General features: G+C 34.1%; 3 protein-coding genes across 4 annotated transcripts in view; 1 reads left to right on the top strand and 2 right to left on the bottom strand.

Annotated features, from left to right (window-relative positions):
• The window catches only part of LOC120214508 (shikimate O-hydroxycinnamoyltransferase-like), a 23,070-nt gene extending 12,294 nt beyond the window's left edge, over positions 1 to 10,776 (top strand). The window contains exon 2 of the mRNA XM_039212396.1: positions 9,805 to 10,776. Coding sequence (XP_039068327.1) covers positions 9,805 to 10,692 — 888 coding nt within the window. The 3' untranslated portion in view covers positions 10,693 to 10,776. The remainder of the gene's footprint in view (positions 1 to 9,804) is intronic.
• A 3,141-nt stretch (positions 10,777 to 13,917) lies between these two features.
• Positions 13,918 to 28,639, bottom strand: LOC120214507 (UDP-glycosyltransferase 73C6-like). Its single transcript, XM_039212395.1, has 2 exons — positions 28,629 to 28,639; positions 13,918 to 15,620 (listed from the first exon to the last, which is right to left on the bottom strand). The coding sequence occupies exon 2, from the start codon at positions 15,557 to 15,559 to the stop codon at positions 14,111 to 14,113; it is 1,449 nt and encodes a 482-aa protein (XP_039068326.1). The 5' UTR covers positions 15,560 to 15,620; positions 28,629 to 28,639; the 3' UTR covers positions 13,918 to 14,110.
• Positions 28,640 to 31,686: 3,047 nt separating this feature from the next.
• LOC120214506 (UDP-glycosyltransferase 73C6-like) lies at positions 31,687 to 60,665 on the bottom strand. Of its 2 annotated transcripts, XM_039212393.1 has the most exons (3): positions 60,653 to 60,665; positions 49,371 to 49,381; positions 31,687 to 33,285 (listed from the first exon to the last, which is right to left on the bottom strand). In XM_039212393.1, exon 3 carries the CDS (start codon positions 33,222 to 33,224, stop codon positions 31,776 to 31,778), a length of 1,449 nt encoding a protein of 482 aa, XP_039068324.1. In that variant the 5' UTR covers positions 33,225 to 33,285; positions 49,371 to 49,381; positions 60,653 to 60,665; the 3' UTR covers positions 31,687 to 31,775. The 2 variants fall into 2 exon arrangements, with proteins under 2 accessions (XP_039068324.1, XP_039068325.1); XM_039212394.1 differs by lacking the exons at positions 49,371 to 49,381; positions 60,653 to 60,665 and adding an exon at positions 46,209 to 46,219.
• Between the last annotated feature and the right edge of the window lie 11,424 nt (positions 60,666 to 72,089).

The raw sequence follows: 72,089 nt of genomic DNA, 5'->3' as shown, positions 1-72,089 counted from the left end.
ATACCATGAACAAATGCATTAGAAATGGACAATAAAATACATCCAAGAGAATTCCAAGAGGATGATCTAGTGCTGAAAAAGATTTTGCCTATACATAAAGATTTCCGGGGGAAATGGATACCTAATTGGGAAGGGTCATACGTTGTAAAGAAGGCCTTTTTCCGGAGAAACGTTGATCTTGGCAAAAATGGATGAGAAAGTTCTGAGAAACCAAATAAACTTAGATTCTGTCAAGAAATATTATACTTGAAAAAGAAAAAAGGACAAAAAGGAAAAAGAGGTATTCAAAGCAATTGAAGTCTTATACTCATCCAGCAAAGAAAGAAAAAAGAAAAATCCAGCAAAGTAAGAAAAAAAGAAAAAAAGATGAAAAAGAAAAAATGAAAAAAAAGAAAAAAAAAGGAAAAAGAAAAAGGGGAGAAATTGAATCAAGATGGGTGACTCCAGGGAGCCTCAAGTTACAAGATGGATCAAGTACAATTAATTCAGATATTCATATTCAACAAGAAGAGCAAGAAATGATGAAGATATGACAAAATGGAAATGAATCCAAAATTTGGCATTTTAGAGGGATCCAGATGATGGAAAAGTTCCCAACAAGGCAGATCCATGTCAAGCAAAGCAAGAAGGCATCTAAAGAGAATATCTTCATATTTCATTCCGCCTCTCAAGATTGATTTTTATTTGTAAAAATTGGTTTTTAAAATCTTTAATGCATGATATGAAAAATGATAAAAGGAGGGTTCAAGATATAAATTTTTAAATAACATCTTAGGACCAAAGGAGGATTCGAGTTGAAAACCTGAAAAGGCGGCTCGAATATTGAATGGTGCAACAACAACATAAGAGACGATCTTAAGCTCTTAATGAAGCACCACACATCTCAAAAAATGTTCCTGAGATTCTGGAAACGAGAAGCATCTCTACAAGATGAGCATAACAACCATTTCTTCAAGTTAGTGGAAGCCCGAAGCGACATACTGAACCAACTTAAAAGAATCTACTTTACCAGAATCCACTTACACCTTAAATCAGTCAATAGTTTTGACACTTGCCATAGGACTATGATTTTTGAATGATTTAAAAGTGTAGTTGATTTATTGGATATTCATTAAACTTATTGCTTATGATTTGATTATATTGTGAACCTGAAAGGGGTAATACTTTGCAAAATTCTTTCATTCTTCAATAAAGAAAGGAGAAAAAACATTTTCAAACAGGACAGTCTCAAATGAGGAAGGTCTTTGAAGCAATTGTTGCTTATTCTACCTATGTTGTAGAAAAAGAATGAATGAGACCAGAATAATGAAGCACTTCACATTTTTGAAGGCAAGTGGTCCAAGAAGACAGAAAGTCTGGAGAATTGAACTTATGACACTCCCCTATGACATTATTTGAGGTCATCAAGAAAGATTATCGTTTAGGGCGATAAGCATCACCAGACAGATTATTTTCCCCAACCATCAATTCATGTTCTTTAGAAGATTACATCATAGAGCCATGAACAAGTCACTACATGCACTTTGGTTATACCGTGATGCTGGCTCAAGTCTTGATACATCATTGCTACTTCTTCCATGCTGATCAATTTCCTTGATAAGATGATATCCATTATGTCCTTCAGAAGAATGTTGAATTTGAATTTGAGGACTTATGGTATAAAATAAGACATTAGAACAGAATCTACCCTTATAGGCCTTTTATATAGGGTAACATTGGTTACAGGATTCCAAAAAGTTGAAGATGACCAGTTTTACTGTCAATTAAACCTTTCCATGATTCGAAAAGAGTGGGATATATTCGAGCAGCAGAAGAGATAGTTGTCTTAGCAATCATTACAAGAAAATGCACCAACAAAAATCTTCAAGCCCATCACAATGATGTTTATTTCTTCCAGTAAGGTTGTTACACTGGATGCTATCGGTAACAAGGTCAAATTCGACAAATCTACTCATCAATTGCTCCAACCGATGATCATTCAGTTCTTGCTCATCTGTTTTCAAAAGTAAGTCAAGACAGTAGAAGGCGACCTTTGCATCACTGATCCCAGAAAAAAGACAGGACATTGATACCACCATGGAACATGTCTCTATACAGATCCTCGTGTATGGTTTTTAGGGAAACCTAGAAGCATTTCCACCTCATCAGGTTCAAGTGGAACAATTTTATTCCTTCCAACCCATACCAGATTCCATTTTCAGCACTCATCAAGAATATACTTCTGGACAATCGAAGGTGGCTCATTGTCATAAGCTTCAAGAGCCTTACAGATCCTTTCTGTCAATTTGGCACTTCCTGTACATGTTTATAAACAGTTCAACTTTGTTCCTGGATCCCAGGAAGGCCATCATTTCTTTGTTAATGGAAAAATATCATGTATAGTACATGGAGAAAACAAGATTCGAAAGATGCTCATAGTAGAAATAAGGAGACCCAATAGCATCTTCTGGAAGTGTTCTTTGAGTTATCTGATCTGGTTTGGTATGAACCCCCAAAACCAATCATTAGATTTGAAAGATGAATTTGTTCATAGTAGAAATAAGGAGCCCCAATAGCATCTTCTGGAAGTATTCTTTGAGTTATCGGATCTGGATCGGTAGGAACCCCAGAACCAATCATTGGAATTGAAAGATGAACTGCATGATCGTCTTCATTAAGAAGCTTCTTGTCAAGCTTCCTCTGCTTCTTCCTTTTCAAAAATCATAGCCCAAGTTTCGCCTTTGCTTGTAATTGGGATCATTGCATAATGACTTCCTATTTTCTACCATAAGAAGTGCGTCAGTAGCCTTAGCCATTTGATCATCACATATAAAATCTACCAATTCTGCAATTAATGAATCTGGACCACATCTCTCCATGGCTATTGAAGCCTCAGCCTCTGAGAATCTCATTTTTGTCAAGTATAATAGTTTACTCTCCTCATCAGAATCAGAATTCATGATTTCCTCGATATCAGAAGAACTATCAATATCTGTGAAATCATCATAAAAGATCGCTTCATAATCAGATGAGTTGTTATCAGAATCAACATGTTACATGGGTGCGGATTTTTGATGAGCTTGTACCATTGTATATGTAGTCTTGCCATTGCATCAGATTACTGTTCGCGTAAATTGGTTTCTCTCCCACAGAAAAGTATATTTCAGAGATGGCCTTCACTGAAAGATGATAAGCCACTGTGTCAGCCTGGAACGGATTACCAAGCTATTTTTACTACTCTGTCTGATTAAATCCCTCCATATACAGAAAATGGTCACTTCATTCAAAAGAGGCACATATCTCAGACGTTTCTATCAAAATGATTGATTGTTTCTTAAGTCTGTGACAACGTGAAGAGAATTCCTCCAGTTACTTGACAACACTGCTGTTTAGTGACACCATAATGAGAGCATTCAAGATAAACAGATTTGGGGCACGAATAAATCCACATGTACCCATAACAATGCATTGTCAAAATTGGACCTCATAGGGATCATGAGATTCAAGTCAAACAGACATTGAAAATAAACCAGAATTAGAATGTTGGGGGCATTTTGAAGGTCCAAGTCAGACAGATCCATGTGGGACATCTTGAGGGCCAATTTCAACCAATATGAATATTTGGGCATTTTTGAAGGCTCATCTCAACAAGAAGTAACGATTGAGCACACTTTTAACATATGTATCAGCAGAATATTAGGGCATCTCGAAAGCTCACTTCAGACAGATCCATGTGGGGCATTTTGAAGGCTCAGATTAACAAGAAGCAAATGTTGGGGCATGCTGAAAACCCTTTTCAATCAGAATCAGAAATGTTGAAATATTCTGAATATTTATCAGCAAAATGTTGGGGCATGCTGAAAGCCCATTTCAATCAGAATTAGGATTATTGATGCATTTTTGAATATTTGTATTAGCAAATGCTGGGCATGCTGAAGGCCCACATCATCATTTGTCAAGATCATTGACTTGAACAAATATTTCCAATGAGACAGAAATGTATGAAGAATGAAAATGGTGAAACAATGACAGTGAAGTTGACTATACATAATTGCTTCGTTCATCAGGCAGTTACATTATGATCATGCTGTTAAACAAATATCTACTCAGCAAGTATGGTTTTAAATTCTCAATCTTCTTAACCATGTGTCACATGACAACGTATTCTTTGTTAATCTACATCATGGTTGCATGAATAAAAATGATCCCCAGGAGACTACTCGATCCAGAGTTCAGTTCCTCAAGATCTCAGCTTTGAATTTTGCATTCTTTGTATCAGTGATAATTGAAAATATTTCTTTGAGGTTCTTGGCAGTTAGTTTCAACCATATTATTGGGATTATAAAGCTGTTTTTCACATCAGTTTTTGTTTACTTGATGACATTGAAAAGGGAGACTCGACTCTCACTTATATTACTGTTATTCCCGTTGTTATTGGGATCATCATTGCTAGCCAGGGTGAACTGAGTTTTCATCTATTTTGGTTTTATCATGGGTGTTTCATCCCCAGCGGCAAGAATTCCATGAACCTCTTTCTGTACATAGCCCCTATAGTTGATGTGTTTCTAATTCCTACAACGCTCATTACAGAAGAAAACGTGATCAATATCACACTTGCCCTTGCCCGAGATGATATCGAGATCAGTTGGTATCTTTTATTCAACTCGACACTAGCATATATCGTGAATTTGACCAACTTTTTGGTCATACTAACATCTCACTTGTATCCCTACGAGTGTTCTCAAGTGATCTTGTGATATCATACAAAAAACTTTGAACACTAGGCAAAGAGATTCAATAATTGAGAAATCTGAGCAGAAGCCACAGAAAAGGATGAATGTGTTGTCAAATGCTTTACGAACATTTGAGCTGAAACCACATGAGATGAAGAATGTGTTGTCAAAATGTTTTACGAACTAGTTATTCTGATGTTGAACCAATGTTGTGATCATATGGTTTCCATTTTTGATCCAAGATAAAGTTTGTCTTCTTCAACTTCAAGATTATAAGTTGAAATATGATGAAGATCTCTTTCCGCAGAAGGATAGCTGAAATTTTAACAACAAGAAACTAGTGGAGCCAACTAAGGTTGAACGACAGGTTGTTGTTAAGCATCTCAGCATGATATGATCCAAGTTGCCTTGTTCAAGAACCATTTAAATGTGGGGACATGAAAGGAATTGAGATAAATTCTCCTTATGATGTGTTTCAAGAGTCAAATCAGAACAGACTCTACTCCCCTAATTAATCCCCACTGAGTTAGACATATCTACATCTACACTCTTCAAAGATGATAGATTCTCTTTTCAAAGATGATATATTCTCTTTTTAAAGATGATAGATTCTCTTTTCAAAGATGAAAGCTTTATGGGATTTCTACACAAGTCCAAGCAAATAAAGTTGGTTTTATCCAAGACAAAATGGGGCATTAGGGTCATAATTTTGACTACGGCAAGAGTTCCATAAATGAAACATGTCCTCTGAGACTTTCATGAAGCAAAGAAGATGCAAAGATATAAGTTGATCAGATAATTCTGCAGAAATGCAAGCTTGATAGCATAAGTTGCTACACTGATATCCAGAGTTAACATTGGCAATAAATAATGAAGTGAAGGAAGACCAAGTTAACCATTTTGAAGTCAAATAAAGATTGCATCAACATTCATGCATTCATAAGAACATCGTTTACACAATAGATAATGGATTACATTAATACATCTGAGTGCATTCAAACATGAAGTTTTACAGATCTTCGGAAGAACAAGAAGATTTATTGTAAAAAATACCTTACACGAAGAAGGTATTCAAAACCACAAATACAGGAATCACGCAAACATCTGAAGAATAGATGAACGTAATCCGCAAGAGTGAGCATTATCTTGAGATTGGGGCATGTTACCCAATCAACATGTTATTTGAAAAATAATGAGAAAACGGTTTTCATAGTTTCTCATTCAATCTTTTCTAAAAATGAAATTGTTGAATAGTAAGAAGACGATTTTCATAGTTTCTTACTTAGTAAACTATTTCTCACATCTGTAAGTCCTACAGTGCATGATGTTTCCAAAAAGCCTTCGGGAGCTTTTTGATGTTTTCAAAACCTTCGGGTCAGCTGTAAGCCCTACAGTGCAGAATGTTTTTTCTTAAAACATTTCCAGGTAGAGTTCATAATGAGAAGAACTCATCTGAAGAAGGAAGAAGAAGTTCATAATGAGAAGAGCGTATTCAACCTTTTGCTCAAATCCATCACTCGATAGATTAGCTTTTCCAGAGATAGTTCATAATGAGAAGAACTCATCTGAAGAAGGAAGAAGAAGTTCATAATGAGAAGAATTTGTTCAACCTTTTGTTTGAATTCATCATTCGATGGATCATCATTACCAGGTAGAGTTCATAATGAGAAGAACTCATCTGAAGAAGGAAGAAGAAGTTCATAATGAGAAGAGCTTGTTCAACCTTTTGCTCAAATCCATCACTCGATGGATCAGCTTTTCCAGAGATAGTTCATAATGAGAAGAACTCATCTGAAGAAGGAAGAAGAAGATCATAATGAGAAGAATTTGTTCAACCTTTTGTTTGAATTCATCATTCAATGGATCATCATTACCAGGTAGAGTTCATAATGAGAAGAACTCATCTGAAGAAGGAAGAAGAAGTTCATATTGAGAAGAACTTGTTCAACTTTTCACTTGAATTCATCATTCGATGGATCAACATTTCTGAAAGAGTTCATAATGAGAAGAACTCATCTGAAGAAGGAAGAAGAAGTTTATAATGAGAAGAGCTTGTTCAACTTTTCGCTTGAATTCATCATTCAATGGATCAGCATTACCAGGCCGAGTTCATAATGAGAAGAACTCATCTGAAGAAGGAAGAAGAAGTTCATAATGAGAAGAACTTGTTCAACTTTTCGCTTGAATTTATCATTCGATGGACCAGCATTGCCAGGGCGAGTTCATAATAAGAAGAACTCATCTGAAGAAAGAAGAAGAAATTCATAATGAGAAGAACTTGTTGCTCAAATTCATCACTCGATGGATCAACTTTTCCAGAGAGAGTTCATAATGAGAAGAATTCATCTGAGGAAGGAAGAAGAAGTTCATAATGAGAAGAACTTGTTCAATCTTTTGCATGATTCTATCATAGAAGGAGATAGATCAGCATCAACATTTCCAGATTACATCACAGAAGGAGATGAATTGTCATCCCCAGCGAAAGAGTTCATAATGAGAAGAACTTGTTAACTTTTTGCTAAATTACATTACAAAAGGAGACAAATTATCATCCCCAGTGGAAAAGTTCATAATGAGAAGAACTAATCCCAAAGAAGATTTTGTTCAACATTACCATCTTAATCAAGTGAAGTCAAATGAAAAAAAAACACTTATTGTCCTTTAGTCTTTGTCTTATTCTTGTTAACACAAGAATGAACAAAGAGGGGCAGCTGAAGACACTAGTTTTTTATTTCATTTTTTTTAATATTATTATTATTATATTATATTATTATTATTAAAATAATAATTATTATTATTACAAACAAGCCAAGTCCGGCCCAACCCAGACGAGCCCAGTTACAAGAGACCAAACCTAAACCCAGATGGCCCAACAGTAACCCTAAACCCATCTAGGGTTTGTATCATCACCAGCAGTCGCCTCCACCTCAACCGTTGGATCTGGTAAGATCCAACGGTTCAGAAGCTTCCAGAGGAAACCCTAGGGTATCACAACCCTAGGGCCACGTCCCAGCCGCCGCTGCTTCCAGAAGACCCCAGCTGTCGCCTCCAGATGTTTTCAGCCGCCCCACGTCGATGTTCCAGCTGCTGCCGCCCTCAAAGAAGCCTCCAGAAGTTCCACTGAGCCATCCACGTTGCTACCCTATGGTGAGTCACCACCATAGTTCGGTTACTCACTGAGGGTCATTCCATTACTCGGTCCGATGAACGTCTCGACAAGGCTATAAAGCCTCGGTTCGCCTGAAAACAGAGGAGGAGAGCAAGAACAGAGAAAAAAAAGGGGGGAAAAAAAACAAAAAGCAAACCATAAAACAAAAAGAGAAGAGCGAGAGAAACTTACCGGGGAGGACAACACCTCGATCGGAGTCACCGCCGGCCTCCAAGCGTCACCAAAAACCTTCGAAAACTGAAGGTATTTTCCTAGATTTGCTCCGATCAGGAGCTATTTAAGAGAAAGGAACACCGGAACCGTCATTAGGAAGGTCCGATCTACGTTTTGGTATAAAAATAAAATTTTCCGGCCACCGGATGCGGTGGCCGGCGGTGGGGATTACGGCGGTAGATGGCTGCCGGCCGATGACCGGCTTCCCTCTGGTGAGGGAAGCTAGAGAGAAGCGAGACTCAGTTAGAGAGAAGAGAAAGAAGAGAAATGGAAACGCTGGCCCTTTGGGCCAGCTGGAAGGGGAGTATATGCCCCTTCCCAAACGATGTCGTTTTGGAAAGGGGTATATCCATAATTTCACTTTTAGCCAAACCCTTTCCGCAACCATTTTAGTTTTGTAACATTCCATTTTAGTCACTGAAATCAAATTCTAAATATTTTAATTTGGTCTTCTAATTTTGTTTACTTTATAATTTAATCACTAATATGTTTATATAAATATTTTAGATAAAATACAGATTTAGTCCTTTAATTTTAATAATTAATATTTTAATCCCGAGTACATATTTTTAATTTATTTTAATCTGATATTCGAATTTAATATAATTTTATTTTAGTCACCAAATTAATAAATGGATAAAATAACATGTTTAATCCATGTAATTTTAAATAATTAATTACGAATTAGGTATTTAATTCTATTAAGTTATAATTTAGTCACTAATTTCAATTTTTATAAGTTTTATTTATTTTAAATATATAGTTTTAATTTTGTTCATTATATGTTAATTTTATATGTTTACTTTTAATTATTATTACTATTATTATTATTATTATTTAGCCATAAATATATATATTTATAATATTTATTTTATTTATTAAAATCTTATTTAATTACTTTTAACTTATTTTAATCTTGTTTAAATATTTATTTATTTTTCAATATTAAGAAAGGCAGTCTTAAAACAACTGGATGTCCATTTTATAATATTTTTAAATAAATAAATATCCTATTTTATAAATTATATATTAATTGTTTTAATTAATTATTTATTTTTTAATATCGAGGAAAAAAGCTGTCTTAAGGCACCTAGAAGTCCTTTTCTGATATTTCTAAATAAATAAATATTTTATTTATAAATATATAAATTAATATATATTTTTCATAATTATAATTTTAAAATAATAGGATTATAAATTAAATATATTTTGAATTTTTAATTTCTAATAATAAGAGACAATTTATAATTAAAAGTACCAATTTTGGGCGTTATAGGGGTGCTAATCCTTCCCTAAATGTAACCGACCACGAACCCCTTTTTATTATTAAAAAGAATGAATTTTTGGTTAAAACACATATCAGTTTATCTTTTAATCGATGTTTTCTTAAAAACTCTTTTAAAAGATGATTTTTTAGGTATTCGACCTACGTAACCCAAAAGGCCGATGGCGACTCCCAAAATATTTTTTTAAAAAAAAAATCAAAATCTTTAATTTATTCACATCACTTTTTCCGCCAAGTAAAAATTCGTGCGCAGACGAAAACCGGTTACGACAGTGATGTGTAAAATAATGTCGTTTTTAGCATCAATAATTACACTAAAATGATGTTGTTCTGTCCATGTTATCACACTGTTTGAATTTTAACGGTTCAATAATATAATTGAAGTAATTTTTCATTATTGATTTATGGTCGGTATATTTTACTAGGTAACCAAGTTCAAATGCGGTGGAGTTTGCCTTGGAGTTGCTTTGCAACATACCTTAGGAGACGGCACATCGGATCTTCATTTCATCAATAGTTGGGCTGACACTGCAAGGGGATTATCACCTGCAATCTCCCCCTTCATCGATCGGACTCTTCTTCGTGCTCGAGATCCACCAATGCCTAAATTCCACCATGTCGAATATGATCCATCTCCATCAATGAACTCTCCATCAGATGATCTCAAGGCCTCCATTGTCTCAACCTTTAAGCTCACAGCTGATCAATTGAATACCCTGAAAGCCAAAGCAAATTCAACAGATGCAAACGGTGGTGTAAAACATAGTAATTTCAACATCTTGGCTGCACATATATGGCGTTGTGTAAGTAAAGCAAGGGGTCTCTCAGATGATCAACCCACCAAGCTGCACATTCCTGTTGATGGTCGATCTAGAATAAATCCTCCTCTCCCACAAGGCTACTTTGGCCATGTGATCTTTCTAGCTGCACTGATTGCCGAAGCCGGTGATCTCAGAACCGAATCATTCGCCGATACCATGAAAAGGATCCATGGACGATTAAAAGAGATCAATGATGAGTATCTGAGATCAGCCATTGATTACATTGAAGAAGTTTCTGACTTAAACACTTTGGTTAGAGGACCCCATACATTCCGATGCCCAAACCTTGCTGTTAATCCATGGATATGGTTGCCTATATATGATGCGAATTTTGGATGGGGTCGCCCCATTTATATGGGACCGGCAAATGTCGTACAGGAAGGCAAAATATTCATAATACCAAGTCCAAGTAATGACGGGACCTTATCACTGGTAACTCGCCTAGAAACTTCTCACATGAAACTCTTTGGGAAACTTCTTTATGAATTTTAGTAGCTAATAGCTATGCTATTTTTCGCATTTGGGGATTGTTATGATTGTTATGGTATGCACAATATATTGGTTGCTTTAGTAAGTTTGGTGATTTCATTTGGTAGAGGGCTAATTTTATTCAACTTCAAGAGCTATATTAGAGTCCTTATCTAGGACTCGTATCAATATCATTAAAAGATGTATCGATATTTATATGAGAATATCAATATTAGGGATAATTTATCAAACTTCGATCTTATTTTTAATAGAATGAGTATCGCTATCTTAAGACCAGTACATTGGGAAAATGCTGTTATAAATACCAAAATAAGTCCTGATGTTTAGAAAATAAGTCTGGTATCGATATCACTATCCCGGTATCGATATCACTATCCCGGTATCAATACCAGAGGAATAACATTGATACCCTATGAACATTATATCGATACTTCATCATCAAAAACTAGACTTTTGCTTTCAAATGAATAATATCGATATCAATTCATCTGGTATCGATACCCAAACCTAAAACGACCTATTTCATACGAGAAATTCACATAAACTCGCCTCAAACAATTAATTAAGGTCCTATGATGATATTTACTATGAAAATCAGGTGAGGTCATAATACATCATTTTTATGCATTTATAATGTTTAATCCATTCCAAGCCAACCACAAGCAAAATACACCAAACATCCTTCAGCAGTCTTAATGCAAGTAAATTAACATACAATGAGTTATCTGTGTTATAGAGGAATTAGAAGTGTGTTATCTCACTCCAAGACTAATAGAAATTCTTTCAAGCTCACTCAAAAAACAAACTTCTCATTATTCTTGCTTTTGAAGGTCTTTAGTAGTTTTTTCACTAACCAAACAAATAAAAAATGAATTATTAACCCATCTATGGACTTAGGAGGAGTAAGAGAATAAATTCTAATCATTAAAAATATATTATAAGTACATTTGAGCTCAAGAGATCAAAACCCCTCTAAAATTTATACCATGGCCACCATAATCAACCACGGATAAAGAGAGCTTGAATTGATGCTCTATGAGTGGAGATTACGGCCTTTACCTTCACAAATTTTGGCCAAGTATGTTGCGTAATAAAGTTCTCACCTTTTGATGCACAGATAAGAAGAAAAATAAATAGAAAAACAATATGAAAAAGTAGGACGGAGCAACAAAATCGAGAAAATAAAAAATTTATTCTAATTAGAATATGCGGTTTGGTTTTGTTTGAGTTTTTTTAATTTTCGGTTTAGTTTTTTAAAAAAAAAAACATAAATATACAATTCGGTTTGGTTTTAGTTTTTCCATATGGAAATCTTTTGAACTGAATCAAATCGAATAAAAAAAAAAGAAAATAAGTTATATATTTGGATTTATTATAAGACAAATTTAAATAAATAAAATCTTAAAACTAATAATATTTTTTATACATTTAAATTTATATATTTGTACTGCTTTAGATTTGCTATTTTTGAAGGTAGACAATCAAAAATCACAAAATCGAAATATATTATAAAATTTTAGATAAACTATATAAATGATCATGTAACTATGGGACAAGTCACGAAATGAACATCATTTTCAAATTTGTGACAATAATACCACTGAACATTAGGCTCAGGGGTACCAATGAGCTTAGAGAACTCAACAACCACAGAGGACATTCTGTCAAAGGACTCATGGCTATAACTTGTAAATTATCACTGTAATTTCGATTTTTTTAAATAAAATTAGCAGCTTCTTGCATAAAAAAAATCTTGAAAAATTAAAATATATCATCAGTAAATATGATGTTATTCGTTGGACAAACACAAACTATGATAATACTAGTAGATGAGCATCACTTGTTAACAACGACGTATCTGAAGCAAATATCGTCAGATAATGTTAATGTATAGAAATCTTATATTATGTTCAAAAGAGAAAAAATCATGTATGGTGAATACTGCATCTGAAGTGATTGGCTAAATGCTAGTGCCGTTGACAATATCTGTATTAAACTATATTAAAATAATTATTTGATCATTAAAATTTTAAGACTACCAAGTCCTGGAAGAATCAAATAGAGTACCTCAATAATTAATACTACTTGGGGTCCAAGTGAACCGCATATGATGCATCACATGGCAATGGCCTACTAAAGTAAGAAACAAACAAAGAGTGAAATAGATATTCTGCACGGAAGTTATTGCAAATATCTACTTGAATGAATGATGATCTCGGATTATGGCGATAATAAAATAAAGAGAGAATTCTTTCAAATATTACTATTTTGTTCGTTGATTCGTCTATAAAATTAGACTTTTAGTTTGGTCAACTATAACATTATATTTTAATTTTAGATTTAATTATGTTATTCACTATTAAGCCTCCAATAAATCGATAACATAATTAGTTGTTATTGACGTGACATTTCACACCAAAACAACATTATTTTAGTGCGATCATTTTGATGCTTATTTCACACCAAAACAACATTATTTTAGTGCGATCATTTTGATGCTTAAAACGGCATCATTGTATACATTAAACTTTAGGGATTTGTATATTATGTCACTTAACATTTAAAAAGTTTACTTTTTCGGCACAATATTTTCCCCCCTTCATCGACAATTGATCATCACTTGTGATTAATAATCTTTTGTGACAAAATCGATATCGAAATATTTACACGTGAAATTTCACATGTTATTAAAAGAATAAATTGATAAAGTCCAACATGGATGTAAGCTCTTTAAGTTTTTTCATTTATAAATTTATCCGCACGAACCAAATTATCTCCATGATTAAAGAGATGATTGTTACTTCTATGGGTCCAAAGTTTGAGCACTAGCAATTGCAGCTGGATGATTGAACGTTTATTGTCAAATAATTGAAAATATTTAAAGCAAGTACTACTTTGTAAATCACCTTAATAAAATTTAAAAAAGAAACTTACAGATTGCATTCCAAGTTGGACAAATCGACTATGTCACCTTCAACTTTAGGAATTTAGAAAGCACGAGCCTTGGAGCTTAATAGAGCAATCGATTATGCCACCTTCAATTATGTCACAAAGATATTGATCTATTCATATAGAGATAAATACAAAATTTTATATCGAGAGATGAATTTATAAAATTTAAAGATAGATAAATTTATAAAATTTTAAGAGAATAAATACATATTATCAATAAAAATGCAAAGAAAAAACATAATGATAAAAGCATGTTTTCAAAGCACAAGTGGGAAGTGGGGGGCAAGCAAGCCATATCCATGTAACAATTGGTTTACATTGTCAAATACATATTGATAGAACCACCTCCAATTCTTACCTCAAATCATGAGATTGTTGGATTCACTCAGAAAATTTGCATAGCTTAAACGACATCAGATTCACTCAAAATTTCCAAACATCAAAAGAAAAAGGAAAAATAAAACCCAAGTCAACACATTTTCTGAGATTGTTGCATGACATCATGGATTAATGATGTAATATTACGGTAGGAAGAACCACCCACTTCAACTGCTTTCTTTGCCTTTTCTCCAAACTCTCTAGCTCTCTGTCTTCTTTCCATTCCTTCATCTCCTTCGTCCATCAATTTCTCTATTGCAGCTTTAACATGTTCCTTCTTCAGCAAAAACCCAGATTTTTCATCCCCCAGCTTCGTAGGTTCGTTAGCCCCAAGGTTGACTCCAATTCTCAGTATTTGCACCACAAGTTTCTCGTTGCAGAATTGGTCTCCGAAAAACGGCAATGTTATCAACGGGACACCGACAGAAATGCCCTCGATCGTCGAGTTCCATCCACAATGAGTTAGGAACGCTCCGGTTGCAGGGTGTGACAAAATGAGCACTTGGGGTGCCCATCCCTTAACTACAAGGCCTCTTCCTTTCGTTCTTTCCTCGAATCCATCGTCCTCCATCCACTTCTCGACTTGGTTCGGTGTCATGTTGTTTCCTCTAAGCACCCAAATGAAAGGCTTTTTCGATGCCTCTAAGCCTAAACCCAACTCTATCAGCTCTGGACTCTTTAGAGTGCCTGTGCTTCCAAGGCACGCATAGATAACAGAGTTGGTTTCTTGAGAGTCAAGCCACTTCAAACACTGCTGCTCGTTGATCGACGCCTTGTTACCTCTCTCAGCCTTGTCCAACTCGTTCCTGTTGCTGAGTGAAACCGGACCGATACACCAAACTTTCTTCACCTGCTTGTACTCTTCAACGTAACCCGATTCGAGCTCTTCGAAAGTGTTTATGATGACCCCGTAGGATGCTCGATCAGCTTCCCACATCGGTTCGAAAATTCCCTTCCATGATCCGTCATGGTCGAGCGGTAACTGAACTCTCGTAAATTCGACCTTGTTGGTCAAGCCGGGCACCACGAAGTACTCATGATTAGAGGTCAGGGTGTCACATATCTTGGAGGACTGTATATTGTGCAAACAAAGAAGACAGAAGCAACAAAATCCATGGAACGACAACCTCGGAACTCGAAACTTGGTAGCAATTTTGCGGGTGTAATACAGGTTTATGTCCGAAACGATACAAGCGGGACGGGGTGTAATATTCTCAAACAATTTCTGCCCTGCATCTTCCATCAGGTTGGCGGCGGATACGAATTTGATCAAGTCCTCCATCGAATGCAGCATATCAATGTTCTCGACCCCATCCGGCAATCCAACTTCTTTTCCGGGAAACTGGAGTTGCAGTAAACGGATAGGAAGCCCCGATTCGATGGCTCGACCGATCGATTTCTGGATTCTGCCTGCATTATGGGGTGTTGTTACCATAGTGACAATCACTCCTCGTTGTGCTAATAGACGACCGATATCTAGCATGGGGAGCAAGTGGCCTTGAGCCATGAAAGGGAACAACACAAAGTGGGCTTGAGCCATTACAGGAACTGGATAAGAGAGTGAATTGTAAGCACAAGAATGCAAAACGTGCTATATATAGCTAAGCTTCGAGATGAATTTTACACTTATGAATGCTGATGCAACAGCTTATTGGTATATCATGAGGACCTGAATTTTTATAATGTTAGATGGATGAATAAATTCAATGTAGAATTCTTTAATAATTAGTAGAACTTGGGGCCCAAGTATTGGATATTTGAACCACATATAAATCACGTGGCGATGGCCTACTAAAGTTAAAAAAAAAAACCTGAGAAAAGAAGTCTGACACGGAAGTTGTTGCAAAAGATAAATAAATTTGTTTATGAGATTGCAACTTGTAGATCAAGAAGGTGGCAAAGAAGACCAACTGAGAGGGTTGACTGCTGTGAGGATGATGAGTAGGGGGTTTAAATTCGGGTATTCAAAGTTTTCGATTTTCGGTATTTGTTTGGTCGGTTCGTGTCCCAACCCGAATATTACGTGTACTCGGTAATTAGGTACTCGAATTTTACAAGTACTCGTAATTCGAGTATTTGGATATACGATTTTTTTATCGTTTTTAAATTATTAATTAAAAAATAATTTATATTATTAAACAAAATATTATATTAAATATTAAACATATAGCTGTTGGTGGTGGGTCTTTTTCTTTTATTTTATTAGTTTACCTTAATATATAAAATTATTAATAATTAAATATGTAATATTATTATATATATAAAGTAAATGTAATCAAATATTTGGGTAATTAGGTACCGGGAAAAATGCAATTTTATCATCCGAGTTAAATAATTACTCAAAGTTTTTAGTTAGAATCGATAGATCAACAAATTGGATATTTTTCAATACGCTATAATTGGCGAGTGTTGTAAATGGTCTGTAACACTCGATTCATGTGAGTACATCGTTGGACGGTCTTAAAAGACTCGTCCTCTGCTTGGTGGGAAATTCTGTGTTGTGAGGCGGTTAAAAAATGGCTAAAAAATGATCTGACTAGTTAAATAAATGACCGGTTAAAATCTATACCGTAAATGTTATATGATTTAACCGGAAATATTATTTGAGTTGGTAATGAAAACAATATTAACCGGCTATGTTATCATCCAATGTAAAATGCACCAAAAATATATAGACGATAACATAACCGATTAATTTTTGGAAACATTATCAAGCACAATAATATATTAGGTAGTGCTTATATAACGTAATAGGTAGCGCCTTGTTAAAGCTGATGGAGCTTTGAAAATCCGACGATAACATACCAGTTAATTACTGGAAACATTATCAAGCATAATAACATATTAGGTAGCGTTTATATAACGTAATAGGTAGCGCCTTTTTAAGCAACGGGGTTTTGGAAATCCGACGATAACAAAATAGGTTAATTACTGGATTTGTTATTAGTATTATCAACGTATTAGGTAACGCCTCAAATGTTAGCAAAGTCTAAGTTGATTGAGCCTGTTTTGAGAAGCATATTGGACAAAAAGTATCGATATATATACAAAAAGTATTGATACTTTATGTAAATGTATTTTACCATTAAATCAATATATTTTTACAGCTTACATTGTATATTTACCTATTACTTTAAAGTAATCGGTTCGAAGTTTTAAGAATCGATACTTCTCATACGTGTATCGATACTTTAATCCATACCATTACCCTTACATAAGTATCGATACTTTTATGTTTGGTATCGATACTTGTGAGACGCTTGGTTATTTTCAAAACTGGTAGCTATTTACCGGTTTTGTCATATTAAAATCGGTTTTATCAATTTTAACTTGTTATATTGTCTTGTATCGGTACATGTTTCATAGGAATCGATACTTCCTAGGTTCATCCAGTTTGGGAAGCATACTGGACAAAAAGTATCGATACATATACAAAAAGTATCGATACTTTATGTAAACGTATTTTACCATTAAACGGTATATTTTTACAACTTACATTGTATATCTACCTATTGCTTTAAAGTAATCAGTTTTGAAGTTTTAAGAATCGATACTTCTCATACGTGTATCGATACTTTAATCCATACCATTACCCTTACATAAGTATCGATACTTGCGAGACGCTTGGTTATTTTCAAAACTGGTAGCTATTTGTTTACCTGTTTTTTACCTGTTAAGTTATTTATTTTGAAACCGGTTTTGTCAATATTTTACTTGTTAAGTTATTTATTTTGAAATCGGTTTTGTCAATTTCAACATGTTATATTGTCATGTATCGATACATGTTTCTTAGGTACCGATACTTTATAGGCGCAGTTATAGAAACCAGTTGTGTCCATTTTCAATCTGTTATATTTAATCGATTGTTTAAAATTTTTACCGTTTTCTCAAATTTTAACCGGTTTCGGAAACTTTGTTGTCGAGATTATAGAAATGATACTTTAATAGTGTGTATCGATACATTTGCACGCATATATAAAATACATTAATAACTAGTATTGATATTTCAACACTTCTCAAATATCAAATATAGATAGTGTAGTATGTGTTTCGATACAGAGACGTAAATATGGATATAAAATCCCGACCAATCAACCAACAACGTTGATATATTTGGATATGTGAAGAATGCCTTCTGGATAGTATCCATTTCATGCAGCTCATGAAGATAGGAGAACCGTAAACCGAAACCGTCTAAGAGAAACATAGCTGATGTAGACCAAGCTGCATATTTAAAATCTCGAAGGCGATCCATTTGGTTCTCAAACATTTAAAGAATCAGAAGTATATCGGACTTATGATTTGGGTGCTACAGGGGAAATGCAACAAAATGCAACAAAAAATTCTCGAGAATTAAACGCTAGATCTTTTAAAAATAATGTTAAATAATGGAAGATACACACATAAATCATAAGTACTGGTACTTAATTTGTTATTTGTACTATCAACATATTAGGTGGAATTAAAGTATATATATATATATATATATATATATATATATATATATATATATATATATATATATATATATATATATATATATATATATATATATATTGATACATGATAAGTGCTTAATTTAGTTAATATTTTACTTTTAAATTACTCCTTAATCATTGGTTTTTGTGGCTTAATTGTTCGTTTTGATTCATTTTCTGTGCAGGACATCAGATTCTGGAAATTGCACAAAAAAGACAGAATTCTGTAATTTTTTTATTTTTGGAATCAAAGCTGGCTGGAATTTGGATTTGAATTAAACTCAAGTTTAGGATAATATTTTAAACATTATATTTTATCTTTGTATTTTATTTTAAATAGATTTTAGTATTTTAATTAAGTTTTAGGATATTATTTTTATATTTTATCATTGTTTTAGGTATTTTAGTTTAAATAGGTTTTAGTATTTTAATTAGGATTTAGAATATTATTTTAAATATTATTTTTTAGTTATTTTAGTTTAAATAGTTTTAAGTGTTTTAATTAGGATTTAAGATGTTTTAGCTTGTTTTTAGGAATTTGAAGGCTATAAATACCCTCTCAGGGTAAGCTTAGAAACATATATCTCTCATCTGAGAATAAAATATTCTTTTTCTCTCTAGCTTTCTCTCTATTTTTTGCATGCTTTTCAATTATGCTAAGTATGACTTTGGCCATGCTTAGCTAATTTTCTTTCAAGCCAAAGACTAAAGCGAAGGCTCAATTCCAAACGTGAGAATTGTAAGGTACTTAAATCGCTTCTGATTTTCTCTCTATTTTCTTAGCTTACTTTTCAAATCAAAACGATTTCGACATTGGTTCGGATATTGTTATGGTAAACGTTTGAAGAATGATTTGCTTATTGAAGCATATTCAACTTCCCGAGAACACACTTAGCAAAATTGTTTGCTAAGAGGAAACTGAGATCAAAATCAGTTATTGTTGAAACGACACAATCAGAGTTGACAGCGAAGAATTGTCCTTGTAAGCCGACGAGAATCTTGAAGTAAAAATATGTTTCAATGATCCGAGGAATTTGAGGCAAAGTTGAAGTCTGAGGTTGCTTTCACTATAAGTTTTTTTTATCTCAATCTCTTAGATTATTTATTTCATTATTTTCTTTTATTTAATTTTTATCTTTTATTTTAAAAGCAACTTTTAAAAATCCTTTTTTATCTTTACTACTATTATTCATTATTTTATTATTTTCTCTTTCTCTTTTTATTTATTATTATTTATTTTATTATTTTTTCTTTTTAAATTATAATTATTTATTTTATTTTATTATATGTTTTCAACTTCATATGGAATTCTATCCTCCTCTAAATCAAAGAGTTTTACTAAATCACAAAAAAACCATAGTCTTTCTGGATCGACCCTGCTTCTATATACTATATTTTCTTTTCTATTTAAGAAGCCATAATTATTGTTATAGCAAAACGACGGTTATCAATACATTTTGCGTGCAGATTGTTTGAGCCTTCACGTGGAATTAGAGTATCGAGACCGATATAACAAAGTATGAGTATTGATATATATATAAAAGTTTATGATATTACAGAAGCGATACTTTAACAGTTTTATCAATTTACACATAAAGCACTTGAAAGATTGTAAAGCAAAGGAAATCGTCAATGGGTTGTTAATGCACTAATTGCTTACTTTTAACCGGTGCTTGGAGTATCGATACTTGGACCTTTCCATATGCTCCCTTGTATGGTGTACTTGAACCTTGCCAAACATTCTGTAGAATAGAGTCTCCTGCAAATCGTGGCCGAAATCAGTTCCTGATATTTTTGTAGTTGGAATTATCCAGGTTAATCATGTTGACTGCATAACCAATAAAACCCAAAGGGTCCAAATGGTAAGCTAGGAATTGGTAAGACAAACTTTCTTTGAGAGTTTAGGGACTGAACCCTTCCCACGTAAGGAGTGCATGATTCAACATTACATATAATAGTTGTATTCAGTTCTTGAAGAATTGTTCTTCACTGTATATAAGGATAATTATAACGATATCCGTTCACATTTCGAAACCAATTAGTTAGATGCATGCAATACCCTATATCCTCGAGGCAGAGGACAAGAAATCTGGCATTTAAAGATTTACCAATAGCGGTAGCTTCTGCTCTACATGAAGACCGAACCTAGAATCAACTTTGCCATTATCCATTATGCCTATTATCATTGCACCAGTAGAATTTTACCGTTTACATTGTTAATTTAGCTAAGTATTGATACTTTATACACGTGTACCCTTTAATTATTTTTATTATTATTATTATTATAAGTTATAGCCCTCAATTATCGGGATTTTTAGTTGCCCTTTGTTGCATTTCCCGTATACCACTCAGATCATACGTCCGAACCGTTTCTGATGCTTTAACTGTTTGAGAACCAAATGCATCACCGTTGAGATTTTAAATCTGCAGCTGCTTCTACATCAAGTATATTTTGCTTTGACGGTTTTAATTTAGGGTTAACCTATCTCAATGAGCTGGCTGAAATGGATAATATCTAAATGAAATTCTTCGAATATCCAATCTTCCTACTTGTTACTCAAAATTATGATGGTCGGGATTTCAATCGCGTTTCAAGTTGGGGAAAAAACAATGGAAATTAGGAATAATCAATGATAACATGCAAATTGTCTATGTTAATAAGTATTGAAAAAGGTTGTTATTACCTTAGAAATGGAATTTGATGTTGCTTCCCGATACATCCATTGAGTAAGTTGTTCTTCAGATGGAACAAAGGCTTCGACTCATATTTATAGTGGAGCCGAAATTTTTATTGAAATTCAAACTCATATTGAAATTTAAATTCAAACTCAAATTGAAATTTAAATTCAAACTTCAATTAAAAATGAAATGAACATGAAATGCAGTGTTAAATTGAACATGAAAATTGCATAATTGATTCATACTGTTCAAGTAACATGCGTTATGAACCATCAATCCTCTAGAGATGAAAATAGACTATCATATACCGTTGCAACACAAGAAACCATATCCAACACCAACAGATACCAATAGATACCATCATCGTTTATTATGACCAGAATCTGCAACAAAATTCACACATAATTTGACAAAATTCAACATTATATATCCCAAAACATCATTTGCAATTCGTATGGTGTCTTACCTTGTCACAGTCGGTGAATTTTGAATAGTCATTCAATATCATCTGCAAAAATCTCGCAACACCATCAAGAGTTGCTTTGCCCTCCAATGCATGTTTTTGCATTTACGCGACAATCATTATTAATTGACCATCTATAACACTACTTTTCAACATTTATTAATTTAACTCACCGCTAAGTTGTATGGAAGGTAGCCAATCTTCCCATGCTGCGCTAACTTATTTGATTCATAACATAAAATCCAGCCGACCAAATCAATAACCTAACAAAATTAATTACACAATCAGAACATATTGACTAGGTTTTAACATTTTTTTTCTTTCTACTTACCGCACTGCCATCCCATTCCATAGGCTTCAACGTCGGATACTGAAGCGAATTGATTTCCCATTTCGATTACAACATATTTGTATGAAGCATTAGGATTAATATTTTGTCATGAAATATTTAAATATCACTCACAAAGCAATATATTTCACTTACGTTGATTATAACCCACTATTCTATAAATAATCACACATTACAGCTTCACAATCACTAATTCCGCTTGGAATTTTCGCTTTTTCAACCTACAATTTTGCATACAAATTTTTGTCACAACAAAATAATAAAAATCAAATTAAGTTTTCTTTTATTCAGCTTACCTTCTACTTCTTTTTGGGTGAATGACATTAGGAATCCAAATCTCCATCTATAACACTCTCTGGTGTATAAATCACATCCACATCCTTCCTCATCACTTCCTCCATCTTTTTTTTCTTCATAATTTTTCAATTCATCGTATTTTTCCTCCACATAACTCTTCATCTCTTTTATTTCACTCTTTATTTTTCCCCCTTCATCCAACGTTTTCTCAACCACTCCCTTCACCCCCGTAAGTTCACCCCTCAATTCCACAACTTCCTTCACCACTCCATCAATTTTTCCACCCATCACCATCTTAAGTTCACCCCCCAACATAACTTCTTTCACCACTCCATCTATTTTTCCATCCACTTCCCCCTTAAGCCTCTCAATTGCCTCTTCGACTCTTGATTGTCTTTGCAAAATATCAAAAAGGAATTTTTTTACATCTACCAATTCAGACATCAAAATGTCGAATTTGCTCTCTTTTCCCTCACCGTCATCCCCCTACTACCATATCTTATTCATTATCCTCTTCCTCCACTGCTTCCTCTATGTCCTTGCCAATAACCTTCAAAATTAAAATACAATATTAATAAATTGATTATATTTTTAATATTATTTAATTACATTTATTACCCTTTCTTGCTTCTTCGGTCTTTCCAACTTCAACTTCGCCATTACTCTAACTACCTCTTTCTTCCCCCATGCACAGATGTGTGCCACTCCAATTCTTTCATAAGCCGGTACGCTATTACAGTCCAACCAAAAATCGAATAGTACAACCTGCATTTATAATGAAATTTATCATTTTATATAATACCTATACTATCATTTTATATAAGAAACAAAAACATCCTTCAACTCATTTACCTCTAAGATTGCTATGCACTCTTTAAGGTATCTCCGGTGGCCATTTTGAAAGCTAATTATTGATTCAATCAATCTTGAATGGACATATTCAGCCCAATTGAATTCACCTTTCAAGCCTTCATCGCAAATCAGCTTCATATTGTCCTTGCTCGGGGATGTATCACTCGTTGGACAAAGAAAGATCCCGACAAGGTACAATAGAACTTGGACCTTCAGGTCATCCCCCTCGTAAGATCCACTTTTGATTTCCTCTTCAAGTTCAGCACATGTCACCTTGTGCTTCAAATCATATTTGGAGGCAATTGTTTTCCAGTTCTTAGTCTTACTACTTTTACAACACTTTTGCCTTTTTTCTTCCCCCAAGATGGCTACAGCACATGAGACCCTAGAGGAAAAAATAATCACCATATTTAACCATACACCGTTGGACTTCGAATTGCTCCACCAAGGATCGATACAATTCCCTTCGAATTGGTAGATCCCTTGCTCCGATCAAAGATCCAAACCCCATTTCTTCCAGCACATTCAATTGATCATTCTCCTTAAGGTGTTCAATTAATGAGTTCACTCTTTTTATGCTGCACCTTGTCGACACTTCCTACATTTAAAAAAAAATATATAATGTTATTGTTCTTATATATCTTTATCAAATTATTTACAAGTTTAATGAATACATTCTTTTCATGTGCTTTCCTCCAAGCTTTGTATTCTTGTCTATCCATCTTTGATTGTGTCAAGTAAGGTTCTTTCTCAGTATCAGTTATCGACTTCCATTTCTCCAACACATCATTTTTCACCTAAAATTAAGCATAAAAGTTTCTTAATCAATACATTAACGCTAAATAATACTCAATGTCAATTTCATTTTACATACCGAACCGATGTGATTGCCAGTTTCCTTCATCCTTTGGCATTCGGTCATATTGTCAACATTTAAAATTTGTAATCAATTTAAAGTTCTTAAATGCTTTAATCCAATTACCATTTCAACAATAATAACAAAAATAAACTGATACTTACTAGAAGTACATATATCCACCCTTTGGTTGCTTTCGACTCTCGGACTCAATTTCAAAGTCATCTTCGCCAACAATAATTGCAAGATCCGTTGACTTCATTTTTCCTTCATATATCAGTTTACGCAAATCAAAATCAAATACTGGCTACATATATTTTATTCAATATACAAATATCGATAACTACTCTTGTAGTAAAACAATTTCTTTCAAAAGAATTTGAATGACCACTACTACAAGTATCAGTACATTTATACAACTTACAATATCATTTTCTACCTATAATATTATATACAGGTATCAATATTTATTTTCTACCTATAATATTATATAATCGGTCCCAAATCCTTATTGGCTTCGAAATCCCCAAACTAAAACCAAAAACCCTAATCCATATTTCCTTCAAACGAATGGGAATACTCAATACTACAAGTATCGATACATTTATACAACCTACAATATCATTTTCTACCTATAATATTATATAAAAGTATCAATATTTATCATCTACCTAGAATATCACTTTATACCAGTAATCGATCTCAAATGCTTCTTTACTTTGAAAACCCTAAACACATAAAACCCCTATTTTCAATTAATGTAATAATAAAAAACTAGGGTTTTGACAACGTACTTTTCGATTCGACTGCAACAACAAACAAACAAACTTCGCTTTAAAAAGCCTTATGAAATGCAGCAACAATTACGCTTCGATTTCGAAAACTACGGCTGTGTTCTATCTATTTTCAGAGGAAATTTAGCTATGCCTTTGATATTTTAACCGGATATGTTATTTATATTTAATCGATACAATTACCAAGTCTTGATACTTTTATGTCAAGTGTCGATACTTTCGATAGGTTTTCATTTTTTTCTTTTAAAAGAATCGATAATTTTTTACTTATACTTATTAAAGTATCAATACCTTTAATATATCCGGTAGTGCTTTACCGATTTTGTCATAATGAAACCGGTTTTGTCATATTTTTACCTGTTATATTGTTACGTATCGATACATGTTTATAAAGTATCGATACTTTATACGCTTTATTATTACTTTTCTTTTAAATTCCAAAAGTATTGATACTTATTTGAATGGAATCGATACCTTCAACATATCCGATAGCGATTTGTCATAATGAAATCGGTTTTGTCATAATGAAATCGGTTTTGTCATATTTTTATCTGTTATATTGTTACGTATCGATACACGTTTATAAAGTATCGATACTTTATAGGCACTGATATGATCACATATATATGTTTCGAGTCATATGTATTATTGTCCGATCGTGATTCTAGTAAGAACTTCACAGTGCTTTGATTGAAACTGAAAATGTACAAACAATGTTATAAGAAGGGAAATATGTATATATAAATATGTGTATGAAAATAATGGAAATGATAGAATGAAGTTGAAGTGGATTGTAAATGAAAGAAGTGTGGTGGTGATAGTGTTTGAATGGATGTAATGAAAATGGTGAAGGATGTTTATGGTTGGAGTGGAGAATGATAGTAATTCAAAGGATGGATTGTGACCCTCTAACTATATATGAGTTAGGAACCAACAATATAATAAAGATGGAATCGAAGTGATAGAGGGTGGAACATGTCCCTAGGAACCAACGCTATAACAAGATGAAATGGATGAAGGCTTCAAGACCGACAAGAAACCGATAGAGTTCTAATCCAAGAACTAAAATGAAAGCAATCTTTCAAAGTATTTTCATAAATCAAATTGTGTGTCTACAGATGATCCCAAAGGTGCCTATTTATAGTATTTCTAAGAAGCATATGAAAAGACTCAAAAGATGATAACATTCTCATCAATTTAGCAATAAAATGCACTTGAATGCTTTTTCTTCTTATGTTCAAAGTTGGATGAATATTCTAGATCATTTTGGGGATGAATCTAGACAATTTGAAGCTGAATTTGGTCTTACTTTCGTCCAAGGGGTGGAAGACTCTTGGGCTGCCTTGGTTTGCTTGCAAATGGAAGAAAAGAGGTTAAATGAAGTCATAGGATGAATGTGGACATCCTACATGTCCAAATCAGCTTGTCTCTTCAAATTCCTGGCTTGTTTTATCACTTAATTTGGTGGTTAAATGAAATAATATCATCCTTCATTGCCTTTTCCCTTGAAGAATATGATCAGCCTTCAAAAGATGATAAAGGCCTTGAATACTAAATTTTGAATGATGATTATTTGAATGTCCCCTTGCTTGAACATAAATGGCCTTCAATGGGTGATAATATCAACCTTGAATGCCTTGAATTAGTGAATTAAGATGACCTTAAATGGCTTGCCTCTTGGTAGAATATGAAAGGACTCTTCCTTGGCTCAAACTCATCCAAATCATCCTTGTATAAAATTCCTGTAATGAAAATTCTAGCCTACACTGTCTTCAGTAAATCGATCATATCTCAAGCTCCCGATATTGGATTGAGATGATTCAAAAGGCGTTGGAAAGCTAAAAGATAGATGAATAATTTCCAATTGATTTATGGACCCAAAAACACCTGTATCACATCCAGAATTAGAATACATTCTGACTGATATTCTGGCATCTATTGAAACCGTTCAACTTCTCTCATGCACCTAGACACAAAGGTGAACTTTATTGAATATTTAATTGAAAACATGCATGAAACAATTAAGAGTTAGTTTAATAAATGAACTAGTTTGATGAATGAACTATTTAATTAATGAACTAACTTCATTAAATGAAATAGATGCTTTAAATGCAATGCATTCTTAAATGAACTCATGCTTAAATGAAGTAGCATGATTATTTATTTATTCAACTTAATGTCATGCAAATTTATTAACACTCATGAAAATTCATGCAAGTAAAAGATAAAATCTTCTCTTAAACTTGGTTGTTCCTTCTTCACGTCCCAACCTTGAATATGATGGTGGAGGTTCTTCTTTTGGATTGAAAAAGGCTTTCAAAAATCTAAACTTGGCTTGAAATTCCCATATTAAGCTCAAATAATATTCTTGAAGCTTCTCGAATGTAAACAACTTGCCTCGATCAAACGGTCTCTGGGAGATTGCAGAAAATGATGTAAGGCGCATAGCCTGGATCACATCAGACACTATTATTGCTTTTCTTTAAAATTCCATAAGTATGGATACTTATTTGAATGGAATCGATACCTTCAACATATCCATTAGCGCTTTACCGGTTTTGTCATAATGAAACCGGTTTTGTCATATTTTTACCTGTTATATTGTTACGTATCGATACATGTTTATAAAGTATCGATACTTTATACGCGCTATTATTGCTTTTCTTTTAAATTCCAAAAGTATCGATACTTATTTGAATGGAATCGATACCTTCAACATATCCGATAGTCATTTACCGGTTTTGTCATAATGAAACCGTTTTTGTCATATTTTTATTCGTTATATTGTTAAGTATCGATACATGTTTATAAAGTATCGAAACTTTATAGGCGCTATTATTGCTTTTCTTTAAAATTCCATAAGTATCGATACTTATTTGAATAGAATCCACACCTTCAACATATCCGGTAGCGCTTTACCGGTTTTGTCATATTTTTACCGGTCATTAAACTCAAAAAGAATAAATTCAGAAAATTGAGAATGTTACAGTCTACTTGATTAAAGTTTCCACCTTGCAACTGAATTGATGCGTTTATAAATGCCTCGAGTCCAACAAGATAATGCAAAACTTGCAAGAAACACACCACATGCAACAAGAAAGTTCAATTAAAAGAAAAACCTACTCAAACTTGTACCAAAATTTACCTAATTGACTAGTTGGCATAAAAAATGAAATCTGGATTGATTACAATGACATCATTCCATAAAAAAAAAAGAGAGGAGAAGGTGAAGAAACACATGAAACGAAGAAAGAAAATTGAGTTATAGTTTAATAAGAGGCACTCCACTGCCTCATACCCTCAAGCATTCCTTGCAAACAATAGCACTCCAACATCATTGACGGAGTCACCAATGCACAGCAAACCCACACTCCCAAAGAGAACCCAGTGGCTCCTAACCCGCATCCACATTCAGTTGTTGAAGTAGCAAGGTCAAGTTGAAACTAAAGTCATTGAGAAAACCAAGGCCTAAGTGACAATCAGCAGCAATGCAATACTTGGGTTTTCGGTACACAAATACTGGGGCTGATTAGAAAAACGCATTGGACTGAATAAAAGATATCAAAACTCAGATCCCATCACATTCAAAAGATATAAAATGAGTACAGCAATGTCAAAATGATGAGTATCTGAGATCAGCCATTGATTACATTGAAGAAGTGTCTGATTTAAACACTTTGGTTATACTTTCCGATGCCCAAACCTTGCTGTTAATCCATGGATATGGTTGCCTATATATGATGCGAATTTCGGATGGGGTCGCCCCATTTATATGGGACCAGCAAATGTCGTGCAGTAAGGCAACATTTTCATAATACCAAGTCCAAGTAATGACGGGAACTTATCACTGGTAACTCGCCTAGAAACTTCTCACATGAAATTCTTTGGGAAACTTCTTTATGAATTTTAGTAGCTAATAGCTAATAGCTATACCAGGTCCTATGATGATATTTACTATGAAAATCAGGTGAGGTCATAATACATCATTTTTATGCATTTATAATGTTTAATCCATTCCAAGCCAACCACAAGCAAAATACACCAAACATCCTTCAACAGTCTTAATGCAAGTAACTTAACATACAATGAGTTATCTGTGTTATAGAGGAATTAGAAGTGTGTTATCTCACTCCAAGACTAATAGAAATTCTTTCAAGCTCACTCAAAAAACAAACTTCTCATTATTCTTGCTTTTGAAGGTCTTTAGTTCTTTTTTCACTAACCAAACAAATAAAAAATGAATTATTAACCCATCTATGGACTTAGGAGGAGTAAGAGAATAAATTCTAATCATTAAAAATATATTATAAGTACATTTGAGCTCAAGAGATCAAAACCCCTCTAAAATTTATACCATGGCCACCATAATCAACCACGGATAAAGAGAGCTTGAATTGATGCTCTATGAGTGGAGATTACGGCCTTTACCTTCACAAATTTTGGCCAAGTATGTTGCGTAATAAAGTTCTCACCTTTTGATGCACAAATAAGAAGAAAAATAAATAGAAAAAGAATATGAAGAAGTAGGGCGGAGCAACAAAATCGAGAAAATAAAAAATTTATTCTAATCAGAATATGCGGTTCGGTTTCGTTTTAGTTTTTTTAATTTTTGGTTTAGTTTAAAAAAAACATAAATATACAATTCGATTTGGTTTTAGTTTTTCCATATGGAAATCTTTTGAACTGAATCAAATCGAATAAAAAAAAAGAAAATAAGTTATATATTTGGATTTATTATAAGACAAATTTAAATAAATAAAATCTTAAAACTAATAATATTTTTTATACATTTAAATTTATATATTTGTACTGCTTTAGATTTGCTATTTTTGAAGGTAGACAATCAAAAATCACAAAATCGAAATATATTATAAAATTTTAGATAAACTATATAAATGATCATGTAACTATGGGACAAGTCACGAAATGAACATCATTTTCAAATTTGTGACAATAATACCACTGAACATTAGGCTCAGGGGTACCAATGAGCTTAGAGAACTCAACAACCACAGAGGACATTCTGTCAAAGGACTCATGGCTATAACTTGTAAATTATCACTGTAATTTCGATTTTTTTAAATAAAATTAGCAGCTTCTTGCATAAAAAAAATCTTGAAAAGTTAAAATATATCATCAGTAAATATGATGTTATTCGTTGGACAAACACAAACTATGATAATACTAGTAGATGAGCATCACTTGTTAACAACGACGTATCTGAAGCAAATATCGTCAGATAATGTTAATGTATAGAAATCTTATATTATGTTCAAAAGAGAAAAAATCATGTATGGTGAATACTGCATCTGAAGTGATTGGCTAAATGCTAGTGCCGTTGACAATATCTGTATTAAACTATATTAAAATAATTATTTGATCATTAAAACTTTAAGACTACAAAGTAAATATTAAACTTTATAAATGATTATAAAAATGATCATTTAATTTATAAATATGTATGAAATAATCTTTAACACAAAAATTATGTAAACTATATTAAAATAATTATGTGAACTGTTGGGGTGTAAAAGTAAATTCCATTTCAGGATGGCCCCAAGTATTTTTGATTTTATATGTGAAATAGATTCGACGGAGCTCTTCTTAGGGACCAAAACAAATGATCCCATTAGATAACATTACTTGGAGACCAAGTCCTGGAAGAATCAAATAGAGTACCTCAATAATTAATACTACTTGGGGTCCAAGTGAACCGCATATGATGCATCACATGGCAATGGCCTACTAAAGTAAGAAACAAACAAAGAGTGAAATAGATGTTCGGCACGGAAGTTATTGCAAATATCTACTTGAATGAATGATGATCTCGGATTATGGCGATAATAAAATAAAGAGAGAATTCTTTCAAATATCACTATTTTGTTCGTTGATTCGTCTATAAAATTAGACTTTTAGTTTGGTCAACTATAACATTATATTTTAATTTTACATTTAATTATGTTATTCGCTATTACGCCTCCAATAAATCGAAAACAGAATTAGTTGTTATTGACGTGACATTTCACACCAAAACAACATTGTTTTAGTGCGATCATTTTGATGCTTAAAACGACATCATTTTATACATTAAACTTTAGGGATGTTTATATTTTGTCACTTAACATTTAAAAAGTTTACTTTTTTGGCACGATATTTTCCCCCTTCATCGACAATTAATCATCACTTGTGATTAATAATCTTTTGTGACAAAATCGATATCGAAATATTTACACGTGAAATTTCACATGTTATTTAAAAGAATAAATTGATAAAGTCCAACATGGATGTAAGCTCTTTAAGTTTTTTTCATTTATAAATTTATCCGCACGAACCAAATTATGTCCATGATTAAAGAGATGATTGTTACTTCTAAGGGTCCAGAGTTTGAGCACTAGCAATTGCAGCCGGATGATTGAACGTTTATTGTCAAATTATTGAGAATATTTAAAGCAAGTACTACTTTGTAAATCACCTTAGTAAAATTTTAAAAAGAAACTTACAGATTGCATTCCAAGTTGGACAAATCGACTATGTCACCTTCAACTTTAGGAATTTAGAAAGCACGAACCTTGGAGCTTAATAGAGCAATCGATTATGTCACCTTCAATTATGTCACAAAGATATTGATCTATTCATATAGAGATAAATACAAAATTTTATATCGAGAGACGAATTTATAAAATTTAAAGATAGATAAATTTATAAAATTTTAAGAGAATAAATACATATTATCAATAAAAATGCAAAGAAAAAACATAATGATAAAAGCATGTTTTCAAAGCACAAGTGGGAAGTGGGGGGGCAAGCAAGCCATATCCATGTAACAATTGGTTTACATTGTCAAATACATATTGATAGAACCACCTCCAATTCTTACCTCAAATCATGAGATTGTTGGATTCACTCAGAAAATTTGCATAGCTTAAACGACATCAGATTCACTCAAAATTTCCAAACATCAAAAGAAAAAGGAAAAACAAAACCCAATTCAACACATTTTCTGAGATTGTTGCATGACATCATGGATTAATGATGTAATATTACGGTAGGAAGAACCACCCACTTCAACTGCTTTCTTTGCCTTTTCTCCAAACTCTCTAGCTCTCTGTCTTCTTTCCATTCCTTCATCTCCTTCGTCCATCAATTTCTCTATTGCAGCTTTAACATGTTCCTTCTTCAGCAAAAACCCAGATTTTTCATCCCCCAGCTTCGTAGGTTCGTTAGCCCCAAGGTTGACTCCAATTCTCAGTATTTGCACCACAAGTTTCTCGTTGCAGAATTGGTCTCCGAAAAACGGCAATGTTATCAACGGGACACCGACAGAAATGCCCTCGATCGTCGAGTTCCATCCACAATGAGTTAGGAACGCTCCGGTTGCAGGGTGTGACAAAATGAGCACTTGGGGTGCCCATCCCTTAACTACAAGGCCTCTTCCTTTCGTTCTTTCCTCGAATCCATCGTCCTCCATCCACTTCTCGACTTGGTTCGGTGTCATGTTGTTTCCTCTAAGCACCCAAATGAAAGGCTTTTTCGATGCCTCTAAGCCTAAACCCAACTCTATCAGCTCTGGACTCTTTAGAGTGCCTGTGCTTCCAAGGCACGCATAGATAACAGAGTTGGTTTCTTGAGAGTCAAGCCACTTCAAACACTGCTGCTCGTTGATCGACGCCTTGTTACCTCTCTCAGCCTTGTCCAACTCGTTCCTGTTGCTGAGTGAAACCGGACCGATACACCAAGCTTTCTTCACCTGCTTGTACTCTTCAACGTAACCCGATTCGAGCTCTTCGAAAGTGTTTATGATGACCCCGTAGGATGCTCGATCAGCTTCCCACATCGGTTCGAAAATTCCCTTCCCTGATCCGTCATGGTCGAGCGGTAACTGAACTCTCGTAAATTCGACCTTGTTGGTCAAGCCGGGCACCACGAAGTACTCATGATTAGAGGTCAGGGTGTCACATATCTTGGAGGACTGTATATTGTGCAAACAAAGAAGACAGAAGCAACAAAATCCATGGAACGACAACCTCGGAACTCGAAACTTGGTAGCAATTTTGCGGGTGTAATACAGGTTTATGTCCGAAACGATACAAGCGGGACGGGGTGTAATATTCTCAAACAATTTCTGCCCTGCATCTTCCATCAGGTTGGCGGCGGATACGAATTTGATCAAGTCCTCCATCGAATGCAGCATATCAATGTTCTCGACCCCATCCGGCAATCCAACTTCTTTTCCGGGAAACTGGAGTTGCAGTAAACGGATAGGAAGCCCCGATTCGATGGCTCGACCGATCGATTTCTGGATTCTGCCTGCATTATGGGGTGTTGTTACCATAGTGACAATCACTCCTCGTTGTGCTAATAGACGACCGATATCTAGCATGGGGAGCAAGTGGCCTTGAGCCATGAAAGGGAACAACACAAAGTGGGCTTGAGCCATTACAGGAACTGGATAAGAGAGTGAATTGTAAGCACAAGAATGCAAAACGTGCTATATATAGCTAAGCTTCGAGATGAATTTTACACTTATGAATGCTGATGCAACAGCTTATTGGTATATCATGAGGACCTGAATTTTTATAATGTTAGATGGATGAATAAATTCAATGTAGAATTCTTTAATAATTAGTAGAACTTGGGGCCCAAGTATTGGATATTTGAACCACATATAAATCACGTGGCGATGGCCTACTAAAGTTAAAAAAAAAACCTGAGAAAAGAAGTCTGACACGGAAGTTGTTGCAAAAGATAAATAAATTTTTTTATGAGATTGCAACTTGTAGATCAAGAAGGTGGCAAAGAAGACCAACTGAGAGGGTTGACTGCTGTGAGGATGATGAGTAGGGGGTTTAAATTCGGGTATTCAAAGTTTTCGGTTTTCGGTATTTGTTTGGTCGGTTCGTGTCCCAACCCGAATATTATGTGTACTCGGTAATTAGGTACTCGAATTTTACAAGTACTCGTAATTCGAGTATTTGGATATATGATTTTTTTATCGTTTTTAAATTATTAATTAAAAAATAATTTATATTATTAAACAAAATATTATATTAAATATTAAACATATAGCTGTTGGTGGTGGGTCTTTTTCTTTTATTTTATTAGTTTAACTTAATATATAAAATTATTAATAATTAAATATGTAATATTATTATATATATAAAGTAAATGTAATCAAATATTTGGGTAATTAGGTACCGGGAAAAATGCAATTTTATCATCCGAGTTAAATAATTACTCAAAGTTTTTAGTTAGAATCGATAGATCAACAAATTGGATATTTTTCAATACGCTATAATTGGCGAGTGTTGTAAATGGTCTGTAACACTCGATTCATGTGAGTACATCGTTGGACGGTCTTAAAAGACTCGTCCTCTGCTTGGTGGGAAATTCTGTTGTGAGGCGGTTAAAAAATGGCTAAAAAATGACCTGACTAGTTAAATAAATGACCGGTTAAAATCTATACCGTAAATGTTATATGATTTAACCGGAAATATTATTTGAGTTGGTAATGAAAACAATATTAACCGGCTATGTTATCATCCAATGTAAAATGCACCAAAAATATATAGACGATAACATAACCGATTAATTTTTGGAAACATTATCAAGCACAATAATATATTAGGTAGTGCTTATATAACGTAATAGGTAGCGTTGTTAAAGCTGATGGAGCTTTGAAAATCCGACGATAACATACCAGTTAATTACTGGAAACATTATCAAGCATAATAACATATTAGGTAGCGTTTATATAACGTAATAGGTAGCGCCTTTTTAAGCAACGGGGTTTTGGAAATCCGACGATAACAAAATAGGTTAATTACTGGATTTGTTATTAGTATTATCAACGTATTAGGTAACGCCTCAAATGTTAGCAAAGTCTAAGTTGATTGAGCCTGTTTTGAGAAGCATATTGGACAAAAAGTATCGATATATATACAAAAAGTATTGATACTTTATGTAAATGTATTTTACCATTAAATCAATATATTTTTACAGCTTACATTGTATATTTACCTATTACTTTAAAGTAATCGGTTCGAAGTTTTAAGAATCGATACTTCTCATACGTGTATCGATACTTTAATCCATACCATTACCCTTACATAAGTATCGATACTTTTATGTTTGGTATCGATACTTGTGAGACGCTTGGTTATTTTCAAAACTGGTAGCTATTTACCGGTTTTGTCATATTAAAATCGGTTTTATCAATTTTAACTTGTTATATTGTCTTGTATCGGTACATGTTTCATAGGAATCGATACTTCCTAGGTTCATCCAGTTTGGGAAGCATACTGGAAAAAAAGTATCGATACATATACAAAAAGTATCGATACTTTATGTAAACGTATTTTACCATTAAACGGTATATTTTTACAGCTTACATTGTATATCTACCTATTGCTTTAAAGTAATCGGTTTTGAAGTTTTAAGAATCGATACTTCTCATACGTGTATCGATACTTTAATCCATACCATTACCCTTACATAAGTATCGATACTTGCGAGACGCTTGGTTATTTTCAAAACTGGTAGCTATTTGTTTACCTGTTTTTTACCTGTTAAGTTATTTATTTTGAAACCGGTTTTGTCAATATTTTACTTGTTAAGTTATTTATTTTGAAATCGGTTTTGTCAATTTCAACATGTTATATTGTCATGTATCGATACATGTTTCTTAGGTACCGATACTTTATAGGCGCAGTTATAGAAACCAGTTGTGTCCATTTTCAATCTGTTATATTTAATCGATTGTTTAAAATTTTTACCGTTTTCTCAAATTTTAACCGGTTTCGGAAACTTTGTTGTCGAGATTATAGAAATGATACTTTAATAGTCTGTATCGATACATTTGCACGTATATATAAAATATATTAATAACTAGTATTGATATTTCAACACTTGTCAAATATCAAATATAGATAGTGTAGTATGTGTTTCGATACAGAGACGTAAATATGGATATAAAATCCCGACCAATCAACCAACAACGTTGATATATTTGGATATGTGAAGAATGCCTTCTGGATAGTATCCATTTCATGCAGCTCATGAAGATAGGAGAACCGTAAACCGAAACCGTCTAAGAGAAACATAGCTGATGTAGACCAAGCTGCATATTTAAAATCTCGAAGGCGATCCATTTGGTTCTCAAACATTTAAAGAATCAGAAGTATATCGGACTTATGATTTGGGTGCTACAGGGGAAATGCAACAAAATGCAACAAAAAATTCTCGAGAATTAAACGCTAGATCTTTTAAAAATAATGTTAAATAATGGAAGATACACACATAAATCATAAGTACTGGTACTTAATTTGTTATTTGTACTATCAACATATTAGGTGGAATTAAAGTATATATATATATATATTGATACATGATAAGTGCTTAATTTAGTTAATATTTTACTTTTAAATTACTCCTTAATCATTGGTTTTTGTGGCTTAATTGTTCGTTTTGATTCATTTTCTGTGCAGGACACCAGATTCTGGAAATTGCACAAAAAAGACAGAATTCTGTAATTTTTTTATTTTCGGAATCAAAGCTGGCTAGAATTTGGATTTGAATTAAACTCAAGTTTAGGATAATATTTTAAACATTATATTTTATCTTTGTATTTTATTTTAAATAGATTTTAGTATTTTAATTAAGTTTTAGGATATTATTTTTATATTTTATCTTTGTTTTAGGTATTTTAGTTTAAATAGGTTTTAGTATTTTAATTAGGATTTAGAATATTATTTTAAATATTATTTTTTAGTTATTTTAGTTTAAATAGTTTTAAGTGTTTTAATTAGGATTTAAGATGTTTTAGCTTGTTTTTAGGAATTTGAAGGCTATAAATACCCTCTCAAGGTAAGCCTAGAAACATATATCTCTCATCTGAGAATAAAATATTCTTTTTCTCTCTAGCTTTCTCTCTATTTTTTGCATGCTTTTCAATTATGCTAAGTATGACTTTGACCATGCTTAGCTAATTTTCTTTCAAGCCAAAGACTAAAGCGAAGGCTCAATTCCAAACGTGAGAATTGTAAGGTACTTAAATCGCTTCTGATTTTCTCTCTATTTTCTTAGCTTACTTTTCAAATCAAAACGATTTCGACATTGGTTCGGATATTGTTATGGTAAACGTTTGAAGAATGATTTGCTTATTGAAGCATATTCAACTTCCCGAGAACACACTTAGCAAAATTGTTTGCTAAGAGGAAACTGAGATCAAAATCAGTTATTGTTGAAACGACAAATCAGAGTTGGCAGTGAAGAATTGTCCTTGTAAGCCGACGTGAATCTTGAAGTAAAAATATGTTTCAAAGATCCGAGGAATTTGAGGCAAAGTTGAAGTCTGAGGTTGCTTTCACTATAAGTTTTTTTTTTATCTCAATCTCTTAGATTATTTATTTCATTATTTTTTTTATTTAATTTTTATCTTTTATTTTAAAAGCAACTTTTAAAAATCCTTTTTTATCTTTACTACTATTATTCATTATTTTATTATTTTCTCTTTCTCTTTTTATTTATTATTATTTATTTTATTATTTTTTCTTTTTAAATTATAATTATTTATTTTATTTTATTATATCTTTTCAACTTCATATGGAATTCTATCCTCCTCTAAATCAAAGAGTTTTACTAAATCACAAAAAAACCATAGTCTTTCTGGATCGACCCTGCTTCTCTATACTATATTTTCTTTTCTATTTAAGAAGCCATAATTATTGTTATAGCAAAACGACGGTTATCAATACATTTTGCGTGCAGATTGTTTGAGCCTTCACGTGGAATTAGAGTATCGAGACCGATATAACAAAGTATGAGTATTGATATATATATAAAAGTTTATGATATTACAGAAACGATACTTTAACAGTTTTATCAATTTACACATAAAGCACTTGAAAGATTGTAAAGCAAAGGAAATCGTCAATGGGTTGTTAATGCACTAATTGCTTACTTTTAACCGGTGCTTGGAGTATCGATACTTGGACCTTTCCATATGCTCCCTTGTATGGTGTACTTGAACCTTGCCAAACATTCTGTAGAATAGAGTCTCCTGCAAATCGTGGCCGAAATCAGTTCCTGATATTTTGTAGTTGGAATTATCCAGGTTAATCATGTTGACTGCATAACCAATAAAACCCAAAGGGTCAAATGGTAAGCTAGGAATTGGTAAGACAAACTTTCTTTGAGAGTTTAGGGACTGAACCCTTCCCACGTAAGGAGTGCATGATTCAACATTACATATAATAGTTGTATTCAGTTCTTGAAGAATTGTTCTTCACTGTATATAAGGATAATTATAACGATATCCGTTCACATTTCGAAACCAATTAGTTAGATGCATGCAATACCCTATATCCTCGAGGCAGAGGACAAGAAATCTGGCATTTAAAGATTTACCAACAGTGGTAGCTTCTGCTCTACATGAAGACCGAACCTAGAATCAACTTTGCCATTATCCATTATGCCTATTATCATTGCACCGGTAGAATTTTACCGTTTACATTGTTAATTTAGCTAAGTATTGATACTTTATACACGTGTACCCTTTAATTATTTTTATTATTATTATTATTATTATTATAAGTTATAGCCCTCAATTATCGGGATTTTTAGTTGCCCTTTGTTACATTTCCCGTATACCACTCAGATCATACGTCCGAACCGTTTCTGATGCTTTAACTGTTTGAGAACCAAATGCATCACCGTTGAGATTTTAAATCTGCAGCTGCTTCTACATCAAGTATATTTTGCTTTGACGGTTTTAATTTAGGGTTAACCTATCTCAATGAGCTGGCTGAAATGGATAATATCTAAATGACATTCTTCGAATATCCAATCTTCCTACTTGTTACTCAAAATTATGATGGTCGGGATTTCAATCGCGTTTCAAGTTGGGGAAAAAACAATGGAAATTAGGAATAATCAATGATAACATGCAAATTGTCTATGTTAATAAGTATTGAAAAAGGTTGTTATTACCTTAGAAATGGAATTTGATGTTGCTTCCCGATACATCCATTGAGTAAGTTGTTCTTCAGATGGAACAAAGGCTTCGACTTATATTTATAGTGGAGCCGAAATTTTTATTGAAATTCAAACTCATATTGAAATTTAAATTCAAACTCAAATTGAAATTTAAATTCAAACTTCAATTAAAAATGAAATGAACATGAAATGCAGTGTTAAATTGAACATGGAAATTGCATAATTGATTCATACTGTTCAAGTAACATGCGTTATGAACCATCAATCCTCTAGAGATGAAAATAGACTATCATATACCGTTGCAACACAAGAAACCATATCCAACACCAACAGATACCAATAGATACCATCGTCGTTTATTGTGACCAGAATCTGCAACAAAATTCACACATAATTTGACAAAATTCAACATTATATATCCCAAAACATCATTTGCAATTCGTATGGTGTCTTACCTTGTCACAGTCGGTGAATTTTGAATAGTCATTCAATATCATCTGCAAAAATCTCGCAACACCATCAAGAGTTTCTTTGCCCTCCAATGCATGTTTTTGCATTTACGCGACAATCATTATTAATTGACCATCTATAACACTACTTTTCAACATTTATTAATTTAACTCACCGCTAAGTTGTATGGAAGGTAGCCAATCTTTCCATGCTGCGCTAACTTATTTGATTCATAACATAAAGTCCAGCCGACCAAATCAATAACCTAACAAAATTAATTACACAATCAGAACATATTGACTAGGTTTTAACATTTTTTTTCTTTCTACTTACCGCACTGCCATCCCATTCCATAGGCTTCAACGTCGGATACTGAAGCGAATTGATTTCCCATTTCGATTACAACATATTTGTATGAAGCATTAGGATTAATATTTTGTCATGAAATATTTAAATATCACTCACAAAGCAATATATTTCACTTACGTTGATTATAACCCACTATTCTATAAATAATCACACATTACAGCTTCACAATCACTAATTCCGCTTGGAATTTTCGCTTTTTCAACCTACAATTTTGCATACAAATTTTTGTCACAACAAAATAATAAAAATCAAATTAAGTTTTCTTTTATTCAGCTTACCTTCTACTTCTTTTTGGGTGAATGACATTAGGAATCCAAATCTCCATCTATAACACTCTCTGGTGTATAAATCACATCCACATCCTTCCTCATCACTTCCTCCATCTTTTTTTTCTTCATAATTTTTCAATTCATCGTATTTTTCCTCCACATAACTCTTCATCTCTTTTATTTCACTCTTTATTTTTTCCCCTTCATCCAACGTTTTCTCAACCACTCCCTTCACCCCCGTAAGTTCACCCCTCAATTCCACAACTTCCTTCACCACTCCATCAATTTTTCCACCCATCACCATCTTAAGTTCACCCCCCAACATAACTTCTTTCACCACTCCATCTATTTTTCCATCCACTTCCCCCTTAAGCCTCTCAATTGCCTCTTCGACTCTTGATTGTCTTTGCAAAATATCAAAAAGGAATTTTTTTTACATCTACCAATTCAGACATCAAAATGTCGAATTTGCTCTGTTTTCCCTCACCGTCATCCCCTACTACCATATCTTATTCATTATCCTCTTCCTCCACTGCTTCCTCTACGTCCTTGCCAATAACCTTCAAAATTTAAATACAATATTAATAAATTGATTATATTTTTAATATTATTTAATTACATTTATTACCCTTTCTTGCTTCGTCGGTCTTTCCAACTTCAACTTCGCCATTACTCTAACTACCTCTTTCTTCCCCCATGCACAGATGTGTGCCACTCCAATTCTTTCATAAGCCGGTACGCTATTACAGTCCAACCAAAAATCGAATAGTACAACCTGCATTTATAATGAAATTTATCATTTTATATAATACCTATACTATCATTTTATATAAGAAACAAAAACATCCTTCAACTCATTTACCTCTAAGATTGCTATGCACTCTTTAAGGTATCTCCGGTGGCCATTTTGAAAGCTAATTATTGATTCAATCAATCTTGAATGGACATATTCAGCCCAATTGAATTCACCTTTCAAGCCTTCATCGCAAATCAGCTTCATATTGTCCTTGCTCGGGGATGTATCACTCGTTGGACAAAGAAAGATCCCGACAAGGTACAATAGAACTCGGACCTTCAGGTCATCCCCCTCGTAAGATCCACTTTTGATTTCCTCTTCAAGTTCAGCACATGTCACCTTGTGCTTCAAATCATATTTGGAGGCAATTGTTTTCCAGTTCTTAGTCTTACTACTTTTACAACACTTTTGCCTTTATTTTCTTCCCCCAAGATGGCTACAGCACATGAGACCCTAGAGGAAAAAATAATCACCATATTTAACCATACACCGTTGGACTTCGAATTGCTCCACCAAGGATCGATACAATTCCCTCCGAATTGGTAGATCCCTTGCTCCGATCAAAGATCCAAACCCCATTTCTTCCAGCACATTCAATTGATCATTCTCCTTAAGGTGTTCAATTAATGAGTTCACTCTTTTTATGCTGCACATTGTCGACACTTCCTACATTTTAAAAAAAATATATAATGTTATTGTTCTTATATATCTTTATCAAATTATTTACAAGTTTAATGAATACATTCTTTTCATGTGCTTTCCTCCAAGCTTTGTATTCTTGTCTATCCATCTTTGATTGTGTCAAGTAAGGTTCTTTCTCAGTATCAGTTATCGACTTCCATTTCTCCAACACATCATTTTTCACCTAAAATTAAGCATAAAAGTTTCTTAATCAATACATTAACGCTAAATAATACTCAATGTCAATTTCATTTTACATACCGAACCGATGTGATTGCCAGTTTCCTTCATCCTTTGGCATTCGGTCATATTGTCAACATTTAAAATTTGTAATCAATTTAAAGTTCTTAAATGCTTTAATCCAATTACCATTTCAACAATAATAACAAAAATAAACTGATACTTACTAGAAGTACATATATCCACCCTTTGGTTGCTTTCGAATCTCGGACTCAATTTCAAAGTCATCTTCGCCAACAATAATTGCAAGATCCGTTGACTTCTTTTTTCCTTCATATATCAGTTTACGCAAATCAAAATCAAATACTGGCTACATATATTTTATTCAATATACAAATATCGATAACTACTCTTGTAGTAAAACAATTTCTTTCAAAAGAATTTGAATGACCACTACTACAAGTATCAATACATTTATACAACTTACAATATCATTTTCTACCTATAATATTATATACAGGTATCAATATTTATTTTCTACCTATAATATTATATAATCGGTCCCAAATCCTTATTGGCTTCGAAATCCCCAAACTAAAACCAAAAACCCTAATCCATATTTCCTTCAAACGAATGGGAATACTCAATACTACAAGTATCGATACATTTATACAACCTACAATATCATTTTCTACCTAATATATATAAAAGTATCAATATTTATCATCTACCTAGAATATCACTTTATACCAGTAATCGATCTCAAATGCTTCTTTACTTTGAAAACCCTAAACACATAAAACCCCTATTTTCGATTAATGTAATAATAAAAAAACTAGGGTTTTGACAACGTACTTTTCGATTCGACTGCAACAACAAACAAACAAACTTCGCTTTAAAAAGCCTTATGAAATGCAGCAACAATTACGCTTCGATTTCAAAAACTACGGCTGTGTTCTATCTATTTTCAGAGGAAATTTAGCTATGCCTTTGATATTTTAACCGGATATGTTATTTATATTTAATCGATACAATTACCAAGTCTTGATACTTTTATGTCAAGTGTCGATACTTTCGATAGGTTTTCATTTTTTTCTTTTAAAAGAATCGATAATTTTTTACTTATACTTATTAAAGTATCGATACCTTTAATATATCCGGTAGTGCTTTACCGATTTTGTCATAATGAAACCGGTTTTGTCATATTTTTACCTGTTATATTGTTACGTATCGATACATGTTTATAAAGTATCGATACTTTATACGCTTTATTATTACTTTTCTTTTAAATTCCAAAAGTATTGATACTTATTTGAATGGAATCAATACCTTCAACATATCCGATAGCGATTTGTCATAATGAAATCAGTTTTGTCATAATGAAATCGGTTTTGTCATATTTTTATCTATTATATTGTTATGTATCGATACACGTTTATAAAGTATCGATACTTTATAGGCACTGATATGATCACAGATATATGTTTCGAGTCATATGTATTATTGCCCGATCGTGATTCTAGTAAGAACTTCACAGTGCTTTGATTGAAACTGAAAATGTACAAACAATGTTATAAGAAGGGAAATATGTATATATAAATATGTGTATGAAAATAATGGAAATGATAGAATGAAGTTGAAGTGGATTGTAAATGAAAGAAGTGTGGTGGTGATAGTGTTTGAATGGATGTAATGAAAATGGTGAATGATGTTTGTGGTTGGAGTGGAGAATGATAGTAATTCAAAGGATGGATTGTGACCCTCTAACTATATATGAGTTAGGAACCAACAATATAATAAAGATGGAATCTAAGTGATAGAGGGTGGAACATGACCCTAGGAGCCAACGCTATAACAAGATGAAATGGATGAAGGCTTCAAGACCGACAAGAAACCGATAGAGTTCTAATCCAAGAACTAAAATGAAAGCAGTCTTTCAAAGTATTTTCATAAATCAAATTGTGTGTCTACAGATGATCCCAAAGGTGCCTATTTATAGTATTTCTAAGAAGCATATGAAAAGACTCAAAAGATGATAACATTCTCATCAATTTAGCAATAAAATGCACTTGAATGCTTTGTCTTCTTATGTTCAAAGTTGGATGAATATTCTAGATCATTTTGGGGATGAATCTAGACAATTTGAAGCTGAATTTGGTCTTACTTTCGTCCAAGGGGTGGAAGACTCTTGGGCTGCCTTGGTTTGCTTGCAAATGGAAGAAAAGAGGTTAAATGAAGTCATAGGATGAATGTGGACATCCTACATGTCCAAATCAGCTTGTCTCTTCAAATTCTTGGCTTGTTTTATCACTTAATTTGGTGGTTAAATGAAATAATATCATCCTTCATTGCTTGTTCCCTTGAAGAATATGATCAGCCTTCAAAAGATGATAAAGGCCTTGAATACTAAATTTTGAATGATGATTATTTGAATGTCCCCTTGCTTGAACATAAATGGCCTTCAATGGGTGATAATATCAACCTTGAATGCCTTGAATTAGTGAATTAAGATGACCTTAAATGGCTTGCCTCTTGGTAGAATATGAAAGGACTCTTCCTTGGCTCAAACTCATCCAAATCATCCTTGTATAAAATTCCTGTAATGAAAATTCTAGCCTACACTGTCTTCAGTAAATCGATCATATCTCAAGCTCCCGATATTGGATTGAGATGATTCAAAAGGCGTTGGAAAGCTAAAAGATAGATGAATAATTTCCAATTGATTTATGGACCCAAAAACACCTGTTTCGCATCCAGAATTAGAATACATTCTGACTGATATTCTTGCATCTATTGAAACCGTTCAACTTCTCTCATGCACCTAGACACAAAGGTGAACTTTATTGAATATTTAATTGAAAACATGCATGAAACAATTAAGAGTTAGTTTAATAAATGAACTAGTTTGATGAATGAACTATTTAATTAATGAACTAACTTCATTAAATGAAATAGATGCTTTAAATGCAATGCATTCTTAAATGAACTCATGCTTAAATGAAGTAGCATGATTATTTATTTATGCAACTTAATGTCATGCAAATTTATTAACACTCATGAAAATTCATGCAAGTAAAAGATAAAATCTTCTCTTAAACTTGGTTGTTCCTTCTTCACGTCCCAACCTTGAATATGATGGTGGAGGTTCTTCTTTTGGATTGAAAAAGGCTTTCAAAAATCTAAACTTGGCTTGAAATTCCCATATTAAGCTCAAATAATATTCTTGAAGCTTCTCGAATGTAAACAACTTGCCTCGATCAAACGGTCTCTGGGAGATTGCAGAAAATGATGTAAGGCGCATAGCCTGGATCACATCAGACACTATTATTGCTTTTCTTTAAAATTCCATAAGTATGGATACTTATTTGAATGGAATCGATACCTTCAACATATCCATTAGCGCTTTACCAGTTTTGTCATATTTTTACCTGTTATATTGTTACGTATCGATATATGTTTATAAAGTATCGATACTTTATACGCGCTATTATTGCTTTTCTTTTAAATTCCAAAAGTATCGATACTTATTTGAATGGAATCGATACCTTCAACATATCTGATAGTCATTTACCGGTTTTGTCATAATGAAACCGTTTTTGTCATATTTTTATTCGTTATATTGTTAAGTATCGATACATGTTTATAAAGTATCGATACTTTATAGGCGCTATTATTGCTTTTCTTTAAAATTCCATAAGTATCGATACTTATTTGAATAGAATCCACACCTTCAACATATCCGGTAGCGCTTTATCGGTTTTGTCATATTTTTACCGCTCATTAAACTCAAAAAGAATAAATTCAGAAAATTGAGAATGTTACAGTCTACTTGATTAAAGTTTCCACCTTGCAACTGAATTGATGCGTTTATAAATGCCTCGAGTCCAACAAGATAATGCAAAACTTGCAAGAAACACACCACATGCAACAAGAAAGTTCAATTAAAAGAAAAACCTACTCAAACTTGTACCAAAATTTACCTAATTGACTAGTTGGCATAAAAAATGAAATCTGGATTGATTACAATGACATCATTCCATAAAAAAAAAAGAGGAGAAGGTGAAGAAACACATGAAACGAAGAAAGAAAATTGAGTTATAGTTTAATAAGAGGCACTCCACTGCCTCATACCCTCAAGCATTCCTTGCAAACAATAGCACTCCAACATCATTGACGGAGTCACCAATGCACAGCAAACCCACACTCCCAAAGAGAACCCAGTGGCTCCTAACCCGCATCCACATTCAGTTGTTGAAGTAGCAAGGTCAAGTTGAAACTAAAGTCATTGAGAAAACCAAGGCCTAAGTGACAATCAGCAGCAATGCTATACTTGGGTTTTCGGTACACAAATACTGGGGCTGATTAGAAAAACCCATTGGACTGAATAAAAGATATCAAAACTCAGATCCCATCACATTCAAAAGATATAAAATGAGTACAGCAATGTCAAAATGATGAGTATCTGAGATCAGCCATTGATTACATTGAAGAAGTGTCTGATTTAAACACTTTGGTTAGAGGACCCCATACTTTCCGATGCCCAAACCTTGCTGTTAATCCATGGATATGGTTGCCTATATATGATGCGAATTTCGGATGGGGTCGCCCCATTTATATGGGACCAGCAAATGTCGTGCAGTAAGGCAACATTTTCATAATACCAAGTCCAAGTAATGACGGGAACTTATCACTGGTAACTCGCCTAGAAACTTCTCACATGAAATTCTTTGGGAAACTTCTTTATGAATTTTAGTAGCTAATAGCTAATAGCTATACCAGGTCCTATGATGATATTTACTATGAAAATCAGGTGAGGTCATAATACATCATTTTTATGCATTTATAATGTTTAATCCATTCCAAGCCAACCACAAGCAAAATACACCAAACATCCTTCAACAGTCTTAATGCAAGTAACTTAACATACAATGAGTTATCTGTGTTATAGAGGAATTAGAAGTGTGTTATCTCACTCCAAGACTAATAGAAATTCTTTCAAGCTCACTCAAAAAACAAACTTCTCATTATTCTTGCTTTTGAAGGTCTTTAGTACTTTTTTCACTAACCAAACAAATAAAAAATGAATTATTAACCCATCTATGGACTTAGGAGGAGTAAGAGAATAAATTCTAATCATTAAAAATATATTATAAGTACATTTGAGCTCAAGAGATCTGTCGAAACGATTTTTAAACCGGGGAGCGGGGGCGATTTTGAAAACCGCATCATCTTTAGTTATTATCTTTTCAATTGAATTTTTAATTAAAAACGATGCAATTTTAGAAAACCTCTCGTTTCGAAAAATTGGAAATTCCGTTATGGCAAAAATATAAGGTTCGAGGAGTCGCCACCAATCTTTGATTAGGGTGTGATTGGGCACCCAAAAACATTTTGTCATTTTAAATAAAAATTAATTTTAATTAAAACGACAAGTAGAGGTTTGCGTTATCAAAATCTGAGTTCGGGAGTCGATTACGTGTGGGGAAGGATTAGCACCCCCACAACGCCCTAAATCGGTACCTAGTCGATTAATTATTGTCTTTGCAACGAATTTCACAAGTCCGAGTTTAATTTGATTAATGATCCCTTAAAACCATAATACATGCAAATTTTATAACATTCAAAAAGCAACAAAATAGGTTAAATTAAAATTACCAAACCATTAGAAAGATAAAGAATATTCGATTATTTATAAATATTGAGACCAGATCTTTAGGTGAGTTCTAACGATCTTTTCTTAATGAATTTAAATAATTGAATATTTCTTTTTCTTTCATTCACAAATTTTAAGGTGATAATTCAATTCTTTTGGCGACATTGATGGGATACACTCGTAATTTAAAATCATCGAAACGACCCTCCAGTAAGTTAAGAGAAGCCATTCCAACAGTTTTAAATTAAAAAGGTATTACCCTTAATCCGATTATGTAACGGCGTCGGGTCATGCACATGAGATTAACGTACAACATTAAAAATTATCCAATTAATAAATAATGTATGAAAAATTAACATGCAATAACATTACTTAATTTATTAATACGTAACATACTAATGAGAACTAAATAAAAAACATAACTTACCAATCTATGAGAAAAACTATACATGTTAAACTAATGACCAAATAACATTAAACTGAATTTTAATATCTAAAACATAAACAAAATAATACTTGAAATGAATATATGAGTAAACAATGAAACTGAAATAAAGCAACACCAACATGCAAGACTAAAATTAGAATAAACCCTAGACATATATAGGACCAAAAAGAAACATACAAAAGATGTAAAGGTCAATTGTCTAAAACATCAAGACTTAAATACACTAACTGGGGACCAAAATAAAATACGTATAACTAAAGTGACAAAATTAGAACCAAAAATAACGATTTAAAGATCAAAATGAATAAATCTGGAAAATGGAATGGCTAAAATGACGAATAACCCAAGCGCAAAACAGGAAATCCTAAACTTCTAATACGACGTCGTATTTATAATCTAATATATATAACATTTAGGGTAAAAACTAAACCCTAACATCATTTGTTCTTCTTCCAGCCGCAATACCATCTCTCTACCTTCTTTCTTCAACTCTCCCTGCCACCGTGAAAAAACAAGAGAACCCCTCCCATGGCCTTCACCGGCCACCAGCAGTGGTGGCCAGACGACATCAAACCGGCCCCCTAAAGTCCTAAACTCGCCGATCTACCCGCTTAGACCTGGAACAAGAATCAAATCTCCCTAATAAACGCCCCTAAAGGCTCCGATCTGAAACCCGACCACCAAAAGCGCCTTAGACTCTAAATCTTCCAACAATGGCCGACTAGGAGAATGGACTATTAAGGTAAATGACTTCCTCTCGTCCTATTCTGCTCCTTATATTATTTTTTTTTAAAAACAAACGATCTGAAGAGATAATCCTCATAACCCACGCAGAGTCTCCCGAACGACTCTCAACACCCGAACCCCGACACCGGTGATGCATGGCTTAGGTAACAGCCCCTCTTTATCTTCTGCTTTTATATCTTAGGTGCATTTAGTTTAGAAATTATTGAAACAAATGAAGACAAATAGTAATGTAAATAACAGTAAAAAATAACCTCGTATAGACTGAATTTCTGCTTTGATTCGCTAAAATGAGAAAACTTCTCTGCTTTGTTCTTCGAATAAAAGGAAAATACAGTACAATCTTTTTTGGTTGCGTTTTTTGTAAAAAAAGGAAAACAACGGGAGAGAGACTTTTCTGGCTTCTGTTTTCTGTTATCCTTCTAATGGTTGATACCTCTGATGTTTTAATGGTTGCTCTCCGGTCGTTTCTGTTGACCCCCTGTTTTGTATCTTTTATGACTGATAACTTTATTGATTCCTCCCACTGCCCCAAACCTTGGAAAATGTTTGTTTGCAGGGCCGGTGACTGTAATGGAGTTTCACGTTAAGCGCTTGGTTGTGGGTGACAGGCAGTATGGGCACGGGTTGCTCGACTATGGTGCTAGTGGCATTGGGGAACCAAGCTGCTCAGTTCTGGTCAATGGAGTAAGGCGTGGTGTTCCATATCGAGGTTGGATGATGCCGTAGCGGAGCATGGGCAGCAGTTCGGGAGTCGAACCTTGTCTCCACGCGTGAGCAGCATGGGCTTCTGGGGGTTGTTGTTGGAATGATCCACGTGGGAGTCATGGATGCTGATCAATTGCGGTGCATCACGTGGGAGAGATTTGCACAGCTAGTGACCGGGTGTTATGGAGCAGAACAAGGCCTTCACGTGGGGTGCTCGGGTCTTGGGTTTGTCTTGAGCTTGTCATTAATTTGGGTTGTAATTGGTCCATAAATATTTGTAATCTATTTTGGACTTATAAGTGGACTTTAAACACTTAATTTGGGGTTGAATTTCAATTTGTATCTCGATCTCCAAAATGAAACATATACGATATCAATCCAATTAAGCACAAAAGTTTCTTGATTTTCATGTTGTCCCCAAAATGCAAGCTTCCATTCATCATTTGAATTAAATTCTCATTTGAGCACGATTACCTCCAAATTAATTCTCAAGCATCTTTAAATGAATTAAATTGCCCGGGCAAAATTAGGGTATTACAGCTGCCCCTCTTTGCTCGTTGTTATGACCAGAAGAACGTAGCAAAGACAAATAATGACCCAATTTTGTCCAATTGCAACATCATTTTTCCTTTCTTCAGTCTTCTTTTTTACCTTTGCTTCCATCTCACTTGCACAAACCCGAGAATATTCGACTTTTTTTTTTTTTTTATCTCTTTTTTTTTATCTAATGGTTTGCTCCAACACTCTTCTGAGAAAGCTTAAAATGGCTCAGACGACTCATATTGTACTTGGGTGTTTTTGTCCAATTTCCTCTTCTTGCTTCAAAATTTGATGAGGGATATGCTCCACTCCTCCCCCGGGGTGAGACTTGAAAAATCCTTGGAAAACATGTTCACTCCCTATTCCTTCAGGGAGTAGAAACTCGTACAATCTTTTGTCTACGGGTTCGCTCCCTCTTTCTTCAGGGAGTATAGAACTTGAAAATCTTCTGCAAACGGGTTCGCTCCCACTTTCTTCAGGGAGCATAGAACTCGAAAATCTTTTGGAAACGTGTATGCTCCCTATTCCTTCAGAGAGTATGAGACTCGACCAATCTTCAACAATCGTGTCTACTCCCTATTCTTTCAGAGAGTATGAGACTCGAATAATCTTCAACAATCGTGTCTGCTCCCTATTCTTTCAGAGAGTATAAGACTCGAACAAACTTCAACAATCGGGTTCGTTCCCTCTTTCTCTAGGGATTATGGAACTCGAATATCTTCTGCAAACGAGTTCGCTCTCTCTTTCTCTAGGGAGTATAGAACTCGAACAATTTTCAAACGGGTTCGCTCCCTCTTTCTCTAGGGAGTATGGAACTCAGACATCTCTTCAAACGGGTTCGCTCCTTCTTTCTTTAAGGAGTATGGAACTCGAACAATCTTCAACAATCGTGTCTACTCCCTATTCTTTCAGAGAGTATGAGACTCGAATAATCTTCAACAATCGTGTCTGCTCCCTATTCTTTCAGAGAGTATAAGACTCGAACAAACTTCAACAATCGGGTTCGTTCCCTCTTTCTCTAGGGATTATGGAACTCGAATATCTTCTGCAAACGAGTTCGCTCTCTCTTTCTCTAGGGAGTATAGAACTCGGACATATTCTTCAAACGTGTTCTCTCCCCCTTTCTCTAGGGAGTATAGGACTCGAACATCTCTTCAAACGGGTTCGCTCCTTCTTTCTTTAAGGAGTATGGAACTCGAACATCTTCAACTGGGTTCGCTCCCTCTTTCTTCAGGGAGTATAGAACTCAAAAATCTTCTTCTTACGGGTTCGCCCCTTCTCTCTTTAAAGAGTATAGAACTCGAACATCTTCAAACGGGTTCGCTCCTTCTTTCATTAAGGAGTATGGAACTCGGATATCTTCACACGGGTTCGCTCCCTCTTTCTCTAGGGAGTATGGAACTCAGACATCTCTTCAAATGGGTTCGCTCCTTCTTTCTTTAAGGAGTATGGAACTCGAACATCTTCAAACGGGTTCGCTCCTTCTTTCTTTAGGGAGTATGGAACTCAGACATCTCTTCAAACGGGTTCGCTCCTTCTTTCTTTAAGGAGTATGGAACTCGAACATATTCAAACGGGTTCGCTCCTTCTTTCTTTAAGGAGTATAGAACTCGCATATCTTCACACGGGTTCGCTCCTTCTTTCTCTAGGGAGTATGGAACTCGGACATCTTCAAACGGGTTCGCTCCCTCTTTCTCTAGGGAGTATGGAACTCAAATAATCTTCATTTGCTTCACCACTTTATTGTGAAGGCTTGAGTTTGATTTGCTTCAAAGGTCAAACCTGAAAATCAAACATTATCAATCATTAATGTAGGCTTGAAGATTCGAAAAACATTATACTCAAAAATTTAGAATTTAAGAGAATCTTTTCGAAATCATTTCTCTTGTGAGAGCTTGTCTCGCCGCAATTGAATACGAGAGTCTTCCTTGACTTGACTGCCATTTGAACCTCTCCCTTTCTGAGACCTTGAATCGGTTAATGACTCCTCGCGCGCATTTCTTTTTAATCACTTGATCAGCTTCTTTGTACTTGAAAACTTTTTCTTTTTCTCCTACATCTGATGGTCGGATGGTTTGTTCCAACACTCTTCTGAGAAGGCTTAAAATGGATCTGCTTCACTACTTTTGGTGAAGACTTAAGATGCTTTGCTTCACTACTCTCTGGTGAAGACTTATGATGGTTTGCTTCACTATTCTCCGGTGAAGGCTTCAGATTGATTGCTTCACTATTCTCCGGTGAAGGCTTCAGATGGTTTGCTTCACTATTCTCCAGTGAAGGCTTAGGATTGACTTTTCTCCAATCTCCTGTGTGCAAGTCTTTCTTCACACACGAAAATCTTCGTTTTTCTTCTACATCTGATGGTCTTCACTTCAAAGCAATGATTCTTCTGTGGATTAGACCTCTCTATTTTTCAGGGTATGCCTCTTTAAACACTTTTCATTTGAGGTTTAAAATCTTCCTTTCGATCATTGGGATTTTAACATTATGCATCTTCTCTTTGCGCCGGAAGATCTATCAAAATCATGTATTTATGCAAGAAACACGAATGCAATTCAATGTATCAGTGTAATGCATTTTCTTTTATGCAAATGATGCTTTCATGAAGGCATAAATGTCGATTTAATGTTCATTTGCCTTCAAAATGGCGAACCCAGTCTTCTTTTTCTGGATCATTCTTTCTATGGTCTGCTTTATATACTCGTGGAGCAACTCATAGTTTTCAACTTGCATCTTTGAAGAGCCATCTGATCTTCTTTTATCTTCTTGTCTTCTTTGTTTTCTGTATACATTTTGGAGAAAGTGTTTTCTCTCTCGACTTCTTGCTATGGTCAGAAGCATGATTGTGTTGCCCCATTTCTGCCATTGGCTCAATTATACTTTCAGAGTTGTTCTTCCAGGACTCTGACATTGATCAATACTCAGTTGATTTGCTTCACAAAGTAAGCTCTGCTAAAATTCACAGTCTCCCCCTGACACTTCAAGTTGCGAGACTCATTCTCAATAATTTCTTGGTCTGAATCTTTTCATCTCAACATGACGTGGGTTTGGTCTCGCCCCAACATTATCTTACACTGGTAAGGGCCTTCAAAATGCCCCATCACCTCAAATTGTGAGGCTCATTCTTTATGCCTCCTTGGTCTGAATATTTTCATCTCAACATGATGTGGGTTCAGTCATGCCCCAACATTATCTTATACTGGTACGGGCATCAAAATGCCCCAACACCTCAAATTGTAAGGCTCATTCTTAATACCTCCTTGGTCTGAATCTTGTCTTCTCAACATGATGTGGGTTCAGTCGTGCCCCAACATATCACAACTTGAATGTTCTCATTCTGGTGTCACTACACAGTAGTGTTGTCAAATAGTTTGAGGGCATTTCTTCGTGCTACTTAAGAAGTGATCAACCCTTCTAACAACTGTCTTGCATTTTCATTCGGACTGAGATATGTGCCCCTTTCAAATGTGGCGAGCATCTACTCCTTGATGGGTTATTGACCACGTCATCTGGAAATGCTAAAAGCTCTTATTCTTCATCCATTCTGATCTCTTGGACCTTCTGCTTCAAGGTCGCGGAATGCTTCATATTATGGCGCCGCTTATTCTTTTTCTCCAATAGAGGCACAATGAGCCTCACCCGCTTCAAGGACCTTTTACATTTGAATTGTCCTGTTTGAAAATGCTTTTCTCTTTCCCTTATTTTAGGGAGTAAAGAATGAAAGAATATTATAAAACATTGTCCCTTAATTCAGACTCACAATCAAATCAAATCATAAACATGAATTCACAGAATATCAAAAGAATCAATAGCTCTTTAATGTTTTCAGGGTTATAAATCTTTGACAAGTGTCAAAATTGAGGGGTTGGTTTTAGGTTGGCTTCCTATTTTCTAAGGCTTCGACCACCAAAATACCATCTCTTTCTTGATCGTTGTGACCATCACAACATGCCCTTCTTTCTTGGCTTGGTATTTTAATCGGATGCGGACAAAATGACGCAAATAGTATACTCCATTACTAGACTTTCCAGGACACTTCCATTTCAGTTCTCTGAAATCTTCCATTTGTTCAAGCTTCGTAGACTCCTCTAACCAAGGTAGTGCAGAAATATCGATCTAAAAATGAAATTTCTGAGTGCTCGTGTGAAATTGACTATGACAGGTGTTCCTTAACTCCCTTAGTCCATTTTTATCGCAACTCCTTATTTAGATAAACTTGATTTAATTTGCCATTATCGGGCTAGCTGAAATCAGCTTTATTGTAATTTGCCTTTATCAGGCTAGCTGAAGGGTTCATCTCATCACAAAGTCTTTGACTTGACAATCACAGTGGAGCATACACCGAATTGCCAGGTACCCGATCAAGGTCATGGTTTGAGTATAATCTATTCATAAAGCCAGGGTTTTCGAGTTTCCTCTATAACCAATTGCCTTAGTGGAATAGCTCAGCTTTATTGTATACATGTATATTATATATTTGATGAGTATGTGGATTCAATTTCTTAAGCTTGTCAAGAAGAACCTGTCATAGTCTAGGTGTTGTTGAATGTCAGAAAATCTCATTGTTAGAGTTCAATTTCCAAGCAACTGACCTAAACTAGATTCACCTACTCGACTATTTCATCCGTAAAGATCATAATCATCATCGAACGTCGTCAACAAAAATGGTCTAGTCAATTTTGTAATGTCATACGCAAAAGATGCCCCATGTTGCCCGCTCCTATGCATACCTGAATACCAAGCCTATGGTTCATTCCCTTATGATAGGAGAAGGCTATATCGGTTCCTGCAAGAAAAGGGTATGGTGTTCGATTGTATCTTCTGGGGGTAAGGTCAAGGTCCTTGTTTTATCGGGTTTCAATCTTGTCATTTTGTCAAAGATTTATAACTCTAATCATTAAAGAGCTTTTAATTCAATTGATATTCAAAGAATTTCAAGTTGAAAATTCGATTCAATGCTCACCATCCTTAAAGTAACATGAATTCATTTAAAATATCCTTACAAACAGAAAGATGAGAAAGTACAAAAAAAACATGTTCAAACAAGATGCCGCAAATGAAAAATGCGATTGTGGTGGAGCACAACCTTCACTTGTTCAACCAAAAGACCCTACTTTCCCTAGAATAGCGGTGCCCCGTTGGATTAGGGTTTTTACCCTCACTTACTCCCCATTTCTCGATCACTTCTCTTGTCAGGACTCCTTTTTCAACGAGCCTTTCTATCTCTTCCATCAATGGTATACACTTATCAGTGTGATGGCCCAATGCCCCTAGATGAAAATCGCAAGCACTATTCGGGTCATAGCCATAAGCGGATGGGCTAGTCTTCATTCTTAATGGCCTTGGAGTGAGGTATTGATTCTTGATTAAAGGGGATAGCAAGTCAGAAATGGGCACTTGAAAAACCTTGAGGGTCGTATTTTCCCAAGACATCTTCTGCGGCCAGTCTCGGACTACCTCTCCTTTGACTTTTATCTTGTCACTTCCCACTTCTATCTTCTTTTTTAGTGTCAGAGAGGTCTCAAGAGTTGGGTAATTTATCTCTGCTTCACATACCTCGATTTCCTTGACTTCGCTCTTCTCTTTTTCAACACTCTCTTCCGTGTGTACTTCACTTGTTTTGACCCCGTCAACTCTATTCTGGGGATTGACTTTCAGCTGTTTAGCATCCACCTCTATAACTCCTTGAGCCAAAAGATCTCGGACTTGTCGTTTGAAGTTGCTACAATTATCGATGGAGTGTCCTCGGGCTCCCGCATGATATTCACAGGAAACTTTCTCATTATACCAACTCGGATAAGGGGGCAACAAAGGCTTGGCCAGACGTGGAGCAATCAGCTGGGCTTGGAGCAACTTGGGATATATCTGGCTATATGAAAGCTCTTTTGACCCTACTTTCTCCTTGCCGTTATTATGCTCATATTGAAGACCCTGTGACTGACCACTGGAACGTTCACTTTGAAGGTTTAACGTTTGACCAACATCTTGGGAGAGACATTGATTTTCATATCTCCCTTCATCGACAAGTTTTGAGCTTCCGGGGAGCTTAGGTTTTCCATTTTCAAAGCATAACAACCCTTCCGTGATGAAGTTTTGAACTTTATATCTCAGGATCGTACAATCTTCTGTAGAGTGACTAAACTCTTGAGAATGATAACCGCATGATCTTTTGACACCTTGCCAGTCTGGACGCAAATAAGTATCATACCTCGGAGGAAAAGGCTTTAGGAGCCCACTTTCAAAAAGAAAGGGTAACAAGTCTGAATATGAGATCGGAATCGAAATCAGAGACATCCCCTTCTTCTTCTTTCTATTCTTTTTGGCCTTCTTCACTGGCATTTGAACATCCTCTATGCCTCTCTTCTTTGAGTCCGGCTCCACTTTCGTATTAGAAGTTTCACCCTTAACTTCTGCTTTTCCCAGTATGATCTCCGTAGCATCTTCTGGAATCTTACTTGATTTTTGGAGTTGACTTGAATCACCACATCCCCTAACAGGTTCTTGATCATTTGCTATCATCGCATTGGCTGCAGCGCTAACCTTCAGATTCTCACCCGAAGTATTCATCTTTTCTTGTGTAACAGGGTCATCTGATGATTTCTCCCCATATATCACTGTAATCATCATGCTCATCAACTTGGACATTTGTTCCCTAGATTCAACTTGGAACTTCTTTACTTCATCAATCATTTCTTGTTGGGTCTTTACGAGCCGTTCTTGAATTCTTTCGATCCTACTAACTCGTGCTAATATCTCATTCATTGCTCTCTAGCTTTCCAGAAACACGTCTCGGGGTAACTTCAATTTGCTTTCAGAGCTTCTTCTACATCATCATTCACGAGTTACTCTCATATTTTCATGATTGATGCATGTAAAAATGCTTAAATTAATACATGCAATGCGAAAATGCAAAATGCAAATGCACGAGGTGTTAATCCCAAAAGTGACCACTTAAGAACAACCGTTCACTTAGACAACAAGAATTTCGTAAGTACACCATGTAGTCAAAATACAACTGCGATTTTTCATCTCTTCATTTCCTTGAGTCGTACTCTTCATGGGATCTGGTATCGCACCTCCAAAGTTGTTGGCGTATTTCATCACCTTTGATGACGTCGAATGTCTTTAAATTGAATCTTGAAATCTCCATTCTCACCTCCAATGTGAAGTGGTCTTCATGTCGTTATGAAGGGTCTTCTCGTCCTTGGTATGACTGTATCTATCCCTTGAGTCAACATCTTCGCCTTTGCAGCTTTAAAGGAATTCTTCAATCAGCTTCAGATCTCTTCGTTCATCGGGTGTCCTTCATGGATCGTTTGAACATCTCTGGATCTCCTGGTTTTGACTACATAGTGGAGAATTTCTTGCCTCAATATGGTCAGCCTTCTTGTTAGTCAATCACTTGTGAATTAACACCCTCGATGACATGAGGATGCAAATGCAATAAAATCACAATAAAATAGACATAGAACAAAAACGGGTTAGTACACATAAGATAAACAACAAGATAGTGGATACCGTAAACATCACATAAAACCTACCCTCACATGCTGGCTACCCAATCATGCTTTAGTAGATCCTACCCGACATGATATCTACCCAAATGTTTTGTCATTCATAAAAGATCCTAACCGCATGGTATCTAATTCACATGTTTTGTGCGAAAATAAAAAACCTAACCGCATGCTTTTCTAGTTCTCATACTTATGGCAAAAATAAATTCGAGGAAAAGGTTAGAATGAGTTTCCCCTTCGTATCTGCAGACAGAGATTCAACATAAGATGGGCAGAGTTTCAGTATTTCTAAAAGGGTCCTCGAATTATCCTTTGCTGGTGCCCCCTTGGGCTTGCCAGACCCTCGATCCTCGCCTATTATAGGCTTAAAACGGATCAAGTTCAATTTCGAGAGGATACATTTCCCTATGTCCATGCGAGGAAACTCAATGTTTCACTCGTAAACATAAGGCATGTATCCCAGAGGTTACTAGCTAAAGCCCATGCGGAGAAAAGTAATTTTTCTCACGTAAGCGTAGCTTTCACCCCTACCTAACGGGACAGAGCACAGTAAGCAGGCTCTTAATATCGAAATGGTTGTAACGACAGTGAGGGGAAACCCATAGTCCTTTGCCTCGATCCAAGAAAAACAATAGACTAAAACGAAGGTCAGAAAACTGAAACATGTAGATCACACGTTAGTACAACTATTTATTTGTTAATCAAAACGCAAATTAAAATGCAAACAACAATTTAAAACAAACCAGGGATCAAAAATAAAATTAAAGTGAACTTACAACTTTCGTTTGCAAAGACAATTAATTAATCGACTATAGGCCTGACTCTCTAAAAAGGTCCCCAGCGGAGTCGCCAAGCTGTCGAAACGATTTTTAAACCGGGGAGCGGGGGCGATTTTGAAAACCGCATCATCTTTAGTTATTATCTTTTCAATTGAATTTTTAATTAAAAACGATGCAATTTTAGAAAACCTCTCGTTTCGAAAAATTGGAAATTCCGTTATGGCAAAAATATAAGGTTCGAGGAGTCGCCACCAATCTTTGATTAGGGTGTGATTGGGCACCCAAAAACATTTTGTCATTTTAAATAAAAATTAATTTTAATTAAAACGACAAGTAGAGGTTTGCGTTATCAAAATCTGAGTTCGGGAGTCGATTACGTGTGGGGAAGGATTAGCACCCCCACAACGCCCTAAATCGGTACCTAGTCGATTAATTATTGTCTTTGCAACGAATTTCACAAGTCCGAGTTTAATTTGATTAATGATCCCTTAAAACCATAATACATGCAAATTTTATAACATTCAAAAAGCAACAAAATAGGTTAAATTAAAATTACCAAACCATTAGAAAGATAAAGAATATTCGATTATTTATAAATATTGAGACCAGATCTTTAGGTGAGTTCTAACGATCTTTTCTTAATGAATTTAAATAATTGAATATTTCTTTTTCTTTCATTCACAAATTTTAAGGTGATAATTCAATTCTTTTGGCGACATTGATGGGATACACTCGTAATTTAAAATCATCGAAACGACCCTCCAGTAAGTTAAGAGAAGCCATTCCAACAGTTTTAAATTAAAAAGGTATTACCCTTAATCCGATTATGTAACGGCGTCGGGTCATGCACATGAGATTAACGTACAACATTAAAAATTATCCAATTAATAAATAATGTATGAAAAATTAACATGCAATAACATTACTTAATTTATTAATACGTAACATACTAATGAGAACTAAATAAAAAACATAACTTACCAATCTATGAGAAAAACTATACATGTTAAACTAATGACCAAATAACATTAAACTGAATTTTAATATCTAAAACATAAACAAAATAATACTTGAAATGAATATGAGTAAACAATGAAACTGAAATAAAGCAACACCAACATGCAAGACTAAAATTAGAATAAACCCTAGACATATATAGGACCAAAAAGAAACATACAAAAGATGTAAAGGTCAATTGTCTAAAACATCAAGACTTAAATACACTAACTGGGGACCAAAATAAAATACGTATAACTAAAGTGACAAAATTAGAACCAAAAATAACGATTTAAAGATCAAAATGAATAAATCTGGAAAATGGAATGGCTAAAATGACGAATAACCCAAGCGCAAAACAGGAAATCCTAAACTTCTAATACGACGTCGTATTTATAATCTAATATATATAACATTTAGGGTAAAAACTAAACCCTAACATCATTTGTTCTTCTTCCAGCCGCAATACCATCTCTCTACCTTCTTTCTTCAACTCTCCCTGCCACCGTGAAAAAACAAGAGAACCCCTCCCATGGCCTTCACCGGCCACCAGCAGTGGTGGCCAGACGACATCAAACCGGCCCCCTAAAGTCCTAAACTCGCCGATCTACCCGCTTAGACCTGGAACAAGAATCAAATCTCCCTAATAAACGCCCCTAAAGGCTCCGATCTGAAACCCGACCACCAAAAGCGCCTTAGACTCTAAATCTTCCAACAATGGCCGACTAGGAGAATGGACTATTAAGGTAAATGACTTCCTCTCGTCCTATTCTGCTCCTTATATTATTTTTTTTAAAAACAAACGATCTGAAGAGATAATCCTCATAACCCACGCAGAGTCTCCCGAACGACTCTCAACACCCGAACCCCGACACCGGTGATGCATGGCTTAGGTAACAGCCCCTCTTTATCTTCTGCTTTTATATCTTAGGTGCATTTAGTTTAGAAATTATTGAAACAAATGAAGACAAATAGTAATGTAAATAACAGTAAAAAATAACCTCGTATAGACTGAATTTCTGCTTTGATTCGCTAAAATGAGAAAACTTCTCTGCTTTGTTCTTCGAATAAAAGGAAAATACAGTACAATCTTTTTGGTTGCGTTTTTTGTAAAAAAGGAAAACAACGGGAGAGAGACTTTTCTGGCTTCTGTTTTCTGTTATCCTTCTAATGGTTGATACCTCTGATGTTTTAATGGTTGCTCTCCGGTCGTTTCTGTTGACCCCCTGTTTTGTATCTTTTATGACTGATAACTTTATTGATTCCTCCCACTGCCCCAAACCTTGGAAAATGTTTGTTTGCAGGGCCGGTGACTGTAATGGAGTTTCACGTTAAGCGCTTGGTTGTGGGTGACAGGCAGTATGGGCACGGGTTGCTCGACTATGGTGCTAGTGGCATTGGGGAACCAAGCTGCTCAGTTCTGGTCAATGGAGTAAGGCGTGGTGTTCCATATCGAGGTTGGATGATGCCGTAGCGGAGCATGGGCAGCAGTTCGGGAGTCGAACCTTGTCTCCACGCGTGAGCAGCATGGGCTTCTGGGGGTTGTTGTTGGAATGATCCACGTGGGAGTCATGGATGCTGATCAATTGCGGTGCATCACGTGGGAGAGATTTGCACAGCTAGTGACCGGGTGTTATGGAGCAGAACAAGGCCTTCACGTGGGGTGCTCGGGTCTTGGGTTTGTCTTGAGCTTGTCATTAATTTGGGTTGTAATTGGTCCATAAATATTTGTAATCTATTTTGGACTTATAAGTGGACTTTAAACACTTAATTTGGGGTTGAATTTCAATTTGTATCTCGATCTCCAAAATGAAACATATACGATATCAATCCAATTAAGCACAAAAGTTTCTTGATTTTCATGTTGTCCCCAAAATGCAAGCTTCCATTCATCATTTGAATTAAATTCTCATTTGAGCACGATTACCTCCAAATTAATTCTCAAGCATCTTTAAATGAATTAAATTGCCCGGGCAAAATTAGGGTATTACAAGATCAAAACCCCTCTAAAATTTATACCATGGCCACCATAATCAACCACGGATAAAGAGAGCTTGAATTGATGCTCTATGAGTGGAGATTACGGCCTTTACCTTCACAAATTTTGGCCAAGTATGTTGCGTAATAAAGTTCTCACCTTTTGATGCACAGATAAGAAGAAAAATAAATAGAAAAACAATATGAAGAAGTAGGGCGGAGCAACAAAATCGTGAAAATAAAAAATTTATTCTAATCAGAATATGCGGTTCGGTTTCGTTTGAGTTTTTTTAATTTTTGGTTTAGTTTTTAAAAAAAAAACATAAATATACAATTCGATTTGGTTTTAGTTTTTCCATATGGAAATCTTTTGAACTGAATCAAATCGAATAAAAAAAAAGAAAATAAGTTATATATTTGAATTTATTATAAGACAAATTTAAATAAATAAAATCTTAAAACTAATAATATTTTTTATACATTTAAATTTATATGTTTGTACTCAATTGAAGCTTTAGATTTGCTATTTTTGGATGCAGAGGTCGAAAATAATAAACAATCAAAAACCACAAAATCGAACCAAACCTAACTGAAAATCGTAGTTTTGACGCCATTCGGTTTCGATTTCATATTTAATTTTAAAAAAACCCCAAAGTGCGGTTCAATTCATATTTTAATGAAAATCGAACTGAACTGAACCAAATAGACTCCTTATGAAGAAGAAGACAAGAGAAAATGGCATGAACTATTGTTATTCCATGGGATTCTGGGTTTGAGTACTAGGAATGCCAGGGTGTAAGCGTTTATTGTCAAATGCTTGAGAGTTACATTCAAATATATATTACTTTATACTTACTCCATATTAATTTAAAAAAACAAAAACCTTTGAAAATAAAGAGGGGAACTTGTCACTTTGTTCTTTCCCTATTGCACTCAATGCAAAAACCTGTTTTTATAATTATTTGGGCTCAATTCTCAACTAATCAAGCCCAAATTTATCCCAACTACTCTAATCCACCCAATTATGCTAGTTCATAAATATTTTTTAGTTAACACAAACCTTTTGAGCTTTATCTCTCTTATTTTACATAAAGCAAAACAATTAAAATCTCTCTCTCACCGAGTGATTTGAGCTTTATCTCCAATATATTTTATTTTTTAATAAATTAAAGAAAAAAATCTTTTCTTTATTTTGAGAATAACAATATCATTGATTTTCACTTCAAATTTTAGGTATACGATATTTAAAAGACGATTTTTACAATTGCTATTAAGCCTAAATTTATCTTCGATTGCTTTAAATTTAAATTATCGGATAAAAATTAAATGTTTACAACTGTCCTTCTTTATTCATTATTATGAAAAGAAAATAGAAAAAAAGACCCAAAAGCAACCAATTTTAGATGATATTTAAATTATTAAGTAATATTATAAATATTATTTATTTATAAAATAGAATATGAAATATACATATAATGTATAATTAGATAGAGTTGTTTAAATTAGAATCAATTAATATTATAATATTATAAATAATTATAATGAAATTTAAACTAAAACTCAAACAAATATATATGTTTATGCTTTACTAGAAAAATTAAACAAAGGGTATGTTTGATAAGCTGTAATTGATTTTCTAAAAAGTAATTTGCATAAAATAAATTACTTGAAAACTGTTCTACGTAAAATATATTACATGAAAACTATTTTGCATAAGATGAATTACCTAAAATTGTTTTACATTAAGAAACAATTAAGTAAATTACATTTTCTGGAAAAGAGTTTTGAAAACTATTTTATGGTGTTATGATGATATTGTGTAAACCATTTTTACTAATTGTTTGATACACTATAATTAATTTTATAGAAAATAATTTATATAAATTGAATAAAGTTTGGTTCAGTTAAAATTTTAAAATAATCGGTTTGATTAACAATTAAAGAAAAAAGTTTAACTAATTTGATTAATGATAATTCGTTCGATCGGTGATCTAATCAATAGTTTGAACACCCCTAATTTTAATTATTAGTATTTTATTAGCATAATACTAAATCATTATATTAATATTAAATGTATAACATAATATTATTAATTATTAATAATTTAATAATATTATATTTATAAAAATAATAGATACTATTAACTATATAAATAATTTATTATATGTTATTAAATTAAAAATATAATTTAATATAATATATTATTATAATATAACTGAATATATATTAATATAATATCATTAAAATTATAATATATATATATTATATATTTTAATAATTAATATTTTTATTAAAATGATATTAAAATATTATATTAATATTAAATAAATAAAATAATATTTTTTGAGTGATTTGGTTCTCTTTCAATTCATTACTACGTTTAAATCGTACGGTGATGAATAGTATATAAAGAATAATAATTATAATGGTGTATATCCACAATTTTACCATTAAAAGATAAACTGTGAAAATATTTTAAAAAGGAACCCTAGGTTTCACTTTTTCTCTGTTCCGATTGGTTCTTATTTATTTAGTTTTGTTGGTCCGCGGCGGTCATGGTTTTCATAACCGGATCGGTTAGCGAACCGGTTATGCTATCGATTTATTGATTCAATCGGTCGAATTGATCGGAAGAATCGGACGACGTCATAATTATTTAAAAAATTAAATAAAAATATCAAAAATATTTAATAAAAAATAATTTTTTATAACACAAGTCATATTCAAAGTAAGTCATAACATATATAAGTTAAAAATCATAAAATCAAGTGAAACAAAATGATTCAAATTAACTACAACATAATATTGAAGGTAAAACATATTAAATAATAAATATAATTATATAACTATAATTAAAAAATAAATTTGGGGCTAAAAAAATCATAACAAAATGATATTGTTTGGTTTAATTTTTTTTAAAAACAATCTCACATGGCTAAGAAACATAGAAGAATATCCCAAAAGTCTAAAGAGAAAAAATATGAGAACAAAACAATCCCACATGGCTAAGAAACATAGAACATCCCAACTAACTTCTATAAATAATAGAGGTAATTTGGTATTCAAAATCATGAAGCCTTTTGGTGAACATTGAGTAGACTATTCTTTTACTTCAATAAAGTTTGAATTTTAGGCTTCAATCGAGCTTCTAAATTTTTTTTTGAGTTTAAACCTTTTCGAGTTCAAATTTCAATATTATATTTCGAGTTCGAGTTGAACTTGATAATTTTTAGCTCGTGAGTTTGAGTCGAGTTAGCTTACTTTTAAAGCTTTCAAGTTCGAGTCGAGCTTAGCAATACTCGAGTTCGACTTGGCTCGTTTAACAAACGACGTTGTTTGGTTTAATTTTAAAAAAAAACAAAATTGGCGGTTTTTTCCTGTTTTCAGTCGGTCTGATTCGAACGGTTTAGCGGTTTCGGTCGGTTCACTAGGAGCGGTTCAACCGGTATAGATTGAACCGGACTAGACAGCGGTTCCCGGTTGAACCGACCGGTCCAGTCCGATTTTCAAAACACTGGCGGCGGCAACAACCTTAGTATTAGTTTTCGACAGTCGATATTCTTTATTTTTCATCTATTTTTATATTACATTTTATTTTTATTTTGTTTTTAAATTTTTAATAACTTTGTTTTCATGACACGATTTTCTCTATCTTTATGACGCGATTTCCTTTACCTTTCGTTATGTTTTTGATCTTATCTATCGGCTCATTTGACCGTTATTTTTTATTTACTTTTTTCAAAGTTAGATTTGACATCTTTTTGACTGATCAAGATGACACTTATTTACTATCTTGTTGATTCGCCGTACTTTGAACATTCGGATGAATTTGAATATACTGTTTCTATTTGGAGATAGTTTTCTCATGACACTTGAGTATAATTCGAGATTACCGGTGGTCTTTTAGTTGCTTGATACCCTGTTGTGATTTGTTCGCCGGTGCAATCAGATCTATTAATATATTTATTTTGTTTGAGTTTTTTGGAAGAGTTTTTATTTTTTTCCTTGTATGGCTAATTTATTGTTAATGTTGAAAGAAATATCCTGTGTTTAGTTTTTTTTTTTTGGATAAGCTTAATTCCAATACCCAAAAGAAAGCAAATAAATCTGTTACAACACAACAAAGAAACAGAGTTCATGCTCACAAGCAACCCATTACAAATGCAAAACGAAACAAAATAAACCAAACACACAACCCATTAAGGAGCAATCCCCCATGCAGCACAAAGCTGCATGTTCACATCATTAGACATATCTATGCTCTTCCCACTAAGTTGGACACCTACAATCCCTCTAATTAAGCATAAAACAGCATCAACAGAACGCACCCGATTCTGAAAATCCAGTTGTTCCATTCAGACCAGACAAAACTCCAAGCAATCTTTAAAATGAAGACAATCAAAGACTTACCTCTAAGCAACGAGGAAGCCCATTGTACCACGCCATCCCAGGTCATGGTCTGCCGACTTAGGCTATAAACTGAGCACACCCTCCTAAACAAGCTTCGAAAAGGGGCAAGAGAAGAAAAGATGATCCCTTATTCTAAGTGACCACAAAACACACAACATGCATCAACATAAATTCCCCACTGCAACAACCGGTCCTTGGTAGAAATTCAGCCCAGGAGAACAAGCCAAGAAATAATAGAATGCCGAGGAACATGGAAAGAGAACCAAAGCAACCTATGCCACGATACTACCGTTCCTTTGGAACGAACTTCGGACCAAAGACAAGAAGGGGTAACAACCCCCCAATCAACAACAGCACCAAGCAAAGGAAAAGCCCCCTCCCTCAGTTTAAGTATCCTTCTAACACACCAACTAAAATGAAATCTATCCACGACAAGGATCCCTACCCCGACAGAATATTATGTACAAGCGAAAAAATGCACGCCTTGTTCCAAGTTATTAAATCTCTCAACCCAAGACCCCCTCCGATTTAGGGGAGCAAATTTTCCTCCAACTTACCTTCTCTCCAGCAGCAGAAGTATCAATCCCCTTCCAAAAGAACTGAGAACAGAGCTGCTCAATATTTTTGATAATTGACTGGGGCAACACAAGTTCCCTACACCAATAATTGGCCACACTGAACAGAACTGCTCGAATGAGTTGCACCCGCATAGCTAAGATTAAGATTACCGCAATGACCCAATCTGCCCCTAATGCTAGCAATAAGAGGGTAACAGTCCTTAGATAATTTCCTAGTAACAAGGGGAAATCCAAGGTATCTAACCGGAAGAGACCCAATCTTGACCCTCGAAAAACATCAAATTTCTTCCAGCTTAGCAGGATCAACCCCAGAGGCAAACAAGTAACTCTTTGCAACATTAAGACGCAATCTAGACCACTCATAGAACTTCTCCAGCACACTCATAACCCCAGCAACCGAATCCAAAGACCCCTTACAAAAGATAAGAAGGTCATCAGCAAAACTGAAATGCGTCATCCCAACACACTTCGGATGAAATTGGAACAACTTCTTCGATGCTGCCAAGTCCAAAAACCGGGGAAGCATAATCATGCCCAAAAAAACCTGGAGGTAGTCAGACAAGCAGCAATCCACCCACAAAACCTCGCTATGAGATTAATAGCCTCCAGTACTCCCAAGATGAAATCAAAAGGTGCAAAAGCCTTCTGAAGATCAATTTTCAAAGCACACATAGGCAAAAGTGACCGCCTAGCATACCCCATAACCAATTCCTGCGCCAACAAAGTATTCTCAATGTATTACGCCCCTTAACAAATGTGGTTTGATTTAGAGTGATGAGATTCGAGAGAAATGGAGTCAATTTGTTAACCAAAATCTTCATAATCGTGTTATAAACCAAGAACCAACAAGAAATCAGACGAAAGTCCCTGGCCATTCAAGGATTAGGCACTTTAGGCACAAGAACAATCGAGGTAGTGTTGAAAGAGAGCAACATGCAGGAAGAAGCAAAGAAGAACTGCACAGCAGCAACAAAGTCCTCCCCTACCACTGATCAAACAGATTTAAAAAAACATAGAAGTATACCCGTCCGGTCCAGGCGCCTTATCACAACCTTGGCAGCAAATAGCATCCTTAGTCTCAGCAGCCGAGACATCCCTACACAACACATCCAAAGCACTAGACGGCAAGTCCTTCAAAATATCAACACTTACACCCTGCACATTAGGCTCAGGGGTACCAATGAGCTTAGTAAAGAACTCAACAACCACAGAGGACATTCTGTCAAAGGACTCATGCCTATTACTTGTAAATTATCATTGTAATTTGGATTTTTTTCAATAAAATTAGCGGCTTCTTGCATAAAAAAATAAATCTTGAAAAATTAAAATATATCATCAGTAAATATGATGTTATTCGTTGGACAAACTATGATAATACTAGTAGATGAGCATCACTTGTTAACAACGACATATCTGAAGCAAATATCGTCTGATAATGTTAATGTATAGAAATCTTATATTATGTTCAAAAGAGAAAAATCATGTATGGTGAATACTGCACCTGAAGTGATTGGCTAAATGCTAGTGCCGTTGACAATATCTGTATTAAACTATATTAAAATAATTATTTGATCATTAAAATTTTAAGACTACCAACTCCTGGAAGAATCAAATAGAGTACCTCAATAATTAATACTACTTGGGGTCCAAGTGAACCGCATATGATGCATCACATGGCCATGGCGATGGCCTACTAAAGTAAGAAACAAATAAAGAGGGAAATAGATGTTCGGCACGGAAGTTATTGCAAATATCTACTTGAATGAATGATGATCTCGGATTATGGCGATAATAAAATAAAGAGAGAATTCTTTCAAATATTACTATTTTGTTCGTTGATTCGTCTATAAAATTAGACTTTTAGTTTGGTCAACTATAACATTATATTTTAATTTTAGATTTAATTATGTTATTCGCTATTAAGCCTCCAATAAATCGATAACATAATTAGTTGTTATTGACGTGACATTTCACACCAAAACAACATTGTTTTAGTGCGATCATTTTGATGCTTAAAACGACATCATTGTATACATTAAACTTTAGGGATTTGTATATTATGTCACTTAACATTTAAAAAGTTTACTTTTTCGGCACAATATTTTCCCCCCTTCATCGACAATTGATCATCACTTGTGATTAATAATCTTTCGTGACAAAATCGATTTCGAAATATTTACACGTGAAATTTCACATGTTATTTAAAAGAATAAATTGATAAAGTCCAACATGGATGTAAGCTCTTTAAGTTTTTTCATTTATAAATTTATCCGCACGAACCAAATTATTTCCATGATTAAAGAGATGATTGTTACTTCTAAGGGTCCAGAGTTTGAGCACTAGCAATTGCGGCTAGATGATTGAACGTTTATTGTCAAATGATTGAGAATATTTAAAGTAAGTATTACTTTGTAAATCACCTTAGTTAAATTTAAAAAAGAAACTTACAGATTGCATTCCAAGTTGGACAAATCGACTATGTCACCTTCAACTTTAGGAATTCACAAAGCACGAGCCTTGCAGCTTAATAGAGCAATCAATTATGTCACCTTCAATTATGTCGCAAAGATATTGATCTATTCATATAGAGATAAATACAATATTTTATGTTGAGAGACGAATTTATAAAATTTAAAGATAGATAAATTTATAAAATTTAAAAATAGATAAATTTATAAAATTTTAAGAGAATAAATACATATTATCAATAAAAATGCAAAGAAAAAACATAATGATAAAAGCATGTTTTCAAAGCACAAGTGGGAAGTGGGGGGCAAGCAAGCCATATCCATGTAACAATTGGTTTACATTGTCAAATACATATTGATAGAACCACCTCCAATTCACCTCAAATCATGAGATTGTTGGATGATATCTTCTATTAGTGATGTAATATTAAGGTATGAAGAACCACCCACTTCAACTGTTTTCTTTGCCTTCTATCCAAACTCTTTAGCTCTTTGTCTTTTTTCTATTCCTTCATCCATCAATTTCTCTGTTGCACTGTTAACATGTTCCTTCTTCAGCAAGAAACCATATTTCTCATCAACAATGTTCGTAGGTTTGTCGATTCCAAGGCTTACTCCAATATTCAGTATTTGTAAAGCAAATTTCTTGTTGCTAAACTGGTTTTCCCATAGAGGCAATGCTATCAATGGTACGCTTGCTGAAATGCCTTCGATTGTCGAATTCCATCCACAATGAGTTAGGAAGCTCCTATTGCCCTGTGTGATAGAATGAGTACTTGGGGAGCCCATCCTTTAACTACAAGCCCTCTTCCTTTTATTCTTTACTAGAATCCATTCTTTTCCATCCACATCTTGATATCCTTCGATGCTGTGTTGTTTCCTCTTAGGACCCAAATGAAGGGTTCGTTCGATATCTCTAACCCCAAACCCAACTCTATCAACTTTGGACACTTTACAGTTCTTATGTTTCCGAAGGACGCATAGATAACAAATATGGTTTCTTGTGAATCAAGCCATTTCAAACACTGCTGCTCATTGATTGAAGCCTTGTTACCTATTTCAGCCTTATCTGACTCGTCTTTGTAGCTAATAGAAACTGAACCAATATACCAATGTTTCGTTACCTTCTTATACTACTTGACGAAAGCCAATTTCAGCTCCTTGAAAGTATTTATGACACCCCCATATGATGCTTGGTTAGCTTCTAATATCGATCCACCTATTTCCTTCTAGGATTCATCCCTCATAAGCGGTAACTAGACTTTGGTGAATTCGACCTTTTCGGTCAAGCCTAGCACTGTGAAGTATTCATAATCAGAGGCTAAGGTCTCATGTATCTTGGAGGAATGTATATTGTGCGAACAAAGGGTACAAAAACAAAAAAAATCCATTGAATGATATCCTTGGAACCTATAACGCCCCCATACCTGATCTGAAAGTTAAACCCATATACATGAGCATACATTAGGTTCAAATCATGTTGGACGTATCAAGATCCACATTACACGTATTTTTCGGAAGCAAACAAATTAAAATTTATTAACATTCATCAGCATACGACATTCAATGTAATTAACATGCAATCAAATTTTCAATTAAACAGGCAAACATTACATTTAAACGTCTAAGGGTAATTTAGTCATTTCATGTCACATAACGAATCAACAGTCAATTCACTTAATTAAGGTTACCAGAAGTTAAAAATAATCATAATTGAGTAACACACAAAGTTACAATGAAATCAAACATCATTTATGGGCCTAATCAAACATACTCAATTTAGAAATCAAAACATAAACATTTCAAAATGTAAAAATAAACCAAAAATATGAAATTTAAGGTTCCAATGTGAAATTGTTATCATTATAGAGTCATAGAACAAATTTAAACAAAATTCGAGTTGAAACCAAGCTTTAATTGCAAAATCATGTTTCTGGACTAAAATGAATACATTTTAAAGTTTAGGGACATCCAAGGAATTAGGGAACACTTTAGGTCTTTAATGAATGCAATTTTACTTATTTTTATCGAGTAAAAAATGAAAGGATCGACCTTTTTTTTGTGGGGATTGATCCTTTGCAAAACAATGAGTTTGGGATTGATTCTTTGGGGAAGGGATCAATCCTTTGCCTAAAGGGATCAATCCTTTTTTTTTAATGAAAAATGCATACTAATGTACATGAACATGCATCCAATAGGTCATGAAATCAATCCTAGGGTCTATGAACATGCTTGAACACTCTTAAACCACTTAGAACTTGTTGTAAAACATATGTAACATGCTTCTTAACCTCATTTAACATAACATACAAGTATTTAGCATCCAAAGTCAACTATTGTATTGAAAGTTAACTTAAATGCAAGTCACTTAACCATTTTGTGAATTAATAATCGTTTCATGCTTCCTAAGAGTCTCACATGTTATGTCATTCTATTATAACTTGTCTAGGTGCTCAAAATATGTATTTAAAGCATAAATCACATTTTAACAAACTTAAGCATACTTAGTAATAAGGAACAACATGTAATCTAACATCAAATTCATCATTTCATTATTCATTCAAGAGTAAAAAAAATAATATAATTCATTATAGGTCACTTATGCATTAGCAAGGGTCACAAGAACAAATCAACTTAAAGCTCAATTAAGGATCCCATATTGCCTCTAAATAAAACCAATATTCAAAATAACTTTACAAAAACTCCCTTGCTTTGATCACCACCAAGTTCCTTTCCCCTTGAGCTCTAGAGTCGAAAAGTATTAAACAACGAGTGCGAGTTATAAAGCTCAGTGAATGACTAAACATTCAAATATGATGTATATGCTAAGGCTAAAGGAAAACATACTTAAATGCCATGCAACCTTACTTGTTTTTACCTCAATGATCATACCTTAATGTCATGCTACAACGTTCACTTAATGCATCATAATTGCACACAAAATCTAGATTATAATCATGCTTTACATAATCATATACCTTACAACAAAACACATGTACTCATGCACAATTACCTTTTCGGTGAAGTCACATATTCCATATACATTGTTTCAATTAAAATCAATGACCTTTGCTCAAAATACAACTCACTCATTGGATAATCAAACTCCATACAACTCCCATTTTATTTGAGAACTCACATAAGTTCAAAACCATGAAATTACGGAGCAACGCTCAAATCCCAACCTTACCCCGTATCTTCTCGGAGCATAGCTCAACGTACCAACCTAACCCCTTATAACCCGATCACACACATATATAAAACACATAGAGTACTCTTTCCTAGGATTTCCTTTCATATCCAAAGGTCCCATTAAGAACAAATAGCCAATTAATCCGATTCACCAAGAGCGGTTGTCAATGATGCATAGTTTTCACATATTGGTTCAAATACATTTGAAACACACTTACGGATAGTTGTCATGATCAACCACATATATGGATAGTGAGAAAGTTCAACTCATCCAATCACATATTCATATTATACACTTTCTCTTTAAGCACACATCCAAATTGGTGATCATGATCAACTCACATATTCAGAATATATATAGATTTTTGGAAATCGCTTTCAAAATCCTATGCATCATTAGTAATACAACACAAAACATTCACATTCCATAATTCCGATATATGAGGCATCGTACACAATTCGATATAATTCACATTTCATATCAATTGCACATTTCCAATTCATATCCCATGAATCACAATATTTTAATGCACCATAACTCATAGTCACCATGTCATA

Source organism: Hibiscus syriacus, unplaced genomic scaffold (assembly GCF_006381635.1).
Source record: "Hibiscus syriacus cultivar Baekdansim isolate YM2019G1 unplaced genomic scaffold, ASM638163v2 tig00110065_pilon, whole genome shotgun sequence".
NCBI classification, from domain to species: domain Eukaryota; kingdom Viridiplantae; phylum Streptophyta; class Magnoliopsida; order Malvales; family Malvaceae; genus Hibiscus; species Hibiscus syriacus.
This window is presented reverse-complemented; position numbering and strand designations above follow the sequence as displayed.

Bases quoted from the DNA above. Each gene is read 5' to 3' on its own strand.
- LOC120214507 (XM_039212395.1), bottom strand. From the start codon at position 15,559: ATGGCTCAAGCCCACTTTGTGTTGTTCCCTTTCATGGCTCAAGGCCAC.
- LOC120214506 (XM_039212393.1), bottom strand. From the start codon at position 33,224: ATGGCTCAAGCCCACTTTGTGTTGTTCCCTTTCATGGCTCAAGGCCAC.